This window comes from Centrocercus urophasianus, unplaced genomic scaffold, assembly GCF_019232065.1.
Source record: "Centrocercus urophasianus isolate 14NV4802_14NV808 unplaced genomic scaffold, USGS_Curo_1.0 seq_9, whole genome shotgun sequence".
In the NCBI taxonomy this organism is placed as follows: Eukaryota; Metazoa; Chordata; class Aves; order Galliformes; family Phasianidae; genus Centrocercus; species Centrocercus urophasianus.
In genome coordinates this window covers 27,126,135-27,198,223 of record NW_024885532.1, presented here as the reverse complement: position 1 = coordinate 27,198,223, position 72,089 = coordinate 27,126,135, and the positions used below count along the sequence as shown (strand labels likewise).

At 40.0% G+C, this 72,089-nt stretch overlaps 2 protein-coding genes across 9 annotated transcripts; both read right to left on the bottom strand.

Annotated features, from left to right (window-relative positions):
- Positions 1-23,155: 23,155 nt before the first annotated feature.
- Positions 23,156-50,989, bottom strand: LOC122171407 (coiled-coil domain-containing protein 169-like). Its single transcript, XM_042838980.1, is given in 8 exon segments — positions 23,156-25,329; positions 28,442-28,518; positions 33,143-33,196; positions 33,308-33,406; positions 45,307-45,347; positions 45,439-45,549; positions 46,068-46,150; positions 50,688-50,989. Coding segments are annotated over 8 exon segments (870 nt in total). The 3' UTR covers positions 23,156-25,226.
- A 3,408-nt stretch (positions 50,990-54,397) lies between these two features.
- Positions 54,398-70,987, bottom strand: SPART (spartin). 8 transcript variants are annotated; one of them, XM_042839034.1, is made up of 10 exons: positions 70,885-70,987; positions 69,824-69,889; positions 64,950-65,785; positions 63,462-63,659; positions 62,377-62,481; positions 60,606-60,732; positions 59,604-59,798; positions 58,440-58,598; positions 58,270-58,360; positions 54,398-55,970 (listed from the first exon to the last, which is right to left on the bottom strand). In XM_042839034.1, the coding sequence occupies exons 3-10, from the start codon at positions 65,775-65,777 to the stop codon at positions 55,784-55,786; spliced, it is 1,890 nt and encodes a 629-aa protein (XP_042694968.1). In that variant the 5' UTR covers positions 65,778-65,785; positions 69,824-69,889; positions 70,885-70,987; the 3' UTR covers positions 54,398-55,783. The 8 variants fall into 8 exon arrangements, with proteins under 8 accessions (XP_042694968.1, XP_042694969.1, XP_042694970.1 ...); XM_042839035.1 differs by lacking the exon at positions 70,885-70,987 and adding an exon at positions 70,699-70,804; XM_042839040.1 differs by lacking the exon at positions 70,885-70,987 and adding an exon at positions 57,262-57,308 and having other exon boundaries at positions 55,888-55,970; positions 69,824-70,618.
- Between the last annotated feature and the right edge of the window lie 1,102 nt (positions 70,988-72,089).

Genomic DNA, 72,089 nt, shown 5'->3' with positions numbered 1-72,089 from the left:
TAGAAACTGTCATTAGTTGTTAATTAGACCAGTAGCCTGTGGAAATTTGTACTGTGTAGTAATGGGGAAAAGAGGGTATATCTGCAAATCTGCCTCTCCTTAGCAAATGCTTGGGGAATGCTGTGGAGACAAGATGCTAAGCTTTTAGCATAGCTGCATTCAGTGGAAGGCAAATCCAATTCCTTTCTGGTAATGCAGCTCCTACAGGGCTCCATGCAGAACTGTGATACCAGGTGCATTTTAAGCAGTAGTGGACAGCACGTGCTCAGCTTAGGTCCTATCCTATACCCTCAGAAAGCCTTAATCCTCCAGTTTGTCCATCACCCTACGGCACCTCTAGGTCCTTAGGCACTATCTAATCTGATCTCTTACTTCTGCCAACCAGGTGCAACACATCAGTGTAGGATTCTTCTGTCTCTTTGAATTTTCTGGTTGTTTTCTTTCTTAGGCTGATTTTGAAAGAGAGGTGAGAAGATATGTTTTGATACTTCATGTTTTATCTTGACTGCAGCAGCAAAAAGAGCTGAGAGCACCTGCAAATTAATTTTGCCACTGATATGATATGCTGATCATAAAATTATGCTTATAAAAACATTCAACTCAGTTCTTTTTAGAAGTATCTTCATCAGTAAATATGGATGTTGAACTTTCAAATTTATCTTGTAAGTACTCAGGTGAGACTTATGCATCATGAATAGTTCTTTACAGAGAGAGTGGTGAGCTGGAACAGGCTGCCCAGAGAGGTTGTGGATGCCCAACCCTGGAGGTGTTCAAGGCCAGGTTGGATGGGGCACTGGGCAGCCTGGTCTGGTATTAAATGGGGAGGTTGGTGGCCCTGCATGTGGCAGGGGGGTTGGAGATTCACGATCCTTGAGGTCCCTTCCAACCCAAGCCCCTCCATGGTTCTGAGTTCTGTGAATAGGTGGGTTTTTTTGTTGTTGTTGTTCTCCTAAAAAAATGAAGAAGCAATTTCTAAATCCCTAAAAGACAAATAGAGGAAAAATACCAAAGGGATGATATCACAGAATCACAGAATTGAAGGGTTTGGAAGGGGTCTCAAGAGATCATTGAGTCCAATTCCCACGTAAGGGATGATACTAAAGAGAGATGAGTGTGGGTGACCTAGGCTGAGTGATATGGGTCAGGTAATGCAACTCTTATGAAACAAACCAAGATTATGCATGTGTTAACTGACATCTGCACATAACTTAATCTGAAAGCAATCAATAAACTTAAACACTCAGTGAAATCTCTTCCTTCAATATTCATGGAATTTTATTTTAGAAATAACACAAAATACTGTGCATGTCTAATATTTTAAAGGAAAAGACTAGGGAATGAATTCAAATGTAATTATTTAGGAAAGATTACATCTCCTCAAAGCTGTGAGAACAGCTCTCGTGAATGAACTCCATTTTATGATTCTGTGATTCTTCTATGATTCTATGAATTCAGCTTCACTAAAGCACAGCCAAGTTTGAAAGCCTATGTTTAACTGTTCATCTTAGGTTTACACATTTGGGCTAAAGAATCTCAACCTAATTCAGTACATTGTTAACAGAGGCAAAAACCTCTATCATTTCAAAGGTTGCAGGAGCAGTAGAACTCTGGCATGTGAATGAAAGCCAAGGGTGGATTTAACAGAACATGGTTTATGGCTGGGCACTTTTTCCCCAGGTCAACAAGGCATCCATTTTATTATGAAGAGATCTGATGTACTCCAAGAGCTTACTTCTGGTCTTCCAGGTCATTGGACTGCAGACATTTTTCTTCAGAAGACACAGCACAGAAGGTCTGTACAAAGTGGTTTTGCTCACTTAAACTCTGGATACAATTTGGGACTCAGCGCATACACTGAAGCGGGAGCCAAAGTTAGCTATATAGACTTCTCTGAATGTTACTGTGGAATGATATACACTGATGTGTTTGGATGCCTCAGATTAAATATATATATATATATATATATTGCATGAAATAAGGATAGGAACAATGCGTGCATGTGTACATGCTGGAGCCAGGAGCCTGAGTGAAAGTTCTGATGGATTAGTTTGTTGCTGCTAACACAGCTGTGAGTTTGGCCATTGGTCAGCTTGAGTAAGTGGTAAATCTTTGTATCTTTGGCTGTACCTTCACTGCTAAATGTACTCACTCTGGGGGCCCTCCTTGCCTTGTGCCACATGATGCAGAACAGCTCATGTTCTCAGTGTCTGGGGCTTTCTCCTTCCAAACAGGTTGGCTGCATCCATGCTGCTGCCTAGCCCTGGATTTCCTCAAGGTCCTGTATGGTGTCCTGTTGTTTGGAAACATCATTAATTTGTAGTATGTTGCATTTTTTCAAGTTGAACATCCCTGAAAAATACAAGGAACTTCACTCCTCATGTTTCACTCTCTCAAGACAAATATTTTCACAGCGTGAATCAGAAAGCATGTAGTACCTGGCCAGGGAAACATGTATGTTTCTTTAGGCTGTAAAGCCTTCTGAGAGTGGGCTGCAGGAATGTAATGCAGGAGTTAAAAATGGAGCACACTCATCTTTGGAAAACTTCTCCTGGTCTGAATGATCCCCAGAATGGCACCTCGATTTTGTTGGGATCCAAATATTTCAGTGTAAATTCTTCTGTCTGAACTACCATGGAAAGTATTGATAGAGGAGCCAAGACCCAGAAGACAGCTGGGAGGCCAAGATATCTGATAGTTCTGAAGTGCTTTTTGAGAGTAGATTATAAATACATTATTCTCCAGCTATTAATTTTAGTCTAATAACTCTGTAAAAATATAAACAAGTCAGTTGTTAAAAACGACGACGTGAATCTTATTGCTCATTACTTATTTCCTCAGACATTCAACTCCTGCCATACAAATTCCAAAGGTTTTACAGTGTCTCTAGTATTTAAAATAAATGTATTTAAAATTATTTTTTCCATCTCTTGTTATCAAGGGCTATGGCTGACTTTTAATATCATTTCATTCAATGACTTTCCCCAAATTAATTATTCCTCAGGCTCAGAAAAACATATACATTAATGTTTTCTGGCATAATAAAACTGATCTTATTAAAGCTGGGCCTCGTTGTTTAATAAGGATTATAACTAGGTGAAAGTTTTGTGAATCAAGTCCATACAGAACAAGCATAGTTCACATATTTCAAAGATGCAGAGAATTTCTTTCCTAATATAAGCTCTTGTTGTCCAGTTGATTACCTTAGCAGAACAAGGTCCCTCAGAGAATAAAAAACATTTTTCTCATAAAGCACAGCTCTGCTCCAGCTACACCAGAAATCTTCAGCAGCTGTTAGAGGACTAAAACAAATTATTTATTTTAGGAACTAAAATTGGTGGATATAGCATGCTACATGTTGGGGAAAATTTCAGGAGTTAATTGATTTGTTCTAGTAGAAATCTAAAAAAAATTCAACTTTATTGAGCAATATTTATAGTGAACAATATTTACAGAATTTCCAGTTTTAAGGTACAAATGATTACACATCAAGTAGCACCCTGTGAACTGCCATGCTATTATCAACTGTTTGAATACTGTGGTTTCTGAAGATTAAACCTACAATAAGTGAGGCTGTGCTTTCACTGAATTTGATAAACAACCTGAAAAGTTGAATATTGATGCTATTTGAATATAATTTGACCAGACAATAACATGAAGGTTTCTCTACTGGGTTATTGAATACTTTCAGGGGCTGCTGTAGTCTCAAAGTCAGGAAGTTTAGGAAGAAAATTGGGCAATAACATTTACATTGTATGTCTAACCTTGTAACCAGATGTGACACCAGCAAAAGAGCCATATTTCAGACTGTTTCAGAACTGCAATAAAGCAGCAATGGTGCAAACTCCACTGTAGCTTTCCTTATCCAAAAAGCTTGGCGTTGTTTCCCAATAACTCAGATCTATGTTCATGAGATCCCCACAGGAAGAAAATTTTCACCTTTGAAAAGCAAGGTCTCTTAAAAAAATGAAGAGTAGCATTTTTAAATGGGATTCTTTAAGCTTTGGACAGTAAAACGTACTGAGCCACATACAACAGCCCAGCTGAGCTTCATCAGTCTGAATTTGCCCTGCTGCTTTTGTTGAGTACCCTGAACGTGTCTGGCTCTGTAACACACACCATGGAGCTTAGGATCTAACAGGGACAGAAAAATAATGTGGCAACTAATTAACATTTGGAAAACATTTGGGCATTCCAAATGCTTTTGCTGTACAGACCAATTAAAAAAATAATATTTCATGTAACAGGTTAGTTGCCAAAATTTTGATATTTTAGTAAATCTTGCAGCATAACGGTAATTGTTTATAGCATTTCTTTCACATAAATCATACTTCCCACTTTGGCCATGCACAAGGACGGTACGAAATTGTGTGAAAGAGAATGAAAAATATGGAAAAGGCCTCGTGAAGGAGGACAAATTCTCAGCAGCGTTCAAGAAGCTAATACAAAATGAATGGGACAAAAAACATTTTCGTTTGAATAAAACTGCTCACTCAGTAATATGTGAGGTAATAGAGAACACGTCCTTTCTGTTATCTCAGGTTGGCAGCTGACTCGCAAGTAGCTTTTTAGATCATCCTCCTAATATTGTTTTCTGATAGGGACTCCCTGTAGGAGACATCAAACTAAACCTTGATATCTTTGACTATAATATTGCAGCAAGAAAAGATAAAAATAAAGATAAAAAATAAATTAAAAAAAAAAAACAACAAAATGTCATAAGGCATAGATTTACTAAATCTATACCTAAACCATACACTTTGGAACATGATAGATGCATATGCATGCTGTGTATGCGAGACTCCCACGTTGCTTCTTTGACTGCTGTTGTCATATATTGCATTGGTTATATACGTTATAAATAAATGAAGGGATGGAATCTGTGTCCATCCAGCTGTGTTCATGACTTTAATTGAACTGATTTTGAAATGCACGTAATGTTTGGAGCTTTCCATCCTGCGTTCCAACCAGATTGCCTTCTGTGCTTTTCCAGCTTACATGCTGATTTCCACAGAATTCAACTGTGGCAGTGCTGTACATATTTGTAGACTACTTGCATATTCCATTTTAGTGAATCGACATCAGCCTATGCATGAAGCTGCAAATTTCTCACATCAGACTGACAGCCCACGAGCAGTCTGCAAATTCAAACTAGTTAGGAAATGTGTTTTCCCCAAAATTCTTCACTTGATTACTAAGTCATTTTCACTACCTGATTGCTCTTAGGCATTTCACAATGTTCTCGGATGAAACACGTGAGATTTTGCTACAGCAAGCTGAAGTCTAACCAAATAATTGTCAGTCATTTAACTTAGTGTGATTTGCAACATTCCATACACTTTGATCAGTTAATTGTGTTAGCCTCTTTGGCCATGCACAAGGACGGTATGAAATTGTTTCAAATCAATACTGGGCTCAGTGTGTTGAACCATTTATTGGCTTCCGGCACTGTGAAGTCTGCTGTTTTCCACTATGTTATATGCATTATTTTAAAGCAAAGCTTCAGAGGCTTTTCTGCTGCTGGAGGCCTCTTGCAAACTCGTTCTCTTTTGACCAGACGACAGGGTCTCAGCAGGAGATGACTAAGAACAAGCAATAACAAAAAATCCTTTCGCTCTAGGAGACCCAAACTCAACTGGAATACAGCCTTCTTGTTGGATGGGAAGGAATTTTTAATAATGTAGAAAGCATAGCTGGATAAAGGAGAAAATGTAAGTAATTAATAGCTGACTTCACTCAACAGCAGCAGGATTTTCTTTTGATTATTTTTTAAAAGAATATAATTATTATAATATTTCAGTTTGAGAAAGGAACTACTTTTCCAGGTACTCTTCTCTGTTTCCTACAGTAAAATTCCCCAATGTGACTGTGTCACTCAAACATTTGTAAAGGGAAGAAAATCCTCTCCGTCTCTTTATGCATATTCTGATTAGCTCGTGGAAATGTCAGTCTTCACACGCATAACTGGAGTGTGAAAGTTTTCAGCAGTTAGAGGAAGAGGGGAAACAAAAGCCTAGGTGGTCTGCTTCATTATAATCAAATATCTTTTGCAATCAAATGGCATCCTGATTTAGAGAAATCAAAGTCCAGGTTAGAAGCCCAGAGCAGAAACAGGACGGTAGCTGTTAGAACTGAAGGAGTACTGGAGAACTGTAACGAGATTACCGCTGTGCAGCAAATTGACAGTGGAAAGCAATTCTGAACTTTGGTCTGGGATGGCATGTGGTGATTGCGTGACCTTTGTAGTAGGGTTACTTCAAGATAAATGAAACTGGGTAGACCACTGGGTTTTCCAAAAGTCCAAACCCAACAGCTAGAAAACCCTTCTGAATGAGAACCAGGTATGCTTGTACGAGGTGTTATGGACATCTGAATTCCACACTGACATTCAGGATACAGAAAGTGCAATGAATTCCTTTAGAGGAATTCCTCTTTTCTCTGGGTTTGGCACGTCCATGTCCTTCTTGTACTGAGGAAAAACTCCAAAGCCCAAAACTCCAACAGTACTCTAGATTTGGTCTCACAAGTGCCACCCACGTTCGGGGGAAGAATTGCTTCCCTGGACAGGTTGGCTGATGCTGCCTAGGAAAGCTGTTGGTCTTCATTGATCTAAGGGTGCAACCTGATCTCCACCAGGACCTCAGTATTCTTCTCTGCAAATCTGCTTCGCAGATGTTATCCAGAGTCTGAGTTGGTGCATGGAATTTTGTGTTCCAGAGGCTGGAGTTTGTACTGGCTTTTGTTGAACATCATGAGATTCCTGAGGTTCTTCTAAATCCCTAAGTTCATTTACATTAAACCCCAAATGAACTGAAGATTTCGTAGATTAAAATAAAAATGAAAATAAAAGCAATGAAAGCAGCTTTTCATTCAGATGGTTCTTGGAAGTATTACAAACTTTCAGGGCTGTTCTACTCCCACGATGTAATGTACTGGTGAATCCAGTAAATAGAAGAATATAAAATAACCCATGGTGCTCTCCATGTGAGAAGTATCCTCAACTATTAAAAGTTCTGTAGCTCCGATGCATTTCTTTAGTTTATCTTCAGGCACGCCGTGTTGCTCTGGCATGGCAGTAATGTGAAGTTATTTTATTTTATAGGGAAACGCAGGACTGAGCAAATCTTCTCAATTATTTTTTGAAACTTCAAGCTTCTCAGATCTGGCATTTTCATAGTGGACGAAGACATTCTTATTTATAAGCCTGATGTCTGTTTTACCTTCTGATACTTGGCGCTTTACTTATGTTTTGTAGGCACGGGTAGCTAAAATTACTCCAGGAAGACAAGATGTTACCAGCATTTTAATTCACATTTTGCAGTTATTGCCAGTAGAATATATTGCCTGTGAGTGAGTTCTTCGTGGACCACAAGTGATGGCACTCTAAATAGTCTTTAATCTTCTTATCGGCATAAATTTCATTCCTCTGCAAATTGGCAAAGCTCTGCCTGGGAAAAAAAAGAAAAAAAAAAAAAGAATAAAAAAAGAGGAAACGATCTTATTATCACTATTATTACCTTCAGCAGTTTCTCCTGCTGACAGCAAGGGTAATCGAGGTGATGGAAACCCACACACTTCATTCTCTCTCAGTACATTAAAAAACGCCAAAAGACAAGACCTGAGCTCCTTAGCATAAAACAACCTCCACTAAAAACCAGTTGTATGAATGGTAATTTACACTTCAGAAATTCAGGCACCTGGTTGCCGTTGCTTTGAGAAAAAATCAATATAATTTTTCATCTGTCTCTTGGTCTACATTTCTTTAGGTTGGAAATGCCATGTGTAAGCTGACTAAAATAAAGAAGGTAGTATTTTACCCCACCCAGATAGCTACACACTTAAGGTGATATATTTTTATGAAAATCTGAAGATTTACTTCAGCAAATTGTAGTATTTGCTTTGCCCTGATAAATTATCTGTATATGCATATGAATATGTTTCAAACCGTGTGTGGTACGGTGCTTCAAAATGTTAAGTGGGGAAAGATATAAAACCCTTTAAAGCTCAGTGAGAGGAAATATTCTCTGAGGAGAGCAAAGGGAGAATGAAGGTCCCTGAGAGACACCAGTGAGGCATTTCCAAATGACACGAACTGCTGGCAGCACCAGGAGAAGCAGATACCCCCAAATAAGACTATTCTTTCCCACGAGACCCATAGTAAGCTTGTTCCCCACCACTGCCTATCAGTTACAAAGCCCCAATTGTTCCTCCTCTGGGCTTTCCATTGCTCTTCCAGTGGCCCCTCAGCCAATGATCTCAGCTCTCCAGTCTGTGGAACTACTTCTGTTATCTCCTGCTCCTTAGGGTTTGTGTATCTAGGTGTGGTTTACTACTTCTCATCTCTCTTACCCTTGTCTTTCATGCTGAGTAGCCATTAATCAGATATCTCCACAGAAAAGATGTCCTTACTTGCCAGCTATCTACATAGCCTATACCACCCCAATATCTTTTATCTTCCACAGACCTCTTCATTCCACATATCCTTACACAGACATATGAACATTAACTTTAGGCACACCACTGAGTTTCCTCCGTAGTCAAAGGTGACAGGAAAATTTCATCAGTACAAAATGCACTTGCTTCAATATTGAATCAAATCCTAGGAGCAACTTGCTATCTTTCTGGTCTTGAGAGGGAATTTTAAGACTATTCTCCCAATCTGAGGACTGATCACATCCTGTATTTGCTGACAAATTGGATTATTTACTGAATATGGGAAAGCTAAATAAATAAAATAAAATTCTAAGTCTTTCTAAGCCTTCCGGAGCTTCCCAAAGTAACATTTTATGAATGTTAACATAACAGGATTTAGTCACAAAAGTTTACCAGATGGCAAAATGCTGAACAGATATCTTCCTTGTTTGGTGTCTGTAGTGTTGGTCATTAAAGCCTGACAGCTGGAAATTTCACAGCCCATTAATGCCATTGATCCAGAACATTTCTCCTCTTCTTGTACATGCTCAAACAGTTTTTTCTTCCATATTTTTATTATTCCACTCTTTCAAAATGCATATCTCAAGCAGTCTTTCTCCTTTCTGACTCACATTGCAGCAGAAACCTAGCAAGAGTTGGAAGCCAGATTCAGACCAGGAAAACAGCCACCTTTGAGTGCAAGCAGGCTTTGTGGCAGTGGGAAGTAGCATTCCCTCCATATTCTGAAACAAACACTGACTCCACATCCAACCCCAACGATGCTTATGATGCATATCTGCTTACAGACTCAACAAAGAAGAAACAAACCCTGAGCATTCAGATGTTGGCATTTTCTTGATGATTGTGTCATCTTGTGATCATGCAGCTCTTTCAGTCATGAAATCTTGTCTTAGTAAGGCTCAACTTACAAATATTGAGAAATAAGATTCTGCTTAGTACTTCTGCATAGAATCATAGAATCATAGAATCACCAAGGTTGGAAAAGACCTAAAAGATCATCCAGTCCAACCGTTCACCTATTCCCAATAGCTCCCACTAAACCATGTCCCTCAACACAACATCCAGCCTTTCCTTGAACACCCCCAGGCTCGGTGACTCCACCACCTCCCTGGGCAGTCCATTCCAGTGCCTGACCACCCCTTCTGAAAAGTAATACTTCCTAATGTCCAGCCTGAATCTCCCCTGCATCCTGAGATTGAAACCTGACAAGCAGGAGTGAGGGCTGAAATTCAGATAGTCATTGAGGAGAGTGAAATTGTGGCATGAAGAACAAGATCACAGCAACATGCACTTGCCCACCACCAAAGGAAAGAGCAACTCGTGGTCTTTTTAACTGCAACTCCTCTTTGTTCGCAGGGAGTTGGCTGCAGGCTGCCTGAGCTGACAAGGAAGGGATGATCGACACTCGAGTAAAGAAAGCACGACAGCCATCCACTGCCTCTAAAACAGCTCTGCCAATGGCCTCAGAAAGATCCTCAGGACAACTGACAGCATAGACCAGTGCTCAAAGCATCTTTACATTTGATTGTACCTGCTTGTTCATGAATGAAAAGCTAAAGGTCACCTAAGTCAGATCAGGTTTAAGTCTCATGAAGTAACGCTGCAAACCACCTGCATTTCCTTGACTAGGACATTGACGCTACCTCATACTGCCTCTTATGTTGGCAAATAGCTCCTTTGGCAGCTGGAATGAGGGAAAGAACATCAAGTTCAAAGCCCGGCCATGGGCAGGGCTGCCTCTACCAGCTCAAGCTGCCAGGGCCCCATCCAACCCAAGCACCTCCAGGGATGGGGCACCCACAGCTTCTCCGGGCAGCAGTGCTTGTGCCTCACCGCCCTCTGAGTGAAAACATTCCCCCTAACACATAATCTAAATCTCTCCTCTTTTAGTTTAAACCATTCCTCTTTGTCCTATCACTATCAGACCGTATAATTCTGTCTCTCTCTTGATTATAAGCTCCGTTTAAGTACTGAATGGTATATGAGCCTGAGGCAGAAGTCTGGCCTGGCTTCCTGGAGAGAAAGCTCCACGCACACGTAAATTCATGACTGTCAGAGCTACTCGTGGAACAGCCTCCAGGTTACTCACAGCAAGATGCCAAGGAGCTTAGACTCAGAAAGCATCTGTGAGGGATCCACCTGTACCTGGTGCTTTCATAATGGAATGGCATCTGTAGTTGCACAAACGGCAGGCAGAAGACAAGGACCAACGTGTTATAAGACTTAGAAAAAACTTCTCCTGACAAGGAACAAGTTGCACATCAGCCAAGATCACCTTCTTGTGCAGGCTGTGTGCACACAATGTATTCACGCTCGTCAGCGAAGACGAATGACTGAGATGCTGGTCCTGAAGGGAACACTCTGCTGTGACAGGGGCTGGTGCTGACGCATGCTCAGACGTAGGTGCCTCTTATAAGACTTTCCGTTGCTTTCAAAGGTTTATGCAGTGTAAATATGACAGAAGAAATCATTTTATCACAGGGAAGTACTTTTTTTAGGCAGGGTGTACAATATTGTAAGCATCCTAGAGGGAGCTCAGAGTACCCTAGAAATCCAATCTTGAATGTATCTCATAGAATAAGTCTGAAGAGTGACTATAACATAATTTCCCCTTCTATTTGCTGCAGATCAAACAACTGCTCATGCTAATAACTTAATTTGTTCTCTAATTAAAATAATTAGGAGAATGTATGCTCCCCTTGAAAGCAAGCTGTATGGGAGTGGTTGCTTAATGCATTAACACCAGCATTCACCATCTTGGCTGCTCACATTAGGAGAAAAGCAGTGCAAGGTCTTTCCAAGGAACACAGTCCTGTGTCAGTTCGTGTGCAATGGCTCTGTACCATAGCAGAGGAGTACGTAGGGAAAATTTTACTTCATTTCCATACATTTTCTATTATTTCTTCTAGTCCCCAGCTTGATCTCATTTTTCAAGTCAAATTAACTTATAAAGATTTTGAAAATAGATTTGAAAACTGAAAATACTTTATCTCTCATTTTCCATGCTCCATAACGCAGAGACAAATTCTAATTGATCAGTCAGAGATCTTTCCCTGTGATAATTCTTTTCTACAAGTCTTACACACTGGAAGTTATTCAAGGTGCATTGCCTCTTTCCCTGCCATGGTCAAGTTTCAAACCAACGATGGTGGGTTACAAGGCAGTGGATAGTAATGGCATTTTGCTCACAGGGATATAATTCTTCCTAACTCTTCGCTGGAAATATGTAAATGTCTTGAAAGAAGACAAGCCTTGCTTTCTGTCCTTCCAGAAGTAGGGAGAGAAAGAGTGTGTAATCATTAAGGTTATGCCAATTTTGTTTGCATCCAGATAAATGTCAACCTTTTAAAATCCAGCACAAAGACCCACATGAACAGTCTTTGTCAAAGGCAGACTCTCAGGTGAGCAGGGGGCTGTGGGAAAGCAGATATTGACATAGAACCATAGAACTGTTTGAGTTGGAAGGGACCTTTAAAGGCCATCTGGTCCAGCTCCTGCAACAAACAGGGACACCTACAGCTCCATCAGGTGCTCAGAGCCCCATACAGCCTGACTTCGGGTGCCTGCAGGGATGGGGCATCTACCATCTCTCTGGGCAAAATGTGCCAGTGCCTCACCACCCTTATTGGGAAAAGCTTCTGCTTTATAACCAATCTAATCTCCTCTTTTAGTTTGAATCCATTTCCCCTCATCCTGTCTCAACAGACCCTGCTAAAGATTCTGTCCCCTTCTTTCTTGCGGCTCCTTCTTTCTGTCTCCTCCTTTCTTATAATTGTTAAGCAGTACCTTACAGATACATTCATGCAGATAGCAGGAAGTTTGAAAACCTCCTGTGTTAACCACAAATGGATTTCAAGAGAAGTTTAATCTCCCATTTGTACTTTTGGTCTATTTTTGTTCTGGAATGAGGGGAAAGCTGGTTTCACCTTTCAGCTGTTATGTAACAGAGCAAATTTAGAAAAACGTTTACATTTCTTCCGAAAGGCTTTGCTCTGACTGTGGCTATTATGAAAGCCCTGTATCAACAAGAGCTCAGAAGAAAATGTTTCATATCTCTGATGTGCAAATGACAGCATTACATGCATACCAATACTCTACCAGCACAATTCAGTGAGTTATAAGCTGAATAACAGCCCCTTACAACTCATTGGGTTCTCCTTGTTTAATAACTGTGTTGTTCTAAAACTACAAGCTTACATCAGATGAAAAAAAAACAAACAAACCCAACAAAAATTTCAAAGGACCAAAGAGAAGGAAGGAGATGGAGGAAGCTTTGTACCACAGGTCAGGTAAGTTCCCATATCTTTAAAGAAGGATGCAGAAGGCAGCAATAGCACAGCTGTGCCATAGAACTCTTTCTTGTTGCATTTGCTTTGCTGTGGCTATTTGACTTCTCACAGACAGGAGCTTTAGCCATATTTCAGCAAGTGACCTGTGCATATAAGTCCCTTTTAGAACTTTATTTCATAGTACATGTCAAGTGAAACTTTCCTTACTGAGTTTCAAAACCACTTGAGAAGGAAAACAGCAAACTTTGTTTTCCTAAATTCTCTTTCTGAGGCACTTCTGTGCCTCATTTTTGTTTTGGTCATGCTCCCTCAATGCATGTTGGTGCTGCTTGACCTTTAAATGTCAAAATCCATTTAACTGCCATTAACTGTGAACTCTGCCACCATACACCTCATGTGAATGGCTGATCCACGTAAGAATCAAGAGATGCATTTCATCGTGCACAACTCGGTTTATGAATTCATTTCATTATCCCTACCACCTCCCCACTCCCATGGAAATAAATTTTCAACTAGCTATTGCTATATAAAGAAGAGAGAAGGGGAAAAATACACAGGCAAGCTGACTGACAGAAGTCAGCTAACTCTTCCAGAGAAAGGTCTGAGCCTGCAAGCTGTTTCTTGTGGGTGGACCTCTTGCTTAGACTGAGAAGCCTGCAGAATTTAAACTGAAATAAGCTATAGTTCAGCTATAAGGCATAAACTCTTATTTTAAAGGTTCAAATGGAGAGCCACTTAAAAAGTGAAGTCACTTTACAAGTTATTATTAGCGCTTTCCATTTGCTTGCCATCACTTTTAACATAGAAATATTCTTTCTTTTAATGTTTAATGTTTGCCTCACATTGCAACAAGAACAGGCTTCTGTCACTGCATCTGTCTGGGTGAAATCTGAAGTCTATACAGAACATCTCATCTTCTTCCTTCCAAAGAGGTGAGCTGGTCAATAAGAGGAACTGAGAATAATCCCAGTGCAGCCAACAGTTTCATCCAGGCTCATCTCTCTAACTCAAAACTGTTTTGGCAGTGATTCAGTCTTATTGGATGTTCCATATCCATTTCAGCTAAGACAGAACAGCATATTTTGTTCAATAGCCTCACTTCTTTGGTGTACAAAGTCTGTAGGCACACACAGTTTCCACCGCTCATTCAATTTTCTTGTTTCATCTGCCTGAGTTGGCAGGCACTGACTCATCTGCAGGCATTCACCAGTGATGCCTGTCACTTGGAGATGGAGACACCTCTAAGACATGACAGAGCTACAGTTCCTGCAACGCCCACAGGAAACAGTTGTTATCCCACAGACAAGTGAGAAATTGAGTCACCACACCATCGTTATCTCCCACAGTCTAGTGTTCTAATTATAATAGCATTCCCAATTCAGAATATCGAAGTAAAATGAAGCCTTCAAGGTTAAGAACCTCAGTGGAGCTGCCAAGCATTGCTGCTATAACTGGCTGTTTCACATATGAATTACGGGCACCTAGGCCAGGCCAAAACTTACAGGATGACTTCAGAGGATATGGCAAGGGATGCTCATCACCCAGTGCCTTATCCTCAGGAAACCAGGCTTGGTCTCTAGCTAACTTTCTGCCCAACTCTCTCCTGCTCGTTCACCAGCACACCTTGCTGTGTAGGTTTATGAGCCTTTTTCCCAATCAAAGGAGCTAATTTGATTACTTAATGGCGTTTAAAAGGCAAATTAAAAAGTAATCATCTATGTTTAGCTGAGCAATTTCTCCTTTCAAAAATGCTTTCCCCAGAGCTCAGGCCAGATGAATGGGATGTTGCTCGGTGCTGTGCAGCTTTTCTGCAGCTTCCACTGACCACTCATCATTGTAATAGGAGAAAATCCTCATATTATTAACCCAAGAATCCTCTTTTGGTTAGACAGCAGCCACAGAAGAATGACATTACAAGTACTGCAGATCTTTGTGGTTTTGTCATATACTAGCCTCAAGTTTTCCCATGCTGTGCAAGTCTCCTTCATGTGGGTCAGCATCCTGAATGTGCACTCCCACTGGGAATGTTGTTACCTCTGGTGGTAATAGCTGTAGGAAACAAAACCTGTATTCCTAGTACTGAAAACATTGCTTTCAGCACCTGAAATGGTGCCTTTCCCCTGAAAGTTCAGACAAAACCAAGACTTGTAAGTAGAACAAAAAATAATAAAAAGCCATTAATAATCTTTGGCATAAAGTATTTTCCATAGCTTTTTTTTTTCATATATTTTTTTAAAAAAGCAAAATACATATTTTACAACAATGAACACCAACACTTCGTACTGTGCTTCCTTTGCTTTTCAATAGCTAATGTTCTCCTTACTATAGGAAAGTTGCAGTCCTGGACATGACTCATGCTTTTCAGGCTGACTTTCATTTCCAGTCTTTTCTAAGAGAAAAATCAAGTCGCTTTTCTCAGAATCCACCTGCATTTTATAGCTTTGTGAATAACCTGTGAAGAGACAGTTGCATGAAAGTAACTTCAGCATTCAACTTTAATACTGGCACCTTTAATGTCATCATAGTTTAAAAATCACAGAATTATAGGATCATAGAATGGCTTAGGTTGGAAGGTACATTAAAGATCACTGAGTTCCAACTGCCTTCTGTGGGCAGAGTTGCCAGCCACCAGCTCAGGCTGCACAGGGCCCCATCCAAAAACCTCCAGAAACGGGGCACCCACAGCTTCTCTGAGCAGCCTGTGCCAGTGCCTCACTGCCCTCTGAGTAAAGAAGTTATTCCTAATGTCTAACCTAAATCTCCCTTCCCTATTTTAAAGTAATTTCCCATTGTCTTATCACTATTAGACCAGGCAAAAAGTCCCTCCCACCCACTTATTAGCCCCCTTCAAGTACTGGAAGGCAGCAAGGAGGTCTCCCTGGAGCATCCTCCAAGTTAAACAAGCCCAACTCTCTCAGCCTTTCTTCATTTGAGAGGTGCTCCAGCCCTTCGATCATCTTTGTGGCCCTCCTTTGAACACACTCCAACAGCTCCTCATCCCTCCTGTACTGGGCTCCCCAGGCCTGGATGCAGTACTCCAGGTGGAGCCTCACAGAGGCAGAACAGAGTCACACCTGATTGGCTCACAGACAGAATAATTTTGCTATCACGTAATAAAATCATCAAAATTGCAACTTCAGACTCTTTAAGTCGAGTTTAAGGTTGGTGAAAAAGCAGAACAGGGAGACCGACCTGTTCCATTTAAACAAATGCTGCATTGCAACAAAGAGAGAGAATGAATGTAGATAGAGCATCACTCCCAGGGCATACATGTTAGAAACACTGATTGGCCACAGAGAGGGTGAAAAGGTTACAACAAATCCTCTGTGACGTTCCTTATTAAGGAGACCTTTTCATTCCACTAGACTATGATTACTCTCATATTTTTTCTGTACAGATATATCTCATAACATAAGGTAGTATTTAACCTCCCTTCCTATTCTGTTGAAACATTCTAGCAGTGCATCCTGTGTGAAACCCCACGGAATTCTAGATAGCTGCAGAAAGCATGTACGTGGCAATGGTACAGGTGATGACATCAGCATGGATTTATTTCTGTATTGTAGATAACTCCGTTAACAAGAAATCAGCCAAATACTGAAATGTTTGTAGGCTTTTGTGGGATTGGAAATGGAGTACAGCGAAGAATTGCTGGTTAAGCTGCACCTCATAACAAAGTGGTCAGTAACTGAAAGTGGAGCTCTCCCCACAAATAACTTGCCCGCTTGATTTGGAAGATTAAGCAGATTTGAAGGGAGTTCTCCACCATTCCTGGACACAATCCCAATAACTGGACTACTGCCTGGCTGCTTTCAGCTTTTCCCCAGTCAGCGTTCAAGCGCTGCAAATCTCATCCTCTCCTTTCTGACTTTCCCAAATCACTGTACAGAGGACACGAGAAGCAGATTCAGCACCATAAATTCCCATTCTGGTATTTAACTTTCAATCCCCGTATGATTTAGGTCCTCTTTGAGACTAATCCATGAAGTCCTTTGAAAATCTGGCTCACTGCAAAACTTAACAGCATATTGTGTACTACTGCCTCTGGATACCTCTCTGGTAAGCCACAGGAAGCTGTTGGACATTCCTTGCACAGACACATTGGGCAAGCATATCAGACTGTGCTTACACTGCCTCTCAAAAGGAACACCAAAATCTTACAGATTTACTGGAGGACACTGGCACTCTCTACTTTCTTTAAGTAAAAATTCAACCAGTCCATTAATCTTGCTGGCTTGGTCTTTCTGAGAAAATACACAATGCCCTCAGAGAGCCTCTTTTCTTCCACAGCAGAAGGATCTTCCTTGCCTCTGAGCACTCTTCCAGGTTTAAAATAGTTCCTCAAAGGTATTTCTTAAGTAAACCTTTCAAAGGGTTTTATAGGGTAAGTTTCCCCCTCTCCCCCCCGCTTTGTCACTTGTGCTTGTTATAAATTGAACTTTACATTGAGTTTAATACCACAGTGTTTCTATAAAAATGCCCCATTTTCCCTTAAAATAACTCACACTGAAGCTTTTACGGATCTGTTTCTTCTTCCATGGCATAAATCTGTTGTTTAGATAGCTTTTCACAATACTAATACAGGGTGCAGTTACACAAACCAGCCCAGAAGATGTGAAAGGCAGTTTTTCAATTGCAGTCACTTTTAATTATATTTACATTGCTTCTCTCCTCTACTTCTGCTGTTGGTTTTTTTCCTTCTTTTTTTTTTTTCCCCTTTTTTTTCCCTAATGTTATTTTGCACATCACCAGAGCTTTGGCTGGGAAGAAAGCAGGATGCTGTCTGTCCTCTGAAGCATCTGTGTGTTCTTTTCCCAATGTTCAGGTTTTCAGGCACAGTCGTCTCCTTGTTTCATCCTTGGTAAATGCCGTGGGCACTTACTGCTGTTCCTTGATGTTCATTCCTTGACCAGACAAGTAGTCCACACAGCTGTATTAAACAGTACAATTCAAGGCATTTCTGGTAAATGCTTTGCTGGTTAGGCCAGGGGAGGAAAGACAGTTTCAGCAGGGCACGGCAGTGACCAGCGCCGGCATCAGACAACAGATGGTGCCAGGAAGCCACCAGAGCAGCACAGAACAGCTGAGCTCTCCTGTGACTCAGGCTTGCAGGTGACCAGCTTTAATGTGACAGGATGAAGGAATCAGTTTGTGGTACTATGAAATGTTATGGTGGGAAATCACATGCTGTAGATAGCACAGAACACGAGGGCAAGCATCCATTAGAAGGGAAATGGTAGGAATGTGCTGTGTGCTGAAATCATCGGCGTTGGGCAGCCAGTAATAATCTGGGGCATGGTAATCCCTTAATGAGTAACAGCAGGTGCTAAAGTGCTTAAAGTAAATCACTCCTGCATTTTAGGGAGCTGTTATTTGTGTCATTGTTATCAACAAGAGCAAATCTGACAGGACAGGTAGCAGCTGGAGTCCTCCCCTACTGAGGCAGTGCTGGTTGCTGGGTCCCCAGTGCTGTGGGGCTCTCTCCAGGGCCAGGACCAGAGATGCTGGGCACGAAGTGGAGCACAGGAGGTTCTCTCTGAACATTGGGAACACTTCCGCATTGTATGGAAGATTGAGCACCAGCACAGGCTGCCCAGAGACTCCTTGGGGATCTACCAGAGCTGCCTGGATGTGGCCTTGGGTACCCTGCTGTGGTAGGGTTGGGACAGGTGGCCTCCAGAAGTCCCTGCCAACTTCAACCATTCTGTGATTTTGTATCTGACAGCACAGGAATGGCATTTGTCTCTTCTGCTCGTGTGCCAGTGAGAGGCGAAAGGCTCAGCCTAAGGAAGAAATAAATGACTTCTGATGGCAGATGATTTCATCCAAACACTTTAAGTGTATTTGGACAAATTTTCCTTGGCCCAGAACTATATTATACTAACGAAGTTACGCTGCTAGCCATTGCAGGCCTGGCAGGACTTGCAAACTATTTTAATCCTTCAAGAACAACTTTGCCCAGCCAATAATCTCACTCATCATTAGTAAATTCCTAGCTCAGCTTTTTAAGAGACAGGAACACACAAAAAAAATATTGATCTCTACATTATCCATTCCTACCAAATGATTGCATCACATTTCTTCTGAGGTCTGTAGCTCATTGATCTATGGGCTGTACTTCCCTACCTGTGTCCTGGGGTTCCATACACTTTAGAGGGGCTTTTTAGAATAATGAGCATGTTTGTTGTTTTCATTTCCAAAGAACACAGAGCTTGCCAAATCTCTTCAAAAGAAAGAAAAAATGAGGTAATTTGTCCTTGTAAGTGCCAGTGTAACTTGAGAATAGATCACCTCACACTGTAAATACAGGGTTTGAAGAACAGGTCCTGTTGTGAGCTGAAAAGATCAACCCTAAGGAGAGTCACATTGCAGCTCAGTATTTCTTCTTAGCTCAAACACTCTACTGTCACTATCCCCAGCCAGACCAAGAAAAAAGTTTTCAATAAGATTCAACCTACATCATGCAGCTTATTGTGAATTTGCTATTCTAGATTTTCTTTCTAGTATGTGGAGAGAAATTCATGGGCCCTCTGATCCATTTTAATCTTCACTGTTAGAACATAAGAAACTTCTCTCTCAAGATTCCTATTTCTTTCCATTGTCTACACATGGAGCATACAGGGATTAGCTCAGACGCAGATGTTTGACTTCTAAGCACTGGGCTGGGTCACACAATTCCCAGGTTTGTATTTCCTTCTTCTCTTTTTTTCAGAACGTACCAGTGTTCCATTCCTAACCAGCATGCAATGAGTCAAGGGGCACTCCTTGTTACTTCATCCATCTCCCCAGAATAACTCTTCAGCTGTGCATGACTTCTCTGCTCCCCAGCCTACAGCGCTCAGTCAAACCACATCATTCCTGAGCAGATTCTCCAAGAGATATGTGTCTGTGAGAGGGCTCGGATCGCTGCAGGAGGCAGCTGGCGCTGTGGTGCAGGGCAGTGGGAAACAAAGAGTGCGCCCAGCCACACCTCACAGGAGAGTCCTCTTTCCATCGTTGAGTTTTTCCCTCAAAAACTGGAGTGGCACTGCTGGGTTGTGCTCCCTGGAGAATAACATGACATGGATATTCACCAGTAATTATTTTCAATCAGATATGGCAGCTACAGCTGTTGAGAGTCTGCACCAACATGGCTGACATGTCATCCTTCTTCATTGTAAGATAAATAAAACACCCATTTCAGTTAGGTTAGGCTTGTCTAGGCTCACTGCATTTTTACCAGTGAGCTTGCTTTCACCACTGGTATATTTATCTTCACATCACTTCTCAGCACCAGAAACATACTACCCTGCTCACTGCAGAGCTGGGATGCTGAAGCAAGGTTGTCTAGAACCAGACAAAAATAAAAGGGATGAAAAAATTACGTGGGACCCAGTGTGTAGGAACTCTACCAGCCTGGAAATTAAGTTCTTCTTCATCTGCAAGATAAAGACTGCACTAAAGAACCCACTGATATTAACTCACAAAAACACAGAAAGGCTTAGATTAGAACTTTAAAGCCCACCCAGTTCCAACTCCCTGCTGTGGGATGGTTGCCACCCACCAAATCATACTGCCCGGGGCCCCATCCACTGCCTGCAGGGATGGGGCATCCACAGCTTCTCTGGGTAGCCTGTGCCAGTGCCTCACCATCCTCTGAATAAAGACTTCCCTCCTGATAGCCAATCTGAATGTCCCATTTTAGTTTAAAGCCATTTGGCCTTGTCCTATCACTACTAGACCATATAAAAACCAATCCATTACTAAGTCAGTCATCCCATCATCTATGTCACTGATAAAGATGTTGAGGAGCACCAGCCCCCAGACAGACGCTCAGGGACATGACTTATCACTGGCCTTCACTTAGATAGAGAGCCGTTGACCGCAAGCCTCTGGCTGTGACCATTCACCCAATTCCTTATCCAATTAACAGTTCACCCTTGAAATTGGTATCTTTCCAATTCAGAGAAAAGATTGAGATGTGGGACCACATCAAAGGCCTTGGACAAGTCCAGGTAGATGACATCAGTTGCCCTTCCTTTGTCTACTGATGCCATCACTCTACTGTAGAAGGCCACCACATTGGTCAGGCACAATCTACCCTTGGTGAAGCTGTGCTGCCTGTCACTGATCACCTCATATTGCATAGTTCCCAAGAGTATCTGCTCTATGATCTTATCAGGCTCAGATGGGAGCCTCACTGGTCTGTAGTTTCCCAGATTTTCCTTTCTCCTTTTCTTAAACATAGGCATGACGTTTCCCTTTTTCCAGTCACCAAGGACTTCACCTGACAGCTCTGACTTTTTGAATATGATGGAGGGTGGCTTGACTACTATATCAGCCAGCAACTTCAGAACACTGGGATGCATGCAATCCAGCCCCATTGTCTTGTACACATTCAGTCTCACCAGGTGGATTTGAACTTGCTCTTTGCTTCCAATGAGAGAGGTTGTGCTTCCCCAAATTCTGATGGGGTAGTGGAGATTCTCAAATGCAGACAAGGCCATGGCACCAGAGCAATTGTGGATATAAAAGAAGAAACCGCACCTGCACCTGGGAGCCCAGCTCTATCTCTACTACAAACTGCCCAGATACCCCAAAAGCACAAGCAGCTGATTAGCATCCCATACCTAGGTGCATACAGTGTCTGCATCGAGTCAGTACTGCGTTCTCTCTCAGTCCTGAAAGGACAGGGTGGCCTGAGCGAGCCTCTTCTGAGGAGGGATGCATCAATGCTCACAAAGAAGCATGTAGAAAGCCTGTTTCCATCTGCATGCTGCTCCTGTAGAGAGGAGATACTCATTTGAGCTGTTTGGTTCTTAGTTGTTTACAGGACAGACAAATGTAGTCCAGAAAAACTGGGTTCCAGGCTGTAATGTGTAAGGAACCACATAAGATGTTTGTATCCTTGGATGAAAGGATTAAACTATAACATACTGCCACCTTTGAAAAGCCTCATTATCTAATCCAGAGATGTCTGCCATTCGTTTGACACTTGCTTGTGACGAGATCAAACTGTTGCAATTAGATGTGATTTTCATTCGTGTGGTTTACTTTGCTTCCAACCAGTTATTTCAAATCACTGTTTATGTTTGACACCGGTCTGGCGGTAAGAGCAGAAGTTTAAAAGCATAGGAGCTCATTTCATTATTTATTTATTGGTTAGTTGTTGCGTCCATCTCACATTCCTAATAATGTCTGTGTGGCATCTTCCACTACTGGAAATGTATTAAGAAGTAATGCATCTCGTCTGTACCAGTAGAAATTACCAGTAGATATTACCAGAGGAAATGAAGTATCATAGGAATCAGGGAAGCTGTGAACTGCACCATCTACTCAGTTATCTATATGAGGAACTCCTTAAACAAAGTATTTAAGCAATAAAACACTCTTTTACTGTTAATGATACCGTGAGTATGAGGAAACTCATAACCCATGTTCTCTAGAGTCTGTGGTTATGCTGCCTAATTACTTAATACTCAGCCACACATTCAATGTCTATCCAGTAAATACTTTCATTCTGCCATAGAAGAAGACCAGGCTGCTATACTGATTTACTGTAAACAAAAATCATGGTTTACTACCATGTACATAATGAGAATTAAATTTGAATGGCTGTTTGGGAAATAATGTTTGCTTACCAGCATTTGTGTTTTTAATTCATATTTTCCAGCAAGAGTAAGGCTTCAACACTTCAAATGCCACAGTTACTTCAAAGTCACAACTTGCTGAAATCAGTGGAGTTACACATAAGGAGCAACCACGTAAGGGAAGTGTGCTCCCAAGTCCCTAGAGTTAGGAGATCAAATTTCTTGGCCCATCGATTATAGACACACTACAACCAGGAGGTCCAAATTCCAATTACATTCTGTACTGCAGCAAAAAGTTTGGCCAGATTAAAGCCTTCACCTCTAATCCTATCTTCCTCTGACATTCAGCCCCATTCACTCACTGACCACAGCTATCAGCAATTCAATTTTCCATTTCTGTATTCAGATTCATCCATTGTTTAGAACACATTGCACAGAGATAAAACTAACCTTACAGTGGCTTAGCAAAACTGACAAAGGTGACCCTATCAGGAAAAAAGGGGAAAAAAATCGACTTCTCTAGACTCCCGTTTACTCCAGATTCAATTTCCTAGGCCTAAAATGAGAATAATGGTACATACTGTGCACTGCAGGATTAATGACTCCAAAACATGCTGAAATCTTTCACATAGAAGATACTGCGTAAAGATACAGAACTTTTTATCGTCACAAGTGCAAACACGAACCATTTCACAGTACAGCATAATAATGAGAAAAGTCCATGAAGGATAAATCCAGGCATTTCAAAACAAAAGCCCACCTCCAAAATCCAAAACAACTACCTAAATACTCCTACAGAGTTTCCAAAAGCTCTTAGAAAACAAACAAACAAACAAACAACAGTGTAAACATTTTATTCCGGTCCAAAGATACAACACAACATTTCCTGCTGTTGCAAAGAAACTCTACTCATCAAAGTCATCAGCCTGCCCTTATTTTCAGAAAGACAGGAGGGAAATGAAGTGCCAAGTAATTTCTACAGTAAAGAGAACTATAACCACTTTGCAAAGCAAATTCTACAGCTGGACACATAATTAGAATGGTGAAACACATGTTTCAGGGCTTAATTACCATACTGCTGAGTTTCAAATCCTGATCTTGCTCCTGGCATGCTGAAATAGGGACTAAGAAGACACAGTCTGCTCCTCTCCTCAGGTCATTATTACACCAACAATATCAACAAATGCCTCTTTTTAAGCATCGGAATTGTTATCTCAGCAAGAACTACCCATGAGGTAAGCAATTAACACCCCAGCTGTGAACAATTGCTGTTGTGTCATCCTGGTGCAAAGTTTCCAATTCCTGTGAAGTGTTACAAGGACTACAGTCAACTGCATTGACTAACATTTGATTTAGAGGCAGCAGTAATGTCTGCTGCATGAATCCAAGAACTGGATATTCTTTGCTACTGCAGATGTCCTTGTCTTTTGTGCCAACAGAACCATTATGGTGATTTTTTCTCTCTCTCCCCAGTGACAAAATCTGGAAACTTTCCATGTAAAAACAGGAACAGGAACCCTCATCAGCTGTGCTGTGCAGACCAGCCTGCTTAGGACAGAATTATACACGTGCATCAGAGTAACATTAGAAATATCTGTAATAAATCTCATACTATGTAAGAGAGAAACGAGTTCTGCATACAGAATATGCTGTACAATACTGTAGGTCTTCTTTCCCTGGATCTTATAATGGCATCATTGATCTTTTTGTAAGAGTTTAATTACGGCCTCGCTGCCAGTAATAAGGAACTATTTGTACTGCTCTTAAAGAGGCAAAAAAGCTTTACCAGAGTCTGCAAAGAGCTAGGGATGCTCTTAAAAATAATAAAGGGCAGTCAATCAATCATATTTGCTTTGACAAGAGCTTTTATGATGTAACCCAGAAGCTTGAAGCTTCATTACCAAAACATTTTTTCTGTTGCTACTTAAAAGAATTCTGTGAAAGTTTAATGACTAAAATGCTGTAGGTAATGAAACTACAACAATTGCACTCTTAAGAATGAAAAGACAAAGTAGTCCTACTGTTCACTGAAGAGATTATTTTAAAGACTGGCACTATTTTAGGCCATAAATATATATGGATCAGCACCACTGAACAGTACATAAAGAATTTTATGGAACCCATAAAAACATCCACGGGAGAATTCAAACTGCAAATAGCAACATACCAATATCAGGAAATGTGATGTGTATGTAATGCTTAAAAGCAACAGTCCCCCCTCACAAGACATGTTCTGAAGTATCTTGATTAAAAACGCTGACTTTTTCTTTCATTTCTTTCTGTAACTAGTGCCTATAATAGCTACACATGACAGAGTGCTTCTAAAACATGCAAACAAAAGGTTTTACAGCAAGCCAACTTTTTAAAAAGTTGGAGGTGTTTTGTCCCTCTGCTGGAGTAATGGAAAAAGAATAACTTTATGTTGGAAAGGAACTCTATTGTAAGGCACTGACTATGTGCTGGTCTTCTTAAGAGCCAAATGAAAGGCACAGTCAGCTGTACCAACATCAGACTACTTGGATATTTTCTTAGCTGCTATACCAGATGCTCTTGGACGGAATTACTGCAGAGATTTTGGGTAGAGAGATTACATTTCAGGTTATATCACTCTGCATTCGTTTTTCCTTGACTGAGATGTCAAAAATCATACTGACTCAACAGTACTACCTCCCAGTTCCACCAGATTGACTAAATGTTCTCCAAAGATCCCAGCTCCCAGATACCAGAATCACTGATAAGAACTAGAATGAAAAGAGTCAGAGATCACCAGGACAAAAAATGGCAACTACAAGAACAATTCCATCAGGCAAAGAGGAACTTACACTACTGCTGCCAAGAAGATGTGCTGGTCTGTGTTTGGTGTAATAAAGCATAAACACATCCATTTTCAATTCAGAAATTTTCAATTAAAAAAAAAAAAAAAAAAAGGTATATTAAATCAGGATTTTAGTTTTGGAAGTTGCATCACTCCTGCAGTCTTTTTAATTGGTTCTTTTTGGGGATTAACCATCTTCAGACGTTGCGGAACGCTGCATCTCCCTCTGAAATAAAATGGATGAAGTTAGTCATCAAATGTCACATTTCCTGTAAGCTAAAAATTTGCATGCTTTTTATATTAACATAACTGATTATTATGGTGAATTAATAACCCTGAGAGGAAAAAGAAGTATATTTCTAGTTTGGAGGGCTAGCAGAGCATTTAATTATTCTGCATTCTAAAACAATCCTCATCTTATGATTCCTGACTACTTCCTATTATCTAATTGATGGCATTCAAAGAACAGAATACTAAACATTTGCACAAAGAGAAAGCTAATGAGACATCTTCCTCAGTTACATAATCCTGGACAAGAAATGGAAAACCATTCCATGGAGGCACAGTTTCAGCTCTCAGCAGGTGTGTCAGTCTGTTGATCATTCTCTGGAGATCTTACATATGAAATGCTGTTAGCAGATTACTGAAGTGGTACTCATCATGGATGCACACACCACCTACATGAAGCCTACTGGAGCTGTTCTCATCTGATCTAAGAGAAGTCAGTGAGAATGTAAACAAATCTCCAGGGGGGAAATGGTGATTCCACAAACTGGAAGGCTCATTCTTACCATCAAGCAGCATCTCTACACTTAACAAAGTATCTTTGTTTCTCTCCCTGTTCATCAATGCACCAGGCAGACAGCACTGTATGTTGCCCTAATTGCTTGGAGGGTTTCAGTGTCTCTCTCAAATAATAAGCATTCTGAAGGAAAATATGTCACAAAGTCATATCTTTACATTCATGACAGCCAGAGAAATGTTCTGTTATGTGGTAGGAGTTGTGATGACATGATCTGCACAAGCTTCAAATCTCTGGGCAAACAGCCAGCAAAGCTCTCCCTAAGACTCCTTAGTCTTCTTGAGATCCACGTAAAGGGAGAGCTGGTCCCACAGGAATATGGAGCTGCATCCATCCAGAACTTGGATGATCAGAACCATAGGCCTCAGTTCGTGAAGTAACCAACTGGTCATTCAAATTCAGATTACTTACAATCAAAGAACCACTGCAGAATTGGACCAAGCAGACAGCGTATGTCTGTGTGGAATTCTGCACACAGCTGGACCTACGCCAGATGCAAACTAATAACTAGGTAGTTGCAGCCAGTGCAGTGCTGAAACTGCTAATAAGCCCTGCTATATGCCTCAGTACAGCAGTGACGGCTCAGAATGACATTAAATTGGCTCCTCAGACTACATCAGAGACACAAGTCATCAAGACATCCATGCTTTTTTTTTTTTTTCCCAGCTGTCAGCTAGCCTATTTTTTTGGTGCGCTGTGAAATAACACAGAAAAGGATCTCTACTGAACTTGTCCTCTGTGTTTAGATAACCAGGAACAGGAATGCAACAAAAGTTACTGTTCGTAATTATGACACAAAAATGTTACAGTGCTTTTTTAATAGATGGGTTGGGCTTCCTGTATCTGTACCTAAGGTTAAAACAAACGTTAAGCATTGTTTTATAGTATGGTTTCAAATCCAGTTACTGCAGGTGGTTTTTGAAAGGCTAACAGAACAATCCTGGACAGAAAAAGATCAAATTATTCTCAACAACAATTGATTTTCATCGCACAGGTATTCTCTTAACTTCAGTGAAATTGTTTTCATTAATGTCAGCTGGAATGAACAACTGTCAGGTAGTAAATCAAAACATAATTCAAAGGAAGTAACAAAACAGTGGCTGTGATAAGTTCGTCATGATTGAGGGACATCTGCCTGTATTTAGTATTTAAAATACAAACGATACCCAAGCTTCATTCTTAGCTCTATGTTGTCTACCAAGACCAAAATTTGAGGTGAAAATTGTAAGATGCTGGTTATCAAAGCCAATGCTTTGAGAATCAGGTCCTTTGCTACTAAGGACAACTAAAAGAAAAATTCCTTTGAGGTGAAGTTGGTAGAAAGGGGTATTTTGTTACAATGCCTATTCTGTGAGACAAGTGGTGTAACACTGACGTGCAGCTACACACCACCATACTACTCCCTCATACCCTCCCCACAATGGAACATGGGGAGAAAATACAATGGACTTTTTCTGTATTGGGAAACTTCAGTTAGAGACATCAATTCATATCCTATTAAAATCCTCCTCTGGAGCATTCCAGTTTTTGAAATCCTGTTAGTTGATGCTTACATGGAGTGTAAGAATAAAGCAGGTAAGCAAATATGTGCACACATTTCCTGTTTATAAATTACTCATTACGTTTGTAGATGTTCCTAGTACGTTATGGATGCTAACATTAATAATATAGGTAAGTGGATTCATGGAAGAGTATTTATTGTGAGATACTGAGCACATAGAAACTGTATCAGCTCAGGAAGTCTCCAAATACCTGGGAGAGTTCCAAAAGCAAACATTTTATCTGCCTGCCCTTTTGTAGGCATCTACTTATTGCAACTGGAGGCAGGATATTGGGTTCAACCCAAATTTTGTGTGATTCCCTGTATTCTTTCTACATTATATTACTTATGTTTTTGTTTCAGTTAAAAAATACATCTCCAATTTCATGCAAACTCACAAGCACTACAATCACAAATTAATTTTATTTCTCTGTAGTTCAGAACAGGTGGGCTCTTGTCACATTTAAATTTCTAACCCATGTAATTAAACAGAAATATGTTGTACAATGAAGACTTTCTGTGTTGCCAGCTAGGAGTTGGACTCAATGGGTCCCTTCCAACTTGGGATATTCAGTGACTCTGTGATCTAAAGTCACTCACATTATCATTCTTACAATCGTTACAATCTCTACCCACTAAAAAGTATCAAGCTAAGCAATTATTTAAATGAATTACTCTTAATGGACCAAAGGAGCTCCAACTCCACAGTAAAACAAAAGAAAAGAAGATCCTTTTTAACAACACAGGTTGAGATGGGAGAAGAGAGATGGTAGATTTCAAAAAGGCTGCTTAAAGCACGTGTATTTCCAATCGTGCAACACGCTTAGCATTAAGCAAAACTGATTGAAAAGCAGTATCAAAAATGATGTTAAGAATAGTATGTTATCATAGGATTGTGTTTAGTTATATTTAACATGAACAGAGTTGCACTATTCAAAAAAACATATTTAGTTAAAAAGTAAAGCAGAAAAAGAAGAAATATAAACAAAAACATACCTCAGTGTGTGCTTTTCTCCCTTGCTTGTCAGAGCATCTGTTTTTTGCCTTTCAACAGTTTTAAGCATAGCTGAGGTCTGCAGCAGCAGAGATTTTACAATACATAAATAAATAATAAATAAAAATAAAATTAAATACTTATCATGATCACAGTTAATGAAGTAAGCTTCCTCCAAACTGATTTTGACCAATTATGGTTTTATTGCCACAAAGAACTTCAAGCACCTATTATGCCAATGTCTTATTGATTTTGGGAACTGAGCACATGCCAACATTCCTTGACAGACAAAATATCACCACTTATTATGTTGGATAATCAGAGACTATATCACTTAAAATTAGCAGGTCGCACTGTGTATTCCCAATGAAGAACCACTATGTTTGAAACACTTTTCTGACTGGGATACAGAAACAAAATAATAGTAACTTAGCTGTACTTTTGAATGATTAAAGTGTTAATTAAGAACAAGAACTACTTTAAAAAGTTTCACGTTATGGAAATCTCTGCATGCTTTGGAGATCATTATTAGAATTCTGGACATAAAAAATAGCTATTCCAAGGGTAATAGCTATTACCCTTGGAATTGCATTTAGCAGAATTTGGGCAGGATCAAACCAGTTGCTTCTGCTGTTCCTTAGTTTGCAGTGCTCCCTCCTCACCCAGCACTTGTTTGCTTATCCAGATGCCTTTACTAGCACTACTTTTCAGAGGGTCAGCTATGCCATGGACTGAAAAACAGAAAATGCAGCAGGTGTAGGGCTTGTCTGGCTGATGTATCACACTTGGGTGTCTAATGTAAGAAAATGGACTTTTCTCAACCTCTTTAAAGAGATCCATCAGAAACATGCAATAATTACATGATAAACATGACATGCAATACAGCACATTCACCAGGACAGCAAAGACCTAGAAGTAGGTTTTGGAGTAACCTACAGAAGACTTAAAGTCTGGCTAAATTAAACTTTACATTTTGCAAAACACTTGAAAACATCCTGCCCTTGTGAGAAAAAGAAGATCCAGCTCTAAAAAGAAACATCTTGCTTATAAGACAATGGTTTCTACTGTGCTTCTAGCTGTACAATGTATTAGCCAAGTATTCCTTACCCGGTCCTAGCAAACCCAGCTATAACTGAAGTAGTTTTTCTAAAGTGCTTTGCATAAATAAGAATGGGATGTGCACAGGTTTAATTTCTTGAAGAGAAGACTTTTTTTTTCACTCAAGGAACTCCAGTGAAGATAGTGGCTAGTATCATTTATCACCTTTCTGAGCAGTGCTCCTGTGACAAGATCACAGAATCATAGAATCACAGAATAGCCTGGGTTGAAAAGGACCACAAAGATCATCTCGTTTCAACCCCCTGCTATGTGCAAGGTCACCAACCAGCAGACCAGGCTGCCCAGAGCCACATCCAGCCTGGCCTTGAATGCCTCCAGGGATGGGGCATCCACAGCCTCCTTGGGCAACCTGTTCCAGAGATAACAACCAAGTGTTGACTGCCTTCAGAGTTGCTTTTTATTTATATGAATATAGACTGTCAGTATACAAGATTACTGTCCATAGCACTGTTATTGCTGGCACAGTTTACTTCAGGCTCATCCTAACTGAACTGAGCCTGAGCTGCACAAGCAGCTTTTCAGCTGGTCCTATCTATTATAGTGATCTTTTTCTGCAAAGAGACCCCAGTCACAAATCAGCCTGTTCTATGTTACTAAAAGTTTGTGGTAAAAGTCTGGCCTGAGATAGAATGGTTTTTTTGAAGATGTGCAATTGTTCGTCCTTGCCAACTCCTCTAACAAATTTCTGAATACTACCAGAAAGTGCTTTGGTATCTGTGGAATCCAAATCACAAACCAATGTTTTTTCAGACTGGAATAAAGCATAAAAAAAGCAAACCAGAACACACCGCAGAACAGCACTGCCTCTAGCTTGAACTCTATGATTTGTGAAGTATTCAACTTTCAAAAAAAATATAATTTTAAATTGACTATATGCTTATGGATTCAGCCAACTCAAACAAGAAAAGCACTCAGATAACACATGTACTTAAAAAAAAAAAACAGAAACAGTAGAAAAGCCAATGATAATAAAAAGATAAATAAAAGAAACTGGTGCTCAGAAGCACTCTTGTTTCTACTGAAGGCTGCAGGAAAAACACAGCAGAAAGAAAGCAAAAGCTTTCAGCATCTGCAAATTTTTAGCACATACCAGTAAAACTTCCATTGTATTTCCGGGGTTTTTTTTGTTTATTTTTGCTGTGAGCTAAAGAAAAGCATTTAAAATAATGAGGAAAGAAGGCCTAACAAGACATTATGTCCATTCTCTGTAATCAAGTGTGAGTTAGTGGAATATAATGCAGTCACAAGATAACAATGTCTTGTGGTACACTGTTATCCTTCTAACTGTACTGCTGCCAGCATTACAGCAGACTCAAAAGGTGAGATTTGCACACAACTGATAAAAATCTAGGCTGAATGCGTATTTGCTTTTGTCCCTGATGACAAAATGAATTGTTAACAAGGAGTGCAAAGCTATGTTGATTTGAAAATAATGTAAGAGCCACAACGAAATTAAGGTCATGGCAGTGAGGGGTCAGAAAGAACCAGATGAGCCAATAATTATTTTGCATCCATGATGAGAATGACTAACCTGTTCAGATGCTAAAAGACAGATGTCCAATCTAAACCGCTCACAAGGCTCTCCCTATAACTCAGTTATACAGACAGGAAAGTGCCTAGGCAATCCACTTCATCTAAAACAAGTGTGATGGTCTGCACCTTAAACATCCTTCTACCTCCGTAGATTACAGAGGATCCCTCTTCAATTACTTCAGACAATTGGCAGTCACAAAATTGGAGATTGGCAGATTAATCAAAAAATGATTATTTTGCCCCCAAATTATTCTGAAATAATGCAACTGATTACTGAAAACATAATATACACTAGTTCCCAGTGTCCTGCTTAAACAATGTGCCAGTGCATACACTTCACTTCAAACAATGTTTTATGCAGGTTTAAGAGCTTTTCTAGGCAACCAAACATAGCTATTCCTCCTGCTACCATGTATAGTAATAAAATAATCTTTTAATCTCCTATCTTCTTCCTCCAACAGTTCCCAGCTTCAGTGTTTAATAGAAAGATACTAACAGTTATTATTCACATTTTCTGGGTTATTTATGGCTTTAATGCTGGGAAGCTAGCTTGAGAAATTCCTTCAGATTTCCCAAAGCAGAAATGATCGACATCACTTGCCCACTGAGCAAGCACATGGAAACACTGCTAATTACAGCCTTTCACTCCACTTACATACGACATCGAGTACGTGACAATCATTCTTGAGTATCACACTAAGCTATTACTTTTTCATTATTCACAAATCAAGAGTTCTTTCACAACAGGAAGTACTAGAAATCTTTACAGGTTCCCCGCAGTTTATACTATCAACTTTTATGTGTTACATAATTTGCAGTAATAACATTTAGCCTCTGAGTTCATAAAAACAAAGTACCTTATCCCTTATCTTGTAAATTTAATTGTATTGTCAATCTGAGCTGACTGGCTACCTTGTCTTTAAAAGATAAGAAGGGGGAAACATGAAAAGGAGGAATTTTCTTAAGGTGTCAATGTCACTAATAATTTGGTTCTGCTCTTTTCAGATGAAACACTGAACTGCAGCACAGCAGTCTTGTCACTACCAGATGGGCAAGCAAGTATCACAAAACTGTTTCACCTTTCTCAGATTAGGGTACTATCTTTGAGAGCAATGAAATTCCAATCGATACAAAACCAGCCTGTTCTAGTTCTTTGTCACCATCAAAGTAAAGAATTTTTTCCTCACGTTGCATGGAACTTCCTATGTTCCAGTTTTTGGCCACTGCTCTTTTTCTGTCACTGCACACTGCTGAGAAGAGCCTGAGAAGAACCCATCCACTTGACTCTCATCCTTCAGATATTTGTAAGCACTGACAAGATCCTCTTCCAGTCTTTGCTTCCCCAGGCTGAGCAGTGCTAGGTCTCTCTGTGTTCCTCACAAGAGAGATAGAATCATAGAATCATAGAATCACAAGGTTGGAAACAACTTGCAAGATTATCTAGTCCAACCACCCTCCCATTCCTATCAGTACCACAAGCACTAAACCACATCTCGTAGCTCCTCATCCAGGCGCCTCTTGAACACTGCCAGGGACGGCGACTCCACCACCTCCCTGGGCAGCCATTCCAGTGCCTGACCACTCTCTGAGAGAAAAAGTTTCTCCTAATGTTTAACCTAAACCTCCTCTGGTACAACTTGCGGCCATTTCCTCAGGTCCTACTATTAGCCTGGGAGAAGAGGCCAGACCCTTTTTCATCACAACCTCCCTTCAAGAAGTTGTAAAGTGCAATGAGGTCTCCCTTGAGCCTCCTCTTCTCCAGACTGAACAATTCCAGCTCCCTCAGCCACTCCGCATAAGACTTGTGCTCCAGACCCCTCACCAGTTTCGATGCCCTTCTCTGGACACGTTCCGGGGCCTCAATGTCTTTCTTGTAGTGAGGGGCCCAAAACTGAACACAATACTCGAGGTGCGGCCTCACCAGAGCTGAGTACAGGGGGATGATCACCTCCCTGCTCCTGCTGGCCACACTATTTCTAATACAGGCACACTATTTCTAATGTAGGCCAGTTGCTCCAGCTCCTATCAAGTCACACAGGTTTTTTTCTTACCTGCAAAATCTCTGAAAGGTACATGCGCCGCTCATCATTAGCTTTGTGGTAAGCCTATGTTAAAATAAATAGCAAACTATTACATTGTGTGTCCTACACACCTTGTCTGTCTGTCAGACAGCGTAACAGCTTTTATAGACTAGATGCATACAGCGATTTACAAACCTTTGCCTCTTGTTCCAGTCTAAGTTCATAATCTTTTAGCTGATTCTGGAGTCTTTTCTTCTCTTCTTTTAGTTGTTCAAGAACCTCCTTTAAGGAGCCCTGCGGTTACAGTAAATAAAAGAAATATTTCCATTCTGAACAAAGACATCACTACCACATTACTTACTCTTCAGGCACTACTGTGTTTGTCACTCTGTTTGCTTCTCATGCACTTTTTGTTTGCAAGGTTCAGACTGGCACACCACAGAGACAAAAGTAGTTAACCATATGCTAGAAGTATCAGTTGTGAACTACACATTTCCACTGTGTTAACAAGATATAAATACAGTCTTCCATACTCGTGTGCCTTATTAGATAAGCAAAGTCACTTTGTTGTGACCAGACAGACCTGCTCCTTACTTCTAAACAAAATTCACTCTTACTGCTGCTTTTTTTTTGTAGGAAGAAGATTTCAGATCCCACCTGCACATTCATTTTCAAACCTCTTGGAAAGGGAGCTGCTGGACTTGCTAATGAGGCATGTTGGGTGTCACTGACAATGCCTAAGATTTTGGCTAAAATGCAGCGTTTGGGAGCAATCTGTCTTATATGTGAAGTCATTCACTTCGTGCACAAGCGAGCTGAGCTACTGTAACCATGGCAGAGTCCATTTTTGGTTACTAGCACTGGCCAGTTCTTCGTGGTGCAATCAGAACACACATCCAAGTACTAGAGGAAACTGCTTCTCATAATCTCTTTCATAAATTGATCCTCTCTGTCCAGTAGATACATTCTTATTAGGAGACTCTAACAACAGTCAATTTGTTCTAATTCCCTGCCTCAGATTATTCAAGGTTAGTATTGACCTGTTTGTTATTGTGATTATATTTAAGATAACTGCCATTCTTCCTCCCTGGAGTTACATACAGAAGCCAGGAATGTCTTATTTCAACATTTATTTTACTAGGATAAACAAACTGAGCTTTTAGCAATGGTCTCTCACACAGTAGGCTGCTCTTTCATCTAACTGTCATGGTAGCCCGTTTATAACCTACCTGGAGCCCATTCTCACAGCTGGAGAGCAGAACCGTACTGGAGCATGAAGTACTCCAGAAGCTATCACATTGCCTTGACCAGTGTCAGTAATGCTCTTTTACAGCTGCAAGGTGATGGCTCACAGTCAACATGGGATCAAACAGAATATCCAGATTCCAGGTGATCAGCTCTCAATTCATAACAAAATTCATTTACTTCTTCCTCAATACTTTGGACTATACTGTTATATTTTCATGCCATTTTTAATAATCTCGTCTTCAGTGTAATTCTTTTGTAGACAGCATCCACATCTCTATTTTATTATGTAATCAGTGTAAGGAGAAAACACCATCATCTATTTCTATGCTGTGTATAAAGGTTACGCGTATCACATTAAGATTAGTTCTAAACCTGGTCCTGGAAGAACTCTGCTTGTACTTTCCCAGCAATCTCCTGTTCATTCTTACATTTCATTTGCCAGCTATTTCCCCTTTCAACAAATCTACTAGCTTTCATTCTCTACAAACTATCAGCCACTTCCCTTGTGACACGGTATCTTTATCAGAGGTTATATACAGAATTACTGTACTTATCCTGACAACAAAAACTATTACCTCATCACAGAAAGTCAACAGGTTTGCCTATCATGAATGACTTTTAATAAATTAATATTTCAGAAATATTAGCAGTAATCATCTAATAATGTTACATTCAAATTCATATCCATTCAAACATTACAATCATTCAAATATTTGACAGTATGGATGGGATTCACTCTGAGGTGAGAATATCTCCATTTGAGTGTCCACGTGTGAACTAAGCCCCTACTAAAGAGTCACAGTCAATGCCATCAGTGATGCATAGAGTCATTCAGCTGAACAGATACAGAGGGTTCAATTCAGCTGCCATCTGAAATGCTCCAGGATGTCTAAGACATCTGTACGTGACAGATACCTCACATGGGGTACAGGACACACATACTTCTGGAGCAGCAGTAGGCTATTCTGCACTGAAATGTCTGCAAGTCTCCATTTACGTAAGTGTTCTACCAACGATGCCTACTGAGATGAATTTAGACATGAATCTATACACTCAGCACACAGTATTGACAAGGTTTCCACTGCCTGTAGTAGGAAACAAAGATCTAGCTAAGGAGTAAACAGTACATGCAAACAAGAAAAAATACCCAATATTATTGTGTTAACTTTTTTTTCTATCCTTCCTCAAGGTGATTTCATCCAAGTAGATGATAAAGAAAGAACTTTAAAGCATGTAAGTCCCTTTTATCCGCTATGCACAACATCTATCTCTGTTTTGATCACTTCTGCAAAGTTTGTATCTTTAATATTTGTTACCCCACCACTTCAGTCTAGTGAGGCTTTTTCCATTTGTCTGCTTAGGCCCTCTGAGTAAAAGAAGTATCCATTTCAGGATTTTAGTTTTTATTTCTAAATTAAGCATCTTCTTATCTAGAATAACTGAATCCTTTCAGTACCATCTGACCACTGTCTTAGCAATATCAGTTAATTTTTCTCAATGACTGTAAGCCCAGGCAAAGCTACAAACTTGGAATAGAATAGCTGGAAATCCGCCCAGTGGGAAAGAACCTGAGGTACTGGCCAATAGTTGGCTGAATATGAGCCAGCAGTGTGCTCAGATGGCCAAGAAGGCCAATGGCATCCTGGCTTGTATTAGAAAGTTTGTCAGCAGGAGTGGGGAAGTGATTGCCCTCCTCATACCTCAAGTACTGTGTTCAGTTCTGGGCTCTTTACTACAAGAAAGACATCAAGGTGCTGGAACATGTCTGAAAACAAAGATGAATGGTCTGTAAAGAACAAGTCTTACAAGGCACAGCTGAGGGAACTCAGGTTGTTTAGCTCAGAGAAAAAGAGGCTCAGGGCACACCTTATCACTCTCTACAACTACCTGAAAGGAGTTGGCGTTGGCCACTTCTTCCAAGCAACGTGTAAGAGGACAGGAAGAAACGGTCTCAAGTTGCAGCAGGGGAAACTTAGGTTGAATATCAGATAAAAAATACTCTTCATGACAGGGTTGAGAGGCATTAGAGCTGGCTACCCAGGGAAGCAGTTGAGTCACCATTCCTGGAGATCTTTAAAAGACATGTAGATGTAAAGCTTAGGGACAAGGTTAGTGATTGACTTGGCAGTGCCATAGAGGTCTTTTCCAAAGTAACTGATTTTATGATTCTATTAACCAGATTCCTATGCATTAAACATTGAAAGAAAGATAATATGAATCTCTCCAAATATTAGCCACTCCCCCTGTAATTTTTCCTTATTGATGATAGAATGGTTGGGAAGGGACCTCAAAGATCACCTAATTCCAACCCCCTTCAATGGCCAGAGTTGCAAACATCTTATAAATATCAGATCCAGAAAACCAGTACTTGTGTATAGCCTAGGGCTATAGCTTACATCCTCATCTTTGGACATTAAAGCATTCCATTTCTAGATCTACAAAGTGATATATCCACCAAATATGTGAATCCGTCTCTTGCCTGTTCCAAATTTCCAGTCTTCTTTCTAGTATGTGCAATCATTCCATCTTTTATTCTCTTTCATATATTTGTCTGTATAGGAAGGAGGGAGGGAGGGAGGGAGGGAGGCAGGAAGGAAGGAAGGCAGGCAGGAAGGCAGGCAGGATGGCAGGAAGGCAGGAAGGAAGAGAGAGAGAGAAAAAGAAAAGCTATATCTTTCAAGAATGTTTCACACATGACTGAACTGTTACTATCTTTAATCTGTTATAACAGACACACTGGAGACATGAAAAGAATTGAGTTTTTGTTTTTTTTTTCCTAATTAAAGCTGAAGTATCTTGGATGCAGATGAAACCTTTGTCCCAATACAGAAGGCTCCTATATTCAATACAGTTAATATTCTCCAATTCAAGGACAGAAAGTAAACGAGTAAACCACAGATTAAAGATTTAGCCAAATTCCACCAGGATCATGTGCTCTTTCACTACACCAGTGTCTGTACAGTATTAAAAAAGTCAGATAAAAAGGTTTCTAATTTTTTTGCCTTCTGACCTGACTACATTAAAGACCACAATCATATGACAACATATTTTTGCACAACATATTTTGTGCCACCATAGTAAGCTGAAACACAGCAAAAACAAAAATTCATGCTGTTCTCAAGATTTCTTCTATGTAATTCTACACTGCACTACTTATTTACCCTCAAGACTGTCCATAAGTTACTAAATACAGCAAGTCTTGGTATTGCAGCTGTTAGTCACAACAGAGCAATCAGTTATATCCTCAGTGATGGTATTGGTCTAATTTCTTTAAGTTCTTTCACCTCTTGAGCAGACCACTTTTAGATCTTTTTTTAAATTATTGTTATTATTTTCCTTTAACCTTTTCAGAAGTATTGTCTATATTTTGCTGCCAGTGCAGCTGGTCTTGTGCAGATGTCTGGGCACTCAGCTCTGGATCAAGGATGATATCCAGCTGTAAGCAAATGAACTGCGTAGTACATCACCACTTTTGATGAGCAAGCAGACAGAAATAAGTTGATAATATGATAATAAATTATCATCTGTGTGCCTCCAGAGAAATAAGAAATTGAAATCACTCCCAATTTATAGATTGGGAAAAAATCCAAAAATTAAAATTAAATGAATAAATAAATTAATTAATTTTTAAAAATCAGAAAGAGACTAGTGTCTAAATTACACTTCAAGCAAAATTTAACATCCTACAGTGAATTATGCAGAATCTTACATTCTTCACACTTGTTTTTGTTGTAGAACTTAGGTAGGCATCTGAACTTTTGCTTCTTTGGCTTTCCATAAGAACATGCTTAATCAACCTGCTTAATTTTCTGCTGAAAGCCCTTACAGAGCCTCAAAGCGAAGTTTTCTAGCAGTCATGGTGGCTCTGGCTGTGCCCTGATGAAGCACAACCTGATATGCATATTCTACCCATATTATACTAGAAATTCAATTTCTTCTGCCAAACAGACTAAAAATTAACTAACAAATTTTATTTCAGACTTACATTTCAGTCCTCTGACACTGTAAGAGCTTCAATTCATAGAATAATGTATCTTGAGATTGCCCTTACTTACTAATGCTGAAATAATTCTTGAGGTCAGGCTGCTCATCAGTCAAGAAAACAAAATTTAAAGGGATGGAGAAAGAAGAAGTCACAATTGATGCCAGATCATGTATACTTCTGGAAAGGAGACAGGATTTCAGACAATTCTTTGTACCTTTCTCACCAATTTCCCAATGGTTTTCCATCTCTATTATACATTCTGTTGTGAATTCCAATCTAGCTTCTCTTCTCCCAAGGAACACCTAGGAAATTCATGCAGCAAACTCAGTTTCTGATTTCTGCTTCTGGGTCCAGGCACCTAACAGATGCTGCAGAGCTCAGAATAGGAATTCTGAAGTAAATCTTGCCAGACAGATGTTCCTACTTAACTAACAAAATTCTCCAACTTCTCATAGACTACAGAAGGCAATTTCAAAAACAGAATGAGAAAATTCTCAGTGGTAAAACTTCAGAGAGGTCCCAGAGACCCTGTTAGTAAAGACTGGTTATAAGTTACCTCTCACCCCTACTGTCAAAGCAATACCTGAAGAACTAGCTGAGACCTTCTATAACTGAAGTCTTGCTGAACAGCAATACAAATCCAGAAGTGGGAAACACCAGCATATGAGCTTAGCCAAAACCATTAAGGACTAAGTTTGCCTTTACTGAATGCTGTGGGAAGCAAGCAGAGAAAAAATTCACTGAAAGAGATTCAATTATTGATGTTCATAGTTACACAATCAGTTTGGTGCTTAAAAGAAGAAAATAACACAAGTAAATGGCTTAAAACTTATAGTAACCCTGATTTGTAGGAGCTCAAAAAGCCTTTACACAAAGCAAGAACCAGTGAGAGCTCGAGAGAAACAGGAGTCCTTCAAGCAACGCAGCAATTTTGCAGGAGAAACTGTCAACAAGACTTCAAGATGAGCCAGTTAGATAAATTCTGAAAATGATTTTTAGAGGCCAATTGAATCTATTAATGGTAACAGTTTAGCTGGATACTGAAATATTGTCTAGGTCAGATTTATAGCAGGTTCTCCTACTAAGCCTTCAATAGCTGGACAATGTACTCCTAAAAAAGGAGACATAAGCTGACTAAGGGATTTAACCTGAATTTAAGATTCTTAGTTTTCATTAAGTTGCCCATGTCAAGCCAGTCTCAGCAAGCTGGTAAGCCAAAAGACACACTGAGATTTTAACTGAATACTTTCTTTATGTAATGGAATGTTGCAAGGCTTAGCAAGATTCACTCTCAGGGCAATGATACATTAAGTTTTGTGTCCAGCAGTGGCAAAAGCCCAGAGTTTCACAAAGAGAACATCAATTCTACAGTTTGTTTTTTTTCACATAATTTTCTTTTCATTCGTCTGAAGTTACATATTTGGCTCAGCACTTGCCAGAAAATGAATTTATAGAGAAGGGAATTGCAGCTGAATTTTAAAGCCACCCACATGAGTTATTCTCATTCTGGATTTTTCCTTGCCCTGCTACCAGTGGCAACAGAGGTGACAGTTTCTATCAATCACTCTACAACAGACAAGGTGACAAATACGTGACATCATCAAGAGGCTGAAATTTGCTTTCATCAGAGCTCATGCAGACTGTTGATCTATATGGCAATTTGCTTCAGCTTTAATCCTCTAATTTTTCTCCATAAATTAGAACAGAAGGAATACATCTGTCAGTTTTGTAGGAAAAGCACCACCAACAAAGGCACAGAAGATGACTGCAATTCACTGTACTTAACATTTTAAATCAAATTAATTTTTGCACAGTGAATGAACTCCCCTCCTTCCAACACTAGCAGCTGAGGATCAGCAGGTGATTTAGCTGAATCTTTAAATAAATTTTAAAGTCACCAAGAGCAAAAAGCAACATCACATCTTCAGCTTTACTCTAACTGAAATTGATTTTAAGTTAATATCATTATACTCACTTAACCATATTTCGTAGCAGTTACTGAAAAGGATACATTAAAAATTACCTAGCACAGCACATCCCTATGTAAAATATGCAATCGATGTGCATGCAATAGATGCTGTAAAGGCTTCAGTGCAGGTGAAGAAAAAATCACTGCACTTGTTTAAATGCCAAGTGCCCCCTTGTGGTTAGCATGCTCTTTGTATTTGAAACAGTTGAAATGCATGAATCACAGAATCACAGATAACATTTCAGAATAGAGAGTCCTGTTTGCATCACATATTGTCATGAACCAGGTTAAGGAAATTTGTCCAGAGATCTGTTGGAAAAATCCAGTTCCTTCAGCTAAAGAGGTGTAGGACAGTGCTACCTAAATCCTTCTATCAATGATGCCCACAACATTGTTTTATCATCTGCCAAAGTGGGAGGAGGAAGTTAAAACCCAGACCTCCATCGCTGTACTTCACATTTAAAACAAAAGATGATGTTGAATCCAAAATGTTTTACTTCTTATCTCTCCTGTGAGGCTTGGGAAAGGCCTTGAAATTCATTACAAATCTTTCCTGGGAGAAATCCAAGGGTCCCAGACAATTGCTAAGCAATTCCTGAAATTCCTGAACAGGCAGCAGTCTGGAGAATGGCCAGCTAATAATGTCAGTCCACTGCAAGTTTTTCCCTGATTGTTTTCTTTGAAATACAAAGTGCATTCTGCCTCTGGGAACACACAAAGTGAGAAACAGTCTGCTGGTTTGTGCAAGGCTGCCAGGAGGAACAACAAAAGCCAACATGAAAAAGAAAGGAAAGGACTGTGAGTCAAAAAGGTCTCTTGGAGACATCCAAAACACTTGGCCTAAGTCAGATGAAAGGAGTCTGGCAGGAGGCAGGACGCAGCTCAGCGCTATGAGACAGAATACAAGACTTTCTCCAAAATACTTCCAATCTTGACAATAAAGACCAGATATCAGACCTGTTTGTCACAGAGCTATGGGTGATGTAATCCAGCAAGAGCAACAAGATTCATTTAACACTGACTTGTTGAAAGAATTGTCAACGTTTCCTGTGCCATTAGGAAGTGATGATGTTCCCCATAGGCAGTTAACAACACCTACTGTGGTACAGCTTCTTTCTGTTTTCATAAGCACTGGATGCCTCTCCTGTTAGGTTGCCAACACCCTCTCCAGTGTGACACTGTCACACGTTCTGCTTATGGTTTTTATATAGGAAAAACCCTGAGGTTGATCTGCTAGGATTGCTGCACACAGTCACTCCAGTCTCAGAAAGGCAGTGCTTCAAAGGAAGTATCTGGCTGCAATGGTGAGAATTTTCTCAGCTATGGTGCTGGGCAGTCCTGAAAACAGTGATTTATCACAGAAACCTTCGTTCCTTGGCTAATTTTAACTAGAGCGTTGCTAAGGCAATGCTATCAGGAGTGTGCTCTTCTGAACTGATTTTGTAGTATGCTTTTGGTATTAGCATACTAAAGCTGCTATCCAGGGATCCTCTCTAGCAGAAACGGTGAGAGAGAATAAAATCACTTTCCTCCTACTTATAGAGGAATCCAGCAGACAGCGCGTATTTCACCAAAACACCCTTAACGACAAAATGTGAACAAATGAATGCTTAATATGTTTAAGAGGGGTAAACAAAATTCACACCGTGTTAAGCTTTGGAGAGAAGGCATTCTTTCTGCAATTATTCCTGAAGTGGTGTATGACATTTGTATTATTCATTGGGATATAAAGGAAATTACTGACTAAACCAGTTTTCAGTGTTGCAACTCCCCTGTGCTTGTCACCATTTAGATTATTTTTAATCAACTCTCAGTACACAAAGATGGTTTTCTAAATCCTGGCTATTCTAATTTGTGTGTTGAAGATAATGGATCCACATTTACTGTCCTGTGACATGTGTCCTTCATGATATTTTTGAAATAAAATAAAAGGAACACAGCAAGAACAATAACTGTATTTTTAAATGATTTAGGGGTGTTTTTAACAGCAAGGAATCATTCATCAGTAACATTCTAATTCTGAAGTGAAAACAGTGCAAGCCATCTGCAACAATTATTGCAATTTATGCACACTGAAAATCCTTGTGCTTCCTTCTTCATCGCCCCAGAATTTGCATTTGTATTCTTCTCTTTCAGTTTTTTATAGCTCGCTCACTGCCAGAGTCCCTGATGACTAATCTTTATTTTCCCTGTTGTGCTTGAAATCAAGAAAATGTTTTATCCTACCTATCTCTAAATGAGACAAATCACTCCATGGATATGCTTTTCTCCTTCTATTGACTACGTAAGACCCTAAATGACAAGCTGAGTGAGACAAATATCCTTAATGCCTTTGAGATATCTCCTCTGTTAAACATGGCTGAAACTGGTAATGAAATTAAGAATTATTAGAGGTGCCTCTAATAACTCAAACTGTGTAACTAGCTTCTTTGGGAACATAGGTTAAAAGGACTTGCAAATGCTATTTCATTTTCAAAGCACATTGCTTAGTGTCTGTTGTTGCTATACTCTTGAAATGGTATCGTCTTGCTAGAAGAATCACCTTGCTATCCTTTCACTTCATATGCAACAGCAAGCTGAGGACTAAATATCATACTGTACTTCTCATTTAATGTGCACACATGATTTTTATATATACACTCTCAGCATTTTTACTCTGAGTGAATGTAGATTGATGATCGACTGATCTCTGCTTTTCTGCACCCACTCACCACATCTGTTCTTTATTCTCATTTGCAGAGAAGCTAAATATTCCCCAATGCTCCTCTGAACAATTCCCAAAAACATAAAAATGATTTGGATAAATCTTTATGCTTACACACCACAAACTGATCTGTGTATTTTTTACAGATGTTTTATCTGCCAAAATTGAAAAGAAAAAGGAGCTCTGCATTTCTACAAGGGTAACTGTAAAAATACATGGACTTTCCTGACAGTTTCAGTGAAAAAAGGACAGCAAAGTCCCCAAAACACATCCATTTTCTTTTTCCTTCCATCTCCTGACAATCAAAACAAGCCAAAATGAAGCTTTTTCTAAATTTCAAAGCCTTTTTTTCCACTCTTGGATAACAGACAAATGTATTCACACTAAACTGGAAGGATGAAAAATGGCAGGATAAAAATCTATGGCATGGCACATGGGCTCCAGACCTCCCTAGGTGTCACTGAGTAAGTGTAGGACACTCCAAATTGTTTCCTAGGCTCCTTTTGGCAGAATGAATCTTACTGTTCCACTGCCATTCTTTCATTTACAGGAGCAGTAATCAAATCTCACAGAATGACAGCCCATAGGTGAGGAGGCAAAGCAGAATTTAGTAAGGATTAGAAATGTACTGGATTGGTGCAGCACAGCTGCTGATAAAGCTCACAGATTATCTAACTGGTAATGGCTCTCCAGGTGCCTGGCAAAGGTGTAGTTGGATTGGTGAAGAGAACATTGGAAATGTGATGGAAATAAACACTTTTAATATTGCCATTGTGCACGCCAGTGCACGCTTTACAGGCTGATGGGAATAACCTTGTCTGAAGCAGACTGCTGTAAATTTTTTAGCCCCATGTCCTGTGCTCAAGACTTCTTTTCAAAAATAATTCCACTTGTATTTTTAAACCAAGTCCCTGAAACAGGCAAATGGGATGGGAAGGATTTTCTTCACTGCTTTAATTGGCTGTTTGAAAAAATAAAAAATATCCAGCCATCTGAAGAACATCATGGAGTCTAGGACAGTACTAAACTTAAGAAGAATATTTACTATCTGAAAGCCATGAATTAAACCAGAATAAGCAATCAATTATTCACACTCTGCTTAAAATGGGTAATAATTCCCACTAACACAGCATGCAGACTCCTCCAGGCTCAGTGAACTCCCATTAATCTTCAGAATCTGAAGCATGGGAGTCAGATGGAGGCACTTCTGCTTGTGTAAGTGCATAAGAAGTTGTTTTATGCTTTGTTGAAATGCAGCTGGTGAAATAAAAGCATATTAAGTAATACAAGATAAAAATCCAATTTGTCCTGTGCTGCAAAAATTGAGTACTTACTATACAATGAGGAATTTTCCTGGGACTGTATTACACAAAAAGTAACAGCAATCGTTGATATTTATTGTCACTTATGCTACAAAACTGTGAGTAATGCTGGATACACTGAAGGACTGCACTGAAGAGAACCTCGTGGAGTTCAATTAAGCAAAAAATTAAAGTCTTCCTGCTGGTGAGGAAAACTCCATGCTCTGGTATGTGCAGGGGAGGCTGAGAGTGATGGGGTTGTTCAGTGTGGAGAAAAGAAGGCTCGGGGGGTCTTACCCATGTGTATAAATACCTGATGGGATGGGAGGAAGAAAAGGGAGCCAGGCTACTTTTAGAGGTACCCAGTGACAGGACAAGAGGTAATGGGAACAATCTAAAACACGTGAAATTCCATCTAAGCTAAGAGAACACTTTTTTATTGTTCAAACACAGAAACACGTTGCCCAGAGAAATTGAGAAGGTTCTCTCTATGGAGACACTCAAAATCTCACTGGCCATGATGCCAAGCAACCTCTTGCAGCTGACCTGCCTTGAGCAGGGGTGTTGGACTAGAAAATCACAAAGCAATCCCTTCCAGCCTAAGAGATTCCATCATTTTGTGATCAAGGTTTTACATTTTTTCAGTTATTGACAGCACCAGTCTAGCTACTCCATCTCATACACCTCACTGAGGGTGATGTAGAATCTTTACTCAGTCAAAAAATCTACTCCACGATTATTCCCAACATTTAGGTCTTTTATTCCCACTTCATTATTATGTTCTATGCCTTATAAATTCATAACCAATTGCCTAACTGAAACAATTGAAAAACTAAGTGGGACTGTTTGCTTTGGTTTCTCGACAGGACCACAGATATTGTTTGCTAAGGAACAGTAACATAAAAAAAAAATTGTACAATTAAATTAAATTAATGTAATTTCTTCTGTGGTTTTGAAGCTGAAGCAACTAAATTCCACTGTACTCACCACAGGCATTTGATCAAAGATGCGAACAATGGCCAGTTTATCTACAAATAAGCAGAAGGTGCAACTCATTGACTTCATTCAACATAGAATCACTAATTTTATTGGAAAACAATTATGAATGCTCATTTCTACCTGTTGGATTTCCATGAATAAGCTCCACCTTGTCTTTAAGAATATTAATTTGCCTTTGCAGCTGTCTGTTCAATTCTACTTGCATCTCGTATCTGGTTTTCCACTCATTACCTTAAAAACAAGTACAGGGTTATTCTGTTTCCCAGATTATTCCATGCTATTTCAAGTAGAAGTCAACTTCTGTTTTTTCGAGCAGTTCTTACTTTTTTTTTTTTTTTTTTTTCAGAAGACTGAGAAGGTCTCCAGTTAGTATTCCTCATACTAAGGAAGTATTCATTTGAATTACAAAAGAGCTTGAAAATATAGATCAAGGGATTCCTTTTACCACAAGGCTTACTGTGGCCAGAATATTAACTGACTATCTCTATGAACTCATGTCATCCGTTATATCTTTAATAGCTAACAGAAAAAAAAGCTAACATGCAGCATTTAGTAGTCCATAATTTCACATCTTTCATTTCATATTGAAGGTCCTTAATTTTTCACATTTCACATCCATAACAGTCATTTTTGGAAAGGGAAAATTAATATTCCAAAATAAAAATTTGTATCACTGTAAGTTCTACCAAAAGAAAAAATAATTTGCTGTGTTTCCTATTCAATTAGTAAGACTGTTGCAATTCACTTACCTTCATCTCCAACACCACTAAGCTTTTTCTCCAGTTCCGTTACTGTTCTTCTCAATTCAGATATTGAATTTTCAAGCATTTGCCTGTGGTATTTAGAAAAGTCAATGAAAAGGCTTTGCATTAATCTAATTATTAAAAAAAAAAAAAAGAAAAAAAAAACAAACCACTAAATCAAATATATTTTCAACTCAGCTCCAAACAAAATGCAGCAAAACACATTACAAAAGCAGTTTGTGATTATTTCATATCAGCTTTTTTGGAAGATTTCCTACATCAACCAAGGCTCTTGAACGCATCCATTTTTCAAAGACCAACTTGAGATCTTTCAAAAGAACTGAGAACACAACTCCGTAAATTGGAATATGGTCTACAGTACAAATATGTAAGTCATTTTTGAAATAAGAGAGATGTATTTTAAATCTTAGTATGGTTCATTACAACCTAATGGGTTCATAAAACCCTTGTTTGTCCTATTTATTGGTGGTTTTTTAAGGGAAGCTTTCACATCAATGTAAATCTTCCCATTCTGAATACATTCATGAGAAGTGCTCTTCAAGAAACAGTTAGCTCTATTAGAAATAAAGTTTCAGACATCGGCTCTGTCACCAGAACAGTATCACCTGCTGCTCATCCCATGATCACACTCAGCAGAATTTTATTTTCTATAGCTTGGAACATCAGTTTCAACCTAAAGTTACAGACACAGAAGCAGACCAATCATGATCGGAGATGCCTGCAATGGGGAGAGAGAGGGAAAGAAAAATTGAAACGGTACAGAAGTTCAAAGAAAATAAAATAAGCAGAAGAGTAATAAAAGGTCATTCAGGTAAGTTTTCAGTGCAAGAAACATGCAGAGTCACAATTAGACAGAAATCTTCCATGACCAGAGACAACTGGGTCTTCCAGTCTCTCTTTGCTCTAATGCTGTTCTTCCCTACCAACTTTAAATCAGGGAGGGGAGACAGAGTCAAAGAAATAATGAAAATATAGGTAGCATAGTGGAGACAAACAAGGTTGTGGTGAAAGTCTCACCAAAGATACAGTTGAAGCACATGAGTCAAAAAGTTTAGATCCAGGAAAACTGGAGGAAATCTGATCATTGCTGCTAATTTGTTCCCACTCCAAATGGCAGAGGCAGATAGCTAAGAAGGAAGACAAAATCTTATTATATCACTGGCATATTTTCAACACAAGTAGATAATATTTACTTACAGCAGATTTTTATCAACCTCTCAGTGCTTGTAAAAGAGGAAATTGTGATGAAGGCAAGTGTTAAAATGGCATTTTGGGAAGGAAATAACAGCTGGAATTGGACACCGGCAGAGATATAAATAGAGCTGAGCTATATCCAAATTAAATTAATATTCCTCTTACAGAAAATTTTGTGTGCTGATGAATAGCATGGTTAGAATGAGTCCTTCAAACACGGTATTTTCAGCTTTTTAAGACTACACACAACATCTCTTACAGCACGTTAGACTTTATTCTTCTTTGTGCATCACTAGCAAAGCTGCTAACCAACTTCCAATTTATATCCCTTCCTGACTAAAATGTATACTGAAATGATACATCGTGAGGTATCAGGCTGTAATTGCTGAGAATCTTTTTTTCATTTGGAAATGAAAACCATTCTCACAAAAAAATTAACTAATAGTAAATATTTAGTATTCCAATAGCAACTAGAAAGTAGGCAGGGTGCTTATTCAGTGTATATACAGTAAACTACACTCTCCGTATTGACAGAGGAGTGTAGAAATAAATCAGCTTGACCAAGTTGGTAAATACTTCAGCTTACTACTGTATTGAGAATACTTGGCATTTATGGAGCTATTTCTAATTGTGACAGGAAACAACAGGCCAAACCACTTGTCTGTTACTGTGAATGTAAAACAGCTCTGTGCAGCTGCTTGCCCACAGCCCTGGGCTGCACTTAAAGGGGCACTGACGCTGGTGTGATTTTACCAATAGCCTCACAGTTATTAAAAACCAGGCATGATCTTTTCCCGTATCATTGGACAACTGATAGTCGTCACAGAAGAAATCCCATAAACCCTCGAAGCCCTGAAGTTAATCAACAATCAGACTTAATGACATCCACATCCACTAAACAAAATCAGGAAGCTTCTTGTGAAGGAGAAAAAAGTCGCAGTACAGATAAGAAGACTGTGATTGAAAATACAGACAAAAATTTGCTGATGTTCCTGTTAAGACAGTTTGCAGGTGTTGTTTTGCTTGACAGTCACAGCCACTTAGGATGAAAACCATTTTCCTGCACCTTTTGCTATCCAGATCTCAGCATCTAGAGCACATAATAGGCAAAAGACTTCCTGAAGCCATTTTGTTTACTGGAGAGAGACTAGCACTACATTACAGGTGAAGCTTAAGGCAAATCATCAGTTCTAGAGCTCCAGCCCTGCTACATGGCAGGCCTTTACTGGTTCCCGCAGAAGACAGAATACACAGGTGCCTTCAGAATCTCAAAGCAAATGATACTATACATTACAAAAGGCACCACAGGCAAGAGTATATATAGCATTGAAAGCTCCAGGCACTGTCACTCAGCAGTGTGCTGGGCAAATCCTGCAACTCTTTTTGTCTGGAAAGCCACAAAAGCTGAAATCTCAAAGTGGAATTTTCACATGCAACTCTACTGACATCAGTAAATTGACAGAGTGAGCTGACATGGATGCATATACAGCCTAAAGACCTCTGTCTATTAAGAAGTATAATGCAGTACTATGTTTTCTCTCTAGCTTACAAACATTTGTCATGGCAGTTCCCAGAAAGAACCTGTGCTAAATCTCGATTACAGTAAGTCAGTGTCAGGTTAAGCTACTGACTTTCATTAAAGCCTTCCACAGTATTATATCCACAATCACTGAGAATCAGCAGGTACTTAGGTAAAGACCCCTCACTGACACAGATCATTCAATTTACTCCTTGAAGTAAAAATCCCTTCTTAAATGAGAGTGGTAGGAGGGCTGTTACCAAACTGTCTGAGTGGAACAATAATCAAATAAGCCAGCAAAAGGATGACATGGGTGAGACTGCACTTAGGAATGGAGACATCTATCTGCAAGCAGTCATCCTCAGCTTTCTTTACACCCATTGGAGAGAAAACTTCTCAGGGTGTGAGTCATCTCCTCCTAAAGCAGCCAACCAAAGTAGGTCAGATGAATCACACCTTAAAGCCTTCTGTATTCACTGACAACACAGGCGCCTGTTTCAGATGTTGATTTCTAACAATCCTGGTTGCCAACAGTTGAATAAATAACAATACAATAATGGTGCTGCCTGCTTGTATGCACAAGATAAACATGGGACATAGCTGCAGAATCCACCGGGAGCAGCAGGCTTTCCACTGCGTTTCTGTCATGCTATAGAAACAGAGACTTTTGTTAAATACGTTTATTTTTTGTTTGATCAGCACAGAAGACACATCTTTGTGTGACCTGGGCTTTGGGCCATGGTTGCAGAACGTTCTCAGGGATATCAGCAAGAACTTCAGGTGCATAAAATACCCAGGTTTTCATTAGTTAAAACAATAATAAATCACAGCAGTGAAACAAAGTCAATACCGGCCAGCTTTTTATTTGAGCACCAATAACAAAATGGTGAGCCTGGTAAATAAGAGTCGGTGTTTGCTTTGGATAACTTCTGTCTTACACTGATGCACCACTCACCACTCTGGAGATTCATTAAAAGGACCTTTGCTCACACACAAGTACAAGCGTGACCGAGCTCCTTTGTGCACTGCTCTGAGCACAGATGCCCAACCATACTGACTCTATGATAAACCTTAGCTTCCTCTTCCTGCTAGCAGATAAACATTTCATAAAGTACAATTGCAGAGAACCCTCAGCTTGGAGACTGAAATAAACACTGTCCTGGGGAAAAACAGACATGGAACTGAGTGTTTGAAAACCGTACAGAAAGAGTCTGAATTAAGGCAGTACCTCAAGGAGCTTCTGGTATTTTAACTTTTGGTTTATTAGCACTCAAAAGGCAGAAATGTTCCAAAAAAATAGAAAAAATCCCTAAAATTCCACACAATGGAACATCTACATCAACACTGTTAATACCAAGCTATTTAGTCGGATCCCTGAAACATCTGCCTCTTAAAACAGTCACACTCTGCAGAACTACACTAGGAAGATGTCTCGGGGACGGTTACTGACAGTGAAATCTGGCTTTCCAGCTTTATTCCACTGGGAAGAAATGTGTATTGCCATAATCTCATCACTCATTCCCTTCTCCCCACCAACAAGGCATCACTCCTCCAAGCCCTTTTCTGTACCACAAACCCGTCCTTATCCCACACCAGCCCCTCTCCCATCCCCATTCTCCTGCCCGTTCACTGCCAGCTTCATTCTGGCTGAAATTATTCACCCACCTTCTCAGGCTCCTCTCGCCAGCCCCCTGACCTGCTACAGCCCGCCACTTCCCCCCGCAATCCCAGATTTTCACCACACTCTCCCAGTCCCCAAAGCGCTCTTCAATCCCCACAGATGCAGAGCGCACTGCGGGACCTCCCGCCAGGTACCCCTGAGGCAGCACCACCCGCCATTTTCCCGCCTTCCCCCCCGGGATCACTCCTTCGGCCCCACTCCCGTCACTCACTGCCTCCTCCTCTCCCGCCCCAGCTCCATCTCCAGCCGTTCGGAGTCGCCGCGCTCCCCCATGGCGCCACCGGCCCGCCGGAGGCCTCGGAACGGCCGCTGTGTGTCTGGCGGCCGCCTGAGGGAGCGGCGAGGCGCGCCCTGCCCCGGCTGCGCGGCGGCCGCGGTCCAAGCTCTCTTCTTCGCTTTGTAAAGGCGAAGCTTCACGAGGCCGACTGCGTTAATCGTGCAGCTTAGTGCTGCATGGCGGCGCCTCTGTCTCCCTGTCGCTTTCTCTGGCTGCTTCAGTGGCAGCTCTTACATTCAAGTGACTACTTAACAAGCCCATAGAATTCATAAAGCCCAGAAATTTCAGGTGGTTAGTGGCCTGAAATGGTCCACCATCTGCTCAGAAAAGCAAGAGACAGTGTGAAACGGGGCCAGTGCTGACTGGAGAGATGATCTCTGCCCTTATTCAGGAAGATGGGCTGTTATTTTGCCTTACTGGCACACTATGAAATCAAGAAAAGCTCTAGTTTGTCATTTACTTCTGTCGTGCGATCAGCAAGCACGACCCTCCAGCTTGCTAGGAAAGACACACTGCTTCCCAAGTTTCAAAAGAGTTACGTTTCATGGTTACTTTAATGTAGCCAAAATCAGCATTGGCATCCAAAAGTCAGCTCTGAAATTATGTGAATTTTGGCTCTATAAGACTGGTGACATTGGGATGGGCCAATCTGTTTTCTTGCTGATACAGAAATGGCAGGGTCCTGATCCTCATGTTTAGCTGCACATGTCTGCTGTTTACCTTATGCCAGTTCTGGAAGCTGTCAATCTTCTCTTTGAGCCAATTCCATTTGCTAATTAACTCAGCAGAAAACCAGGAGGCGAAGAGCCAAGAGGCAGGCTGATTGCTGCTGGATTAGCGATCCACTATGATCTAATGCATGAGGGTACGACAATAGGATAGAGAGTATGAAACCTTATCATAAAGACAAAAAAAGTCATTTAAATGTGTCTGGTATATATTAGGACAGGTGATTTTTGACAGTTTGTACTTAGAACTGGTGAATTATCACTTGATTTATGAATTGAATGCAAAATTACCTGCTATGAGCTATTTCAAGAACATCTTCAAGAATGTAACCAGCTTACAGAATAGTTGTCAAACTAGAGGCTGTATGTGGACAGCTCAGAAAGAGCCACAGAATCACAAGAAAGTCTCTGAAGATGTAACCTGGCCACCACGTACCATCTGCCCCAGGAGACACTTCTTTGGACTCCTCTCTAGGAAGCTTTCAGTCCCACCCTCCGCTCAGGGATTAACATGTGCCCTAACTAGGTGAGATCTCAGCAACTGGGTCACGGAGTGCATGTGAGGATGAGCCCAGACCTCATTGCTTGGCTGGATTGGCAAAGGACAGTCTAAATATGTGCTTCACCAGATGGTTTGAGAGCTGGAGTGAGATCACATCAAAAATATCTTGTGGACCAAGATCATGTGCCAGTAGGTCAAAACTTCAAACCATCAAGATTATTACCAGTTACTTCAAGAACAGTAGTTACCATGCAGCACATGGGACTTTCCTCCATTTTTTTATTCCAGATAAAGATATATACAGATAGCTACAAATGTATTTTACTTGTTTTCAGACTTTTCAGTCTAAAATTTTCAGAGACTATAAGAAAAGTTATAAAAATTGGACACAACATGATGTGGTTAAAAAAAAAAAATTAAAGACATATCTTCAGATTATGTGAAGGCAATAGATGGCAATGGTTGCTTAAAAACAAGGTAGACCAATTGGTGAAGGTAAACATTTGGATTACAAAAAATTAATTTTGACAGAGAATTAGTTATTTCAATAGCACCAATATATTAGGGTATGATGATGTGACTGGCTGTGTAGACATGGGGAAACAAGGGAGACTGTGGTATATTTTGACTTTACAAAGGCCTTTGACATAATCTCCCATAAAACCCTTATAGACAAATTGATGAGATTGGATGGATTGGGTAACTGGGAAATAATGTTGGTGGAAAGCTAGCTCCACCATCAGCCAGTACCACTTAACTCTTTATTACAACCTGGAATACAGGCCAGAGCACACTCACAGCAAGTTTGCTGATGATTAACAAATTGAAGAGAGCAGTCACTGTGAAGGAGGCTTCTATTCAGAGAGGGCTGAAGAGACAAACTGCTGTAAGAAACCTAATGAAATCCACCAAGAACCAAATTCAGAGTCCTACAAAGTGCAGTTTAGGGGCGCTGACCAGAATGCAGATTCACAGGAAAAGACACGACAGTTCGTGGCAAACAAGCTGCTAACAAGCAACTGATAATTCTTCCAGCAAAGGGCAGCCAACTGCTATCTGGGCTGCACCATCAAGAATGTAGCCAGCAAACTAGGTGAGGCCATTCTGTTCTGTTCAGCTTTCACGGGACTGCATGTGGAGTGCTTAGCTTTGGGTTCTCAAACAAATCCTAGAGGCTGGTAAGGGGTGGCAGCCATGATCTATTTTCAGCCTAAAGAAGAGAAGGTATGAGTAGATCCTGGTGCTGTCAACAGCTTCCTTAAAGAAGTTTAGAGAAGAGTGAGCATCCAGACTCTTCTGAAACGTAAGCATGAATAGCAGCATAAGTGCACATGAGAAAGTTTTGATTCAATCCAAGGGAGAAATATTTACTTTTACCATGATCAAATGTAATAAAAGGTTATGTAGAGTTTGTGAATTTCAGCCTTGAAGATATGCAAAATGTGAGCTGATGTGATCTGCTCAACTGAACCAGCAGGAGGTTGGAGTACAGACCACTGGAGGTCCCTTCCAACCTATACCACTCTATGGTGATCTGAATAACTAAGCCTCATCAGCATGTTTTACTGGAAGATAGGTTTGCCAACTCTTTTTGAAAGATTACAGATTTAGCTGAGGGCTTAACAGTAGTTTATACCTACAGAATGGTGAAGATGCCAGAGGCTGCAGTAACTTGGAATGACAGAGAGATACTCACTAAGAGTCATCTTCTCAATACAGGATTTGAGAGCAATACTGTAGCAGAAAAGTTTTGAATAAATGAATTTGGAAACAACAGTGCATCAGAAAATCCAGTTGCAATGCACTCAGTAAACAGCATGAGGGAGAGTACTACAAGGATTGCCATATATCAAAAAATGGCTAAAGTAAAAACCTTATCAGGGCGTAAGTAGAGACAGCTAAAGCTGGATAAGTTCAACAGCACAATAAACTGAGTAATGAGGGTAACAAAACTGTAGTAATGTGTGCTACAAGTTGGTCTCCTGAAGACAGTAACAGTTCACTTTTAACTGCTAGTTTTAATACAGTGAGTTGGTTTTAATAGTTTATCAATGGAACTAAAGGGCAAGTGCTATATGAAACCCAAATGACAGAGAGAAGGAAGATGCAAACATTTCTGTTGCAAAACTGATTGACGACAACAAAGATCCTTTTGGCTAGTACAAAGTCTGTATTTGCCTTAAAATAGTTACATTTGCTGGCAAGTGATAGACCATAGTAACAGAAATTGTTATGATGTGCTTCTGATGGGCCTTTTTTAGTTTGAAATATTTTAAACTCTAATTGGTGAGCATATTTCTATTGTAGGCATACTCCTAGACTGTTTTTTTTGTTTTGTTTTGTTTTTTAACTACTTCAGAAGTCCTTTTTTTTCCCTCAGTCACCTCACAGTAACTTCACATCATAAGGCCAAGCACCATTTGACCAATTTTATTTTTATTTCCATAAATCAAAGTTACACTTCAAGTGCTTAGTTCCTTTGTTTCACTTTTTTTCCCATCCCCAGTGCACACCTACAGTACCCATCACAAAATGGGCACTTATTACAATTCTAACAGATGTTCTTTTTATAACTGTGATAATTTGCTGACAACCATTTATAGTTATTTTTTCCGACTATTTAAATGGAGACAAGTTGTAAATTCACGGCGTTCTGTTTGCTGCAGGTCCAGCCAAGATTAGAATGTATAGCAGCTTTAAAACTCAACAATGAACCTTTAAATAAGTAGCAGTAGAAAAGCAGCTCAAGAGTTCTACATTTCAAACAGGAATAAGTTACACGAGGAACCAAATGAAAAAGCTACATGAAAGTATCTATTTATTCCACACACATCTCCTAAGTAGAAATGCTTTGGAGATGTCCCTTGTGCAACCAGGAATTGAGTAGAATAAAGATGCTGAGAGTTAGAACTACCTGCTGAAACAAATACCTAATGCCTTCCATCAGGTACTCTGAATCTTTCTGGACTGGTGAAAAGTACAGAATGCATAGAAGTTTCCAGTGATCTCAGTAGAATTTTTTTTTAAAGAAAAATATGCTCATTTATGCAAAAACAGACACTGTCTCTATATAAAAATCTCAATTTCATAGAATCTTTAAATATTCCTTACGGACTCTCCTGGAAAATACATTTTTCTAGAGCTGTAAATGCTAGAGCTATTAGAATAAATACTTAAAATCTTTGGTTTGCTCATATGCTGAGGGAAAAAAAGAAAGTTTTAAAAGAAATGACTATCTAGTTACCTGAGGCTCATCTTTCATTTCTTCTAAAAATGAAATTTGGATAAGACTAGCTGCTCAGTAGCTGAGAAGAGGAATTCTCTACAAAGGAAAGAATGAGACACAACACTTATTTAGGTCCATATTAAATACTAAAGTTTGCTGTAGTGAAATTAACTTAAGAATATTAAAAAAAAAAACAACTAGTAACCGTATTCCTATCAGAATTAGAAATCCTATTTGTTCAGTATCACCACCTTCTTTACAAATATAGTGTATTACAAAAACATTTATAATAACATTTCTGTATTAATCCCTTATGCAGTATTATGTTTTGAGAAAGTGCTTACAGAGGCAAGTTGATTCACTGAAAACTCATATCCTGCATCAATAAAGAATGAGGATTTAAGGATACTTTCATTTCTCCTTCTAAGAATGCCCACTCTGTATTTTCCCATGGCAAATTAAGTAACAGTTGCTTGAAGAACACAGTATGATTTGCATTAAATCACAGATTAGCAGCGTGGTTACTTCTAAAGACAAAATTTCATATAAGGCTTTGAGAAATACTTTGTTGTTTTCATTTTTTATCCTTTTTCTCCTTATCCAGTACTTTATATTCATCTAATACAGCATGGCCAGTTTCCTTTGCAGTTTTCTTCACAATAGATTTGATACCAATATGGTCAATGTTAAATGCTGTAACACCAACATTGATTGCAGAGCTCATAGCGTTGTCAGTAGCACTGCCAGCATCATCTCCATACCTTTTAAGAAAGACAACAGATTTGTAAATGCATACTTAGTATTTTTCTCTTCACCATTATTCTTCTGAAAGCAAGAATAAAACACATACAAAGAATACAAAATTAACAAGAATTAAATACATACGAAGAATGCAGACAGGCAAATGTCTAAGGATTGAAATGACAGATTACTAAATCATTTCAGTAAAGGCTGCTCTTCCAGCATGTAGATTTTTCTTTGAAGACACCACTCTGCTTCCGTCCTTCTAACTAAAAAGCTCCAGCTTTTCCTAGCAGCCAGACATTTCCCAAGTCAGCACTGTAAGCAGACAATCCAGGCCAAAGGGAAGTATTTCTTGCAACACTAGAATCTCAGCAGTTAGTGGAGTTACTTTTCTCTCTGCTTTTTATGACCAGGGATTCTCAGAGGACCTCAAAATAAGGCCAAAGTGAAGCACAGAGTATCAGAGGAGCCAAAAAAAAATAATAAAAAAAAAAAAAATCTGTCATGTTATCAGAACGGCAGCCGTGGTATAATGGTGGAGCCAACAACAAAACAATTAAAAGAATCAGCAGTTTTGGTTTGTTCCTGTTTTTAATTCTCTGATTATTCCTTGAATCATCACTGTCTGATTCGCAGATCCCAGAATTAATGTCACAGCAAAGGAGCACTATTTTTTCTTTTTTTTTTTTTTTTTTTTAAATTAGTTATTTTCACTTCAGGAATATCATAAACCATTTTTTCTGTAATATCACTAAAGTAGGAGGCTTTACTTTGTTAAGACTATAGGTTATCCAACACAAATCATTTCTTAAATATGTGATAGTTGATTTTTACCTTTGCCTGTTTGAATTGCATTGCTTGTGCAAAAGAAAAAAAGAAAAAAGCTGGGCAGATACATACACTGAAGATGTTCACACTACTGCAAAAATCCATCAGATCAGTAGCCAGGTACTTTTGCAGAGCTGTTACTTCTGAAACTACATTTTCCCCCACTTCTGATTATCATGCTCATATTATAAGCATCTCTTCCATCAGCGAAGGCAATGCAACTAAATTTTAGCTGAGTTTTTTGTTGACTTAAGAGAGACTACAATAGTGCTCCTTTAGCTTTCCATTTCCATTAAGGGGAATTTAGTTAGTTCATCAAAGTACTCAGAATGGAATTATGCCTTTCTCTCATTGATACAAAAACCAGTGCACAAGAGATATGTAGAATTTTAATGCAATTATTTAATGGGATAGTCTAAACATAGAGGAAATCCTCAATTATCAAGTATTTTAAGTCGTACTGTAATAACTTGTAATTACTTTTTGTCTTTCAGTTAGTGGTTGTTGTCTGCTGATCTCCGTATTTCCTATTTTTATATCAAAAGAAAACAGTGTGAATTTATGTGAAAAAGCACCAATAAAATACCTCCTGACAGCTCTACTGAAAACAAATATTAGGGAGAAAGCACCACTGTTAGCTTGCCATCTAACCCATTTGAAATGCATCAGAACAGAACCCCAATTGCCAACCAACCCAGTACTGCCTCCTGCTGTTTACCCTCTGCTAGTAGCCTGGATGCACTTCCAGCAATCCTTTTCAGCATCTCATTTGCTATCCTTATCACTGTCACCACTCAACCTACACGCTTCTGCTTACTCTCCATATACAACTACACCTACTGCACATCTTTTTGGAGGGAGTGCATTTCATACATGTTGCAGGTATTTCACTGTCTTCCCTTATTCTCCAAAGCATCACTCAGTACTAACACTTATCAGCTTAGTTCTTTGCATCATCTTAGTAACACAAATCACACCGCCCTTTTCGAGCACGTATATTTTCCAAGTCCAGCCTACTTGGTTTCATTTTATTATTGCCATTTATGCCTTAGACTTCCTTACATACTTTTCTTTTTGTACTTCATTGCTTTAATAAAACCTGATTTTGGTTGAAGTCTTTCATTTTTTGAGGTCCAGCTAATGTTATAGAAACTCAAGATGACATTTGAGAGGTTTAAAATGGCTGCTTTTTGTCTTCCATAAAGACACACTGTAGAACAATATAAATCTGAACATTATTTCTTAACGCTGCCAGAATCTGTAATAGTTCTAGAAGAGAATACATATTTAACCAGAAGCACTCATTCATTTCATATTTTTACTCCCAGGAGATGCTCATTGCTGTGCACTTAGCAGCTTATCATAAGCTGTATAATTAGAGTATTTTGTAGCTTTCCTTCACTTTCATCAACTTTTTTTTTGCTAGTATTCATTCACGATGACAATATGCTGTAAAAGATGAAAGCCATCAAAAAAAATGTAACTTACTTGTGTTTCACAGTTTTTACAGTCTCAGTTGAAACACTTTTAGCAATGCACTTAGCTGCACTTTCTAAACCTTGCCACACTGTTGCAAACCCTGTAAAAATGAAGAGCTTAATTGAGTTCACAGCACTGAAAAGAATGCAATTTAAAAAAGCAGAAGGAATTTTTGTTACCTTGAACTCCACTTGCTGCCACCACCAGAGCACCATCAAGAGCAGATTTGCCATCTTTGTCTTTCTTAAGGGATTCTGGAACTAATTTGCTGCCATGTTTCTTCACATGAGGAGCCAGCTCCTTTCCAACACAGCTCGCTATTGAACACACTCCCTCAACTGACGTAGAAGAATTGTATGGAGATTACTTAGTTAGAACACAGAATATATTTAAGAGTCTTTACGGCTAAATCAAAAGTATGCTTCACTGAAGTTTTGAACGTCACTTCTATTTAAATATGCTTATTCTGAAGAGAAACTTGAATTCATGCTTAAGTAACTGAACTGATATAGAAGCAAAACTTGTTTTCAGATTCTGCTCAGCTCAATTTCCTAACAATCAAGTAGGGCTGATGTAGCAGCACCAGAAAATAAATAGGTATTTGTCACACACTCTAATTTCAAAAAAGTGCTTCCATTGCTTAGTTATCCCCAACTCGTAAATGGAGAACAAAATGTCTTTCTTTCCTTTCTCATCTTCTGGAGAATACTTAGAATCATTCCAGCTCTTCGAAGTAATCAGGTATCATCCAGCACAGCTTACTTTTAAACTCAGATGAATCGCTATACACTACACATCAACACTAATACATAACAGAATGAAATAACAACGAAGTTACTGAGAGCTCCTATGATTCCCAAGCTCCTCTGAACACCAAGTGATTACTATTTGGAAGTCTACACATAGTCTAACAGACAAGTTTTGCAGCTGCATGTATCAACGAACGTGCATACACATTCTGTACTGATAAAATATAAGTTAATAGTCAGTGACAATACAGCTTTTAAAATATGTGGTGATTAATGCAGGAAAAAAGAGAGAACTTTCTGAACTGTTTAGAAATTTAAATATGTATATAAACACATGAAACTCCAAATCAGAGAAATGCTCTGCTATCTGGATTATTACTTCAGTCAAAAAAAAGATGCACCAAGGCCATACAATATAAAAAATTCCTAAAGCACATCCCTGACACAGAAGATAACCAGGTACAAACAACCAATCTCTGAATTTTATCAGATCTGTCCTTCCTCAAATTCCCTGGCTAAACAAACCAGCTCTCATTTCACAAAATACTTACTCTAAGGCAAAAATACAATATGCTATGAGACAGAGCATCTTACCTAAGAACTGGCTGACTTTCACAGCTCCTCCAGTAGCCTGTTTCGCTACATGAAGCCCCTTTGCTACAGTTGGGTTGACTTCCAGAGGTTTTTCTTCTGGCTGAATGTGTTCTCGCAGTTTAGAAGCTCCTTTGTGAATAGCTTTCCCAGTAAATTCAGCTCCTTTTACGAGGCCCCAGCTTACCCAAGATGCACCTTCAGGGCAAAAATTGTTTTTCTTAAAACACGTGGAGTTTTAGAGACTAGAATTCCTACAGCTTTCCCTCCTCTGCTTCTCCAACACCGATCTTAGAAACATTCCCAATTACATTCTGCAATTATATTCTTTCCTGACTGTGCCAGCATGAATTCCTGCAATGAATTCTGCTCCTACACCACCTAAACTTTAGCAGTTCATTTTATTTAAGTCTAGTACAGCCATTCTTTGCCCAAATGTCAGCATAATACAGAAACTCAATTGTTTGTGGTGTTTTTTTTTTCAGTTGGCTTTTTTTCTTGAATATCCAGGTCCCAGCAGTGTCAAAAGTGATAGAAGTGATCATCTCAATGCTGTTAACATTCTGAAAACGTACAACCTAACCTCCCTGCCCTTCTAACAGATTCATATTCACTCCAATCTTTTCTCACTTTTGTATTCCAAAGTTTCTCAGAGGAAAAAAACTGTTTATGAGCAGAAGCCACAACAGATATCTCCTTTAATATAACTGCTTAAACAAGAGTAGAATTGTGGTATCACAGTGATTTGAGTCACATGTGACTACAGCTAATTTATATAGTCAAATTAGGAGTTCAACCCATTTCCAGTGAGCAAGAATGTTGACAGGGGATTCAAACTCTGTGCTGTTTTCATAAGGCACACCAACGTATCCTTCATGTTATTAGAAATGGAGCTAGTGAACAATCATTTCTGACTACTCAGCTTCTACTAGCACACAGTTAGATAAAATATTGTTTGACTTGCAGAGGTTTGTATTTAATGTAACCCTCCTATTACAGTAGTACCTGACAAGATTCCACGGGCAACTTTCTCACTCCATTCTGGCAATTCTTTCTGACTTTCCCCTTCAGGATGTGGTTGGATATGTACAGTCTGAGGCAAATTAATCACATCACTGGAGGCTTCTGGAGGCTAACAAGCAAAAATAAGTATCTTAGAATCCACTCCCAAGATATCCATTATCAAAAAAAGCCAGTTCTGTGTATTCCTCCAAATTCAATTGCTTTTTGCTCACTGTACACTTTCTTTATACAGTTAAAAGAAGATTAGCTTGCTAGTAAGGCCATGTGGTCAACTAAGCAGCATAACCTACAGCACAAGTTAACCAGAGATAAAGCACTGATCCGTTTATCATTTTTATCTCCTCAAAGAGAAGTCAACTCTCCTGTTATCCAGTATGGGAACTGCAGTCTTTGCTCAGAGAATCCAGCTGCACTAAAAGAATGCAGCTGTTGTCATTTGCACCCCATCCTTTCCCCTCATATCCAAAAATAAAGGACATTATTCATTCCCTGTGCTGTTGATGCTTTTTGCAGACTGGCACAGCCAAGGAACATGTCAAGCTGTGCATGATAGCTGCTCCACACTTAACGTTGTGCAGATAGGTTCTGTGCAATTTCACGTCAAGCTCTAGAGTTTCTTGAGCAGACATTAATCATTCAAACGTAGCAATCACCACCACAGTTTGCTTAGTGCTTCTAAAAAGTGTAACATTGCACAGTTCACAATGTATAACTGAATTTAAACTAGAGAAGGCAGAAAAACAATGTAATGGATTTGGGTTTTGGTTCAGATTCTGTTTCTAGAAAAGGGTAAAAAAGTAAAAATAAAAGAACAGTAAATATTTCAGAGATTGAAAATAATGCTTATTAGTGAGGGATAGAAAATAATTTTGTTCTGTCTGAAAGAGCCTACGTGAAAATATTCACAGATGAAACCTATGAACAGAATAGAACACACAATATGGAATAGTATTCGATATTGCATGGAATTCTTACATTCATTGGAAGTGTTAGGAAGATGTAACACTGAGCACAAAGATGACTGTTACAGTAAAAAAAACAACAAGAACACTAACAGGAAAGACTGGATTAAGTTCCAAAAGATTAACAAAGTATAATTGACTTGCAGAATTTCATCAATTACTGCTTGATCACAGTCTGAAATCCTCATTTTCAAGAAATGCCCTTACCAGATGACCAAAACACTATGAGTGCAGGGCAAGAAAAATAACCTTAATACATATCTACAATTAAAGAAAACCCTTAAGCCCATTGAAACAAACAAACAAACCAAAACCAAGGTATGTCCAGGTATAATTTCTTTGCTGCAGTCTGGGTCACCATGTGGAAAAAAAATTACAAGACTCTTCTACAGGCTTTGCTAAAGTGTAGAAACGGTTTGTCTAAGATTCTATGCTACAGTCACATTAAGCATAAGTTGCTAGTTAGATCCTTGTGACCACTATGTAAAACATAGCCAGTAGATTAGGCTTTAAAATAATTTGCCAAAAGGAAGTTATATCCAAGTGCTATATCAAAGTTATTAAAAATCCAGAAATCTGCAACTGATTTGCAAAGCAGGACAGTCTGCAGCTATTGAACCTACTCTTAAGAAGTAACATACAAACAAACAAACAAACCCACAGGACACACCATGGGAGGAGACATTGCTGTGGTCAAACAGGTCTGGAATCTCAGCAGTTTTAAGGTGTACTTAAGTGATAACTTTTCTTTTGTTGCTATGAATTTTTAGAATCACTGTCCTGGCATTTACCTGGACTTTGTGGCCAGACATCTGTTTTAATTTATCTTCAAAATGCGCTCTCTCTGTTGCTGGGAGCTCTGATGGTAACCCTACTCTCTCATGGGATCCTGGCACCTGTGATATCATATCAGGGAATATTAACAATTAAGACAATAAAGGGACTAGACTGAAATCCAATTGGAACTACTTCTATGCAGGAAAGACTACAAATTTAGCCACTAAGTCCAGCACTGAAACATCATACAGTTCTATAGTACTTTTTCCTTTCAAGTAAAAAGCAGTGGCCTTCTGTGCTAGTACAATTCCCTGCTGAACTCAACAGGATTTCTAACAGAATTGCACCCACGTGACATGCTGCAGTATGGTTCTTCATCATCACTGCATTCAAGTCTTGGTGATTCAGTAAGATGGTATCTTCCACAAACAGGTTATTATCTTGCTATGAACTACTGAGTGATTATTGATTACCATTCTTCCTAATATGGTGTTCCAGCACTCTTACAGTAACTCTTAACTCACTTGGTTTCCAGTCACTGTATCTTACTGCATCTTTGATAGACTATGTGGGTTTTTTTCTATTGTGTCTGTTAAAATCTTACTGCAATGAGGTATCAGACAAATCTATTTTGCGATCCCATTTGAAGGCAGATTTTTGAGGTACTCAGTATTTTCACAGGTTGTCTTTGAAGCTGCTTAATGTTTTTGAACATTAATTGCATTTGTGAACAATATTCCCTCAATGCTGTCTGGTCCAAACTACACTTGGACTGTGTGCATGTACATCCACAGCAAAAAAGAAACCCACTTTCTCCTGAAAATTTTCTTTTGGGGCCTATGTTTTTCTTCAGGAAAAATAGTGAAAGTATCCAGAGTGATTTCCAATTCTTCTCTGTGCTTATGATGCATTACTTTAAAAATTTCAATACCTTATCTCACAGAGCCTACAGTTTCATTACTAGGTGCCCTTAAATCTTGGCTACTTTATTTCTCACTGGTGAGCTTGCCAATAAGACACAAACTAAGTGTAAACTGGCAGACATATTACCATTTCCACCTTTCATTGTTGGTTTAGGAAAGGCAGCTGGGGAATTTACCTGGAGTCGAAGGTCAGACATCTGCTTTAACAGATCCTCAAAAAGCTCTCTGTCAGCTGCTGGAAGTTCTGAAGACAACACTACTCCCACATAGGATCCTGGTATCTGGGACATCATGTCAGGGAACATGTAGACTCCCGTATTGCAGCACAGAACAGGAGACTGGTTGCACATTAGAGGATACAACCAGTCACAAACCTGGAAAAGATACACATGTGAAGGAATTAAAGGACCTTTTTAAGAAGAGAAGATAGGGAGAATGCTCTGATTAGCACTAGAAAGTTGATTTTCCATACAGTTTAGTAAAAAAAGAGCCTTAGATATCTAGGGAAAAAGAATACAAAACCAAACAATCATCAACTCAAAAACCTTCATGACTGTAGAGATGGCAGTCTTGGTTAGTTCTGACAGAGAAAATATTGATTTCCACAGGATCATAATTCAGGCTGGTAGCTTCTTAACTGAAGCCTAGTCTTAAGGCCTAGTTGCAGAAGGAGATGAAGTGCACGGCCAAATAAATCAGGACTCAGTGCCTCTTACTTTCTATTGATCTCAGGACAGGTCTACATGATTGATAAAGAGAATATATGACTATCACTGGCCTGCTAAAGATTCCTAACCAGTAGAACCAAAAACAGGAATAGTTTTTTTTTTTTTGTTTACCAAAGTTTCTCCTTCATTGTTGAGACAGTTCCATCAAAGAGGTCTCTCTCCATCAGGGAGACCCCAAGTTGGAAACTGGATCAGAAATACAATGTGCATTACAGAACGTGCCCACAAGAAGTGAGCAGCAAAAAAAAAAAGTATATCCAAGTAATGCATCTTTTTCATTTGTGGTTCACAGACTAACACAGGTTCTGAAGTCCTTCATTCAGATTCTCTAATTTGACCACAATACCTTATCACTAGTTGCAACTAATTGGGTACTACATGAATCTGTTTTATACTGAAAGTTTAAATGTTACAACATAGGAATCAACATTTCTTCTCAATGTGAGGAAGGGGAATTTGGTTTTATGAAATGAAAAAGAAACATCAACCAATTCAGAAGCATAGGAAGTTCTGCACAAACGTGCACAAGAACTTCTTTATGGCGAGGTGACGGAGCACTGGAACAGGCTGCCCAGGGAGGTTGTGGAGTCACCTTCTCTAGAGGTGTTCAAGACCCAGCTGGCCACCTGCTTGTGCAACATGGTGTAGGGAACCTGCTTTGGCAGGGGAGTTGGACTCGGTGATCTCTGGAGGTCCCTTCCAACCCCTATGATTCTGTAATTCCTTTAGAAAACAGAATTCATCACAGCAGTAAGCACTCAAGAACCTTGGGAAGACACTGAGGACGTTTTCTCAGAAAAGCAGAAAATAATCTTTTCCAATGGCTATTAAATCCCTCATATCATCACAAAGACTTAGAAAAGCAAGAACATAAGAAGACTGTTGCTTAAAACTTTGACATATACATGTAATTAAAGAAAATGATTTTCCTGTTACCTGAAGAAACGCAGGTGGACGATTCTGGGCCATCTCACTATCTGTATCCAAGAACTTCACAATGCGCAGATATCCAGGATATGAAGGAGCACTGACCTGCCCATCAGGAGTCACAAAGAATATCTGCACACCTTGGGGAATCAAGATCAGCTCATCTGCATCCACTCCCAGGTTTTGAAGGGGAGGTGGCTGAGTACACTTTCTGTAGTAGTCCTCACTGACAGAAGAAAACTCCCCTGAGTCTGTGCCATACGACACAGTAAAATGGCCATCGGTAGCTTGAGGAGTGTAGGCAGGAGGTGCTTCGTTTGGCAGACACAGAGGTTTTGCAGATGATGGGCTCATAGATGGAAGCTGCCCCCGGCTTGCAGCTGCAACACTTTCATCTGCTGCAGGTGGCTGACTTGGTACAAACAGAGCATTAGGTGGGGGGGGCCTTTCTGGCTTTTCTGTGGAAGGAATGTGTGGATACAACTTGGGCACTCCAGCAAGGGCATCCATTGCAGCAGGGCTTCCTCCTACAGGTGGAGTGTTTTGTTCTAGAACATCAAGTCGAGTGCGCACATTCTGGAGGGTCTCCTTCATCTTCTGTTGCATTTGCCTGGCAGACTCCCACTGGGGTCCCACACATGCAGGATCCTGTGATGGAATACTAACTCCTTGGAGCAAGTGGTCAAGTCCTTGCCTGTAGTAACTTCTTGCCTCTTCCTTCTGACCCAGTTCATCTGCATGTAGTCCTTTATTGATAAAAATAAAGGCTTTTGTGTACTCCTCATTAATAGCTTTAATTGCATCTTCTTGCATAACTGGATCCCGCAGTTGTTCCATTGCTCACACTGGAATACAAGTTAGTAAGAGTATTCACAGATTAAGCCAAACAAAGTTTACATTATAATGAAGCAACCTCTCTAAAGGTGATCATACTGTGTGTATTACCAGAAAGCTAGCTAGTTGCTTGGTACAAATTCTGATGTTTCAGTTATCTCCTATTAACCTTTAGAATGTATGACTCCCAGTCAGCAAAGAATTTAACTCAGTAACCATCACCTGTAATTACACCAAACATTTACTTCTTAAGAAGCATCACAAGAACACAGACATTCCTGACATTAAGCATACTATCTTAAAAAAAATATTAAGATCAGTACCAAACAGTGGAGTAAAATAAATAATTCTACCCTTACTCTCAATGTCTTCCCCCCCAAAATCCCTATGACATTAAAAAACTCATTTAACAGTTTGTCTATTTAAACAAAGGCTGAACTTGCAAACTCAGTACATTTTTACTTAAATGACTGAAGGGAAAGCACTCAGTAGATTTAAACAAATTATGATAAATCTTTTCCAACTAACATCAACACTCCAATGGAATTGGGAAGTTAAAGTTAAAGCTTTGCTTTACAGTACAAAAACAGGGAATTATTTATTTCCTTCACAGTGTTTACAATGAGAGAAGGAAGGCCAGCGTTTCCCTTCTTTTATCCCCAGGTGACAAAACCCTGAATGTACAAAAGGCTGTGGGTTCTATTTTTATTTTGGAATGCACACATTAGGCTGTTTAAGGGATACACGAACAATTAAAGAGCTGGAAATAATCCAGTGGGTTCATTTGAACTCCAAAATGTGTAAATCCGTTATTTTAATTGAACTTGGCTAAATGCAGCAAATACAAGTTGTTCTTGGACTAAGATAGCATTTTCAGCACACAATGTAAAAAAACTCCATTGAAATTTTTTGCTGATGGCACTGAAAGCCGCTGACATTCAGTATGGGTTATGATACAAGAATAGAGGGCAGCAACAAAAAAAGGATGTTACTTACCAACACTCTACACATTTTTTTTAATATTCAATACTTGATAACTTTTTCTTATCATTTTAAGAGAGGATATCTTCAGGGAGAAAACAAACAAACAAACAAAACAGTTCTCTGCTATAAGCCGGGTAGAAGAACGGAGAAAAACCTAGAGATGCTTGTCAGCCACAATGACAGCAAGCTACAAAAAGCATGGCCATGAAAAAGGCAAGTAAAAAATCAGTAGGGCAAAAATAAGAACATTTCTATTACACACTGTAGCATTAATACCACTGTACAAGTAAGCACAGGTGAGACTCCCCACACAGTGCTGACCCACATTTAATAAAGCTGCACCAGAGCAAAACGAGGAAGGAAGGTTACTGAAATTTCTGGAGCACCAATTCCCTCTCTCCCGGGAAATAAGTTTGGCTCATCAAGCCAATAAAACAAAGGCTAAGAGACTGGATTAGCCTCTATAAATATACTGGATGAAATAGAGTAAGCCAGGAAGGCAGAAAAGAACTATTGAAATTCAGGCTTTCATTGAGACCCTGGAACACCAGCTCTTCTTTGTTTATGCCACTGCAATAAAGCACAGGAAATAAATATCTTTCTGCTTCTCCAATAAAAGCAGACTAACTTCAGAAGTGAAGAACATTTTAGAAGCAAAGACTGAATGCTGTGCTCTACTCCCACATCCTTTATTATCAAAAAGCAGATGGCACTTGTGTGAGTGATGCATCTGCAGTCAGATGACAGAAGCGTCACGTAGCACATAGTGCACCTGTTCCTGCATGATGCGACACAATCCTACTGCATGCACAACACGAGCTATGAGCATTCCAGCCCAGCAGCAGCAGGCATGTGGTTAGGACCAGAAGGGATGGCTGGAGAAGGCAGCCCTGGTGGAACAGGTCACAAGCCTCTCAAGTCACCAGCCCTGCTGCCCATTTCACATCCCACAGCAGAAAAATGAACTTATGGCTGAAGGAGATTCTTTGGCTGACTGACCCGCTGCCAATATGTTTGGTATCTCTGATTTAGGCTGAAGAACAATGCTGGCATAAGAAAAATTACGCAGTTAATAACCACTAAGCATAAAGATTAGAAGCTCAGAGCATGCTCCTGACCAACACAACAGCAAGCAACTAGGAAGTAACCAGAAAGAGCGAACATCGTGGCAGACACAGCTTTATTCTTATTTGAAAGGCTATACACTATGGTGAAGATTTTATGGTCTAGGAGAACCATTCTTTTGTCCCTACGGCACTCATAGAAAGTGCACTAAGTTTCCTCATAATAAAGAATTATGGACATTAACCAAGTATATGGAGTAATTAAAGATACACATGTCAAGTAATCTGCTAGCAAAAAAACCCCTATGGACTCCTAGACAACATCATCTTGCATTTACTGAAAATCCATTTTTTCTTTTAAGGAGGGTATAAAGGTGAAAAGCAGCTTAACAGTGAAGAACTCTGATCCAAAAATTATTTGAAACTTCTAAAACAGAAAAGACTTAAAAGAGCAAGAAAGAAGGCCAAAGTTTAAGCCAACATCACAGTTTACTTCTTTATGAGCAATATTTAGTATTTCGACATCTCTAGTGTCTCTGAATTTAATCCTGAATGAAGTCCCTGCTTAGGGCAGTACCTACTCGCCACAGCACCATCACCTGCTTTGCCTCATGTGTTTTGCTTTGGTTTTGTTGGGGGGCAGCTAAGGCAAAGATACTGTCCAGATCTTAAATAATTTTCCTAACAATTGTTAGTGTAAAACAAGAAGAGATATCAAGTAAAATCCAAAACTAACAGCTGCATTTCTGCTTAACAGTGAGCAACAGTAATGTACCACTCCATATGCTCACTGCACTGTCAACAGCACTGTTCTTGCTAAAGCTCAATCTTTATTAACCCAAAATAAAAGATGTGTCAGGAAACTGAGATGTCAGCAGAACCAGTGCACACAAGGCAGCACTGCATGGCCATGTGTGACAGAGATACAAAAACAGGCTTAGCAACTCAGAAGAGTGGGAGCATTGTTAACTCATCTCTGATTGTCTGAAACATCCCAAATTTGTGCTGCGTGTAGAGCAGTCAGTGCCAAACTATTCATTGGCATGGCAATGCGCTTAGAAACAGAGGAAGCAATTCACAGTTGATTTTAAAACCATAAGTTGGTTTTAAATCCACAGTTAGAGGATAACTAAAAGTCAGCCCAAAGGAATGAATTTAATAAATAAATAAATAAGAATGAATTGGAATTGATACAAAATAGTGGTGGGTATACTGAAGTAAATAAGCTAGCTGGGTGGCTCCCTTAGAACACAAGAGGAAACATTCCCTGAAATCAAACATTTAAGTAGTTTCTCTATCATATGCAAGGAATATCAGTCTTCATTATCTTTTTCAGTGCATGATCTTAATACAGTACCTAAGTGCCCATTATATTGTAAACTATTTCTGTACATCGTTATTTCCTACGTTTTAAAGCTAGAACAAATGGCCAAGTGCATATTGCTAAATGCAAGAGCACTGATGCAAGATGCAATTGAATCTTTGGCCCAGTGACTGGATGTACAAATTGGCCCGGATGTCTTCCTAGTGCTCAGTAAGACTCTCAGGAACTTGTCTTTGAGAAAGCTGATCCAAAAAAGGAGCTAAGAAAAGAGCTAACAGGCACTGTAGATAATCACAGATCAAACCAGCACTTGACTCATTCCTCAGCCCTTTTCCACACATCATTACAGATACACTCTTTGGTGCCAAGAGACTTGGCCGAGGGAGGCTAAAGGGCAGTGGGGCAATGTGGGTTCCATTTGATATTGTAAGGTAACACCTCTGCTATCTGGCAGACCATCCTTCCTCTGATGCACCAAGCTTCTCTTCATTAAAAAAAAAAAATAAATAAAAGTTTAGAAACCTGCAGTTTGGTTGTGGTTTCAACTGTGAAAAGGTAAACATGACGCCTAATACTTATTAAGGGGATTAAATATCCTGACTGACAGAGGTAGAACACGCTTTCCAGCTCCCTGTACTCAAAACTTGTAGGTGGGGCTATGGGAGAACAAAACCTACCCCTTAATCCAGAGATCTTCTGGTATGTCAGCCACTGATTTCAAAGATGAAGATGGTGAAGGAGAACTACAATGCAACAGAATTATTTAAACCTTAATCTATAAAAAGCAATTAAGGCTTTACTAACTTTTGAGACCATACTGATCTAACACAAATGTTATAAAGGATTCAAGTTCATACAGTAGGTACCAGCTGCTCGACTACACCTTTTTTTTTTCCTTCTAGCATATTTAAATTAGTCTCCTTTGGAGTAGTGCTTAAATTTTTCATTAGGCAGTGGCCTACAACTGATATTTAAGCACTTAGGGCTGGATAATAGGAAAGCCAGGCATGGTAACTCCTAGTCTCTTATAATTACTGAGGATTTCAGAGAACTCCCACCGTCGGATATTCCAGCACGCATCTCACACTGGCAGCACCCACCCCCAGCATCCCGCACGCCTCAGCACGACTGCCTCAAGCCCATTTTCTCCTCATAAACCAACTTTCTCCCTGACGCCATGCGCGGCCCGAGCTTCCATCGCAGGGTGTCAGGGTAGATCTGCCAGCTCTCAAGTGCCAACCCGGCACGTCTCTGGAACGGAAAGCGAGCGCACGGCGGGACAGCTGGCAGTGGTGTCACACAGCGGACCGCGTACAAAGGCACTGAAACTACCTCGTGTTCTCCGGGAAAGGGAAACGATTCCAACCAGACCTGCAGTTACGCAAGACTGCTATTTAGCACTTTTAATTACGAGCAGGCCTACCAGCTCCCCGTCATCACCGACAGATTTCTCCCCAGCAGACAGAAACGACCCAAGCCCGACCCGACCCTCTCAAAGCAGGCAGAACCCGCGGAGCAGGGAATTTTCTTAAAGGATCCCTCACTTCCGTACCGAGCCACTGACAGGATAAATGCTTCTCGAGGACACTTCAACCCGGAACGAACCGGCCTCCTCGCTCCCTCCGAGCGGCACCGGCTCCCAGCCCGGCTCAGCCCGCAGCGCCGTGCGGCACCACCGTGACCACCGCGAACTCCACCGCCGCCCTCCCGCCGCTCCCAGCCGAAGGAGCCTCCTCACCACAACCCGCCGAGCCTCTCCGAAAGGACCCGACCTCTCGACCGCGCGTAACCCAGCCGACTTCACCCGGCGAGCCCCCGCCGCGGCCTGCAGGGTCAGGCGGCAGCGGCCGCTCCGCCCTCGGCTCGGGGCGGGGCCTCGCCCGGGCTGTGCCCTGCGTCCGCGCCCCGCCTGGGCTGACTGTCACCGCCGGGGAGCCGCTCTTCTCTGCGGGGTGGGGCGCAGTGCGTGCTTGCTGCATCTCCACGACAGCAGAAATCTCAGTGAAACTGCGGCTGTTGTTTCTGAATATAAGCCGGCAGCTCGTTATTTGTGCGTCACTGACCATCGTGTTAAAAGTCCTGCGCAGCTGGACTTACACACGGAAGATCTTAGGCCTAGTTGAGTCTAGCAGGGGTGCCCTTCTGGTGGGCAGCGGATCGGTAATGGCCAGCAGTGTGCCCTTGTGGCCAATTCGACCCTCAGGTGCGACACAAACAGCACGGCCTACAGGTCGAGGGAGGCGATCCTCCGCTCTGCTCTGCCTTTGTAAAGCCACATCTGTAATGCTGTGTCCCGTTCTGGGCTCCTCAGTTCATGAAAGACTGGGATATCCTAGAGACGATCCAGCAGAGGGCCACAAAGATGATGAAGATCCTCGAGCATCTCCTGTATGAGGAAGGCTGAGTATTTTGAGTCTGTTGAGCCTGGAGAAGAGAAAGCTTAGAGGGGATCTCATCACTGTTTATAAATATCTAAAGTGCAGGAGCCATGTGCGTGGGGCTGGGCGCTTTTCAGTGGCATGCAGCAACAGGACAAAGGACAGTGGGCAGAAATTGGAACACGAGAAGTTATATCTGAACATGACAAAGAACTTCTTACCTTTAGTGTGACAGAGCACTGGAACAAACTGCCCAGAGAGGCTTTGGAGTCTCCTTCTCTGGAGATATTCAAGACCCTTCTGGATGCTTTCCTGCTCAACCTATTGTAAGGGAACCTGCTTTAGCAGGGAGTTGGACTCAAGAGATCCCTTTCATCCCTACAATTCTGTGATTCCACGTGTGCACTAGTGCAAGGTTCTCCCTATGCTGGCACTTCCAGAGGTGCTTTGAGACTGTAAATTGCTGTCAGAAGGCTGTGCCTACTTATAATTGGCTATGCTGAGTGTGAGTCAATCTTTGGCACGCTCAGGACTACAAAACATATGAGTTTGGCAGGTGCAGACC

Excerpts from the sequence above, each read along its gene's own strand:
- SPART (XM_042839034.1), bottom strand. The coding sequence starts at position 65,777 with ATGGAACAACTGCGGGATCCAGTTATGCAAGAAGATGCAATTAAAGCT. Across the intron at positions 63,660-64,949 it reads GTCCACCTGCGTTTCTTCAG|GTTTGTGACTGGTTGTATCC; the intron begins GTAACAGGAAAA and ends TATCTTTTCCAG. Across the intron at positions 58,361-58,439 it reads GGCAGCAAGTGGAGTTCAAG|GGTTTGCAACAGTGTGGCAA; the intron begins GTAACAAAAATT and ends TCATTTTTACAG.